General features: G+C 47.7%; 6 protein-coding genes across 6 annotated transcripts; 2 read left to right on the top strand and 4 right to left on the bottom strand.

Moving 5' to 3' along the window:
- The first annotated feature begins 12,097 nt into the window (after positions 1-12,097).
- LOC127313780 (probable glutathione S-transferase GSTU6) lies at positions 12,098-13,045 on the top strand. The gene has a single exon (XM_051344247.2). The coding sequence runs from the start codon at positions 12,124-12,126 to the stop codon at positions 12,886-12,888; it is 765 nt and encodes a 254-aa protein (XP_051200207.1). The 5' UTR covers positions 12,098-12,123; the 3' UTR covers positions 12,889-13,045.
- Positions 13,046-29,677: 16,632 nt separating this feature from the next.
- Positions 29,678-30,237, bottom strand: LOC127313781 (uncharacterized). Its single transcript, XM_051344248.2, has one exon. It carries the CDS (start codon positions 30,107-30,109, stop codon positions 29,849-29,851), a length of 261 nt encoding a protein of 86 aa, XP_051200208.1. The 5' UTR covers positions 30,110-30,237; the 3' UTR covers positions 29,678-29,848.
- Positions 30,238-32,591: 2,354 nt separating this feature from the next.
- LOC127311444 (uncharacterized) lies at positions 32,592-33,126 on the bottom strand. The gene has a single exon (XM_051341872.2). The coding sequence runs from the start codon at positions 33,016-33,018 to the stop codon at positions 32,758-32,760; it is 261 nt and encodes an 86-aa protein (XP_051197832.1). The 5' UTR covers positions 33,019-33,126; the 3' UTR covers positions 32,592-32,757.
- A 20,315-nt stretch (positions 33,127-53,441) lies between these two features.
- On the bottom strand, positions 53,442-54,155 carry LOC127311445 (uncharacterized). Its single transcript, XM_051341873.2, has one exon. The coding sequence runs from the start codon at positions 53,790-53,792 to the stop codon at positions 53,571-53,573; it is 222 nt and encodes a 73-aa protein (XP_051197833.1). The 5' UTR covers positions 53,793-54,155; the 3' UTR covers positions 53,442-53,570.
- Positions 54,156-58,447: 4,292 nt separating this feature from the next.
- On the bottom strand, positions 58,448-59,068 carry LOC127311446 (uncharacterized). The gene has a single exon (XM_051341874.2). It carries the CDS (start codon positions 58,962-58,964, stop codon positions 58,731-58,733), a length of 234 nt encoding a protein of 77 aa, XP_051197834.1. The 5' UTR covers positions 58,965-59,068; the 3' UTR covers positions 58,448-58,730.
- A 7,911-nt stretch (positions 59,069-66,979) lies between these two features.
- LOC127311447 (uncharacterized) lies at positions 66,980-70,063 on the top strand. Its single transcript, XM_051341875.2, has 4 exons — positions 66,980-67,557; positions 68,383-68,621; positions 68,725-68,843; positions 69,832-70,063. Exons 1-2 carry the CDS (start codon positions 67,082-67,084, stop codon positions 68,402-68,404), a joined length of 498 nt encoding a protein of 165 aa, XP_051197835.2. The 5' UTR covers positions 66,980-67,081; the 3' UTR covers positions 68,405-68,621; positions 68,725-68,843; positions 69,832-70,063.
- The last annotated feature ends 1,052 nt before the right edge of the window (positions 70,064-71,115 follow it).

Below are 71,115 nucleotides of genomic sequence, written 5' to 3'. Positions count from 1 at the left end.
ATGCTACGTTAGTACTTGGTTTAGTTGTGTTGATCTATCTTACACTCTAAGGTTATTTAAATATGAACATTGAATTGTGGAGCTTGTTAACTCCGGCATTGAGGGTTCGTGTAATCCTACGCAATGTGTTCATCATCCAACAAGAGAGTGTAGAGTATGCATTTATCTATTTTGTTATGTGATCAAAGTTGAGAGTGTCCACTAGTGAAAGTATGATCCCTAGGCCTTGTCCCTAAATACTGCTATTGCTGCTTGTTTACTGTTTTACTGCGTTACTACTGCTGCGTTACTACTGCTTGTTTACTGTCCTGGGCAAAGCACTTTTCTGGTGCCGTTGCTACTGCTTATTCATACCACCTGTATTTCACTATCTCTTCGCCGAACTAGTGCACCTATTAGGTGTGTTGGGGACACAAGAGACTTCTTGCTTTGTGGTTGCAGGGTTGCATGAGAGGGATATCTTTGACCTCTTCCTCCCTGAGTTCGATAAACCTTGGGTGATCCACTTAAGGGAAAACTTGCTGCTGTCCTACAAACCTCTGCTCTTGGAGGCCCAACACTGTCTACATGAAAAGGAGGGGGGCGTAGACATCAAGCTATTTTCTGGCGCCGTTGCCGGGGAGGAAAGGTAAAAGGCACTCATACTCCGGTTCCAGGTAACAGTACTTTTCTGGCGCCGTTGTGTATGTGCTCGAAGCTATTTCCTTTAGATCCTGCAATTGCATCTTTTTGTTTCTTGTTTTACACTAGTAAGGCATAATGGACAACAATGAGCTTCTTATTCTATTTCCTGATTTAAGACATGGATGGTTTGATCCGAAAATTAAAAAACCCATGGAACATATTAGCATGAACACATTGAACACTATTGTTGCTAATGATATGGAAAATTCTAAGCTTGGGGAAGCTGGTTTTGATGAGCATGATCTTTTTAGTCCCCCAAGCATTGAGGAGAAAATTTACTTTGATGATACTTTACCTCCTATTTATGATGATTATAATGATAGTAGTCTTTTGTTACCACCTACTATGGAGGATAAATCTAATTATGATTACAATATGCCTCCTATATTTGATGATGAGAATAATAATGATAGCTACTTTGTTGAATTTGCTCCCACTATAATTAATAAGAATAACTATGCTTATGTGGAGAGTAATAATTTTATGCATGAGACTCATGATAAGAATGCTTTATGTGATAGTTATATTGTTGAGTTTGCTCATGATGCTACTGAAAGTTATTATGAGAGAGGAAAATATGGTTGTAGAAATTTTCATGTTACTAAAACACCTCCCTTTTTGCTGAAAATCTTGAAGCTGCACTTGTTTTATCTTTCTATGCTTGTTGCATTATGCTTCATGAATTTGTTTATTTACAAGATTCCTTTTCATAGGAAGCATGTTAGACTTAAATGTGTTTTGAATTTGCCTCTTGATGCTCTCTTTTGCTTCAAATACTATTTCTTGCGGGTGCATCATTAAAACTGCTGAGCCCATCTTAATGGCTATAAAGAAAGAACTTCTTGGGAGATAACCCATGTGTTTATTTTGCTACAGTACTTTGTTTTATATTTGTGTCTTGGAAGTTGTTACTACTGTAGCAACCTCTCCTTATCTTAGTTTTATTTCATTGTTGTGCCAAGCAAAGTCTTTGATAGTAGAGTTCATACTAGATTTGGATTACTGCGCAGAAACAGATTTCTTGCTGTCACAAATCTGGGCCTAATTCTCTGTAGGTAACTCAGAAAATTATGCCAATTTACGTGAGTGATCCTCAGATATGTACGCAACTTTCATTCAATTTGGGTATTTTCATCTGAGCAAGTCTGGTGCCTCTTTAAAATTCGTCTTTACAGACTGTTCTGTTTTGATAGATTCTGCCTTTTATTTCGCATTTCTTCTTTTGCTATGTTGGATGGATTTCTTTGTTCCATTACCTTCCAGTAGCTTTGAGCAATGTCCAGGAATGTAAAGAATGATTGTGTCACCTCTGAATATGTGAATTTTAATTGTGCACTAACCCTCTAACGAGTTGCTTTGAGTTTGGTGTGGAGGAAGTTTTCAAGGATCAAGAGAGGAGGATGATATGCACATAATCAAGTAGAGTGAAAGCTCTAAGCTTGGGGATGCCCCGGTGGTTCACCCCTGCATATATCAAGAAGACTCAAGCGTCTAAGCTTGGGGATGCCCAAGGCATCCCCTTCTTCATCGACAACATTATCAGGTTCCTCCCCTGAAACTATATTTTTATTCCGTCACATCTTATGTACTTTGCTTGGAGCGTCTTTTTGTTTTTGTTTTTGTTTTGTTTGAATAAAGTTGGATCCTAGCATTCATTGTATGGGAGAGAGACACGCTCCGCTGTTGCATATGGACAAATATGTCCTTAGGCTTTTACTCATAGTATTCATGGCGAAAGTTTCTTCTTCGTTAAATTGTTATATGGTTGGAATTGGAAAATAATATATGTGGTAATTGGTATAACATCTTGAATAATGTGATACTTGGCAATTGTCGTGCTCATGTTTAAGCTCTTGCATCATATACTTTGCACTTATTAATGAAGAAATACATAGAGCATGCTAAAATCTGATTTGCATGTTTGGTCTCTCTAAGGTCTAGATAATTTCTAGTATTGAGTTTGAACAACAAGGAAGACGGTATAGAGTCTTATAATGTTTACAATATGTCTTTTATGTGAGTTTTGCTGTACCAGCTTCATCCTTGTGTTTGTTTCAAATAACCTTTCTAGCCTAAACCTTGTATCGAGAGGGAATACTTCTCATGCATCCAAAATCCTTGAGCCAACCACTATGCCATTTGTGTGCACCATACCTACCTACCACATGGTATTTCTCCGCCATTCCAAAGTAAATTGCTTGAGTGCTACCTTTAAAATTTTCATTCTTTACCTTTACAATATATAGCTCATGGGACAAATAGCTTAAAAACTATTGTGGTATTGAATATGTACTTATGCACTTTATCTCTTATTAAGTTGCTTGTTGTGCGATAACCATGTTTCTGGGGACGCCATCAACTATTTCTTTGTTGAATATCATGTGAGTTGCTATGCATGTTCGTCTTGTCTAAAGTAAGAGTGATTTATCATGATCAAATGGTTTGAGTATGCATATTGTTAGAGAAGAACATTGGGCCGCTAACTAAAGCCATGATCCATGGTGGAAGTTTCAGTTTGGACAACAAACCTCAATCTCTTATGAGAATATTATCTATTGTTGAATGCTTATGCATTAAAAAGACGAGTCCATTATCTGTTGTCTATGTTGTCCCGGTATGGATGTCTAGGTTGAGAATAACCAAAAGCGAGAAATCCAATGCGAGCTTTCTCCTTAGACCTTTGTACAGGCAGCATAGAGGTACCCCTTTGTGACACTTGGTTGAAACATGTGCTATGCTATGATAATCCATGTAAATCCAAGCTAATTAGGACAAGGTGCGGGCACTATTAGTATACTATGCATGAGGCTTGCAACTTGTAGGATATATTTTACATAACTCATATGCTTTGTTACTACCGTTGACAAAATTGTTTCTTGTTTTCAAAATAAAAGCTCTAGCACAAATATAGCAATCGATGCTTTCTTCTTTGAAGGACCTTTCTTTTACTTTTATTGTTGAGTCAGTTCGCCTATTTCTCTCCACCTCAAGAAGCAAACACTTGTGTGAACTGTGCATTGATTCCTACATACTTGCATATTGCACTTGTTATATTACTTTGCATTGACAACTATCCATGAGATATACATGTTACATGTTGAAAGAAACCGCTGAAACTTCATCTTCCTTTATGTTGCTTCAATACCTTTACTTTGAATTATTGCTTTATGAGTTAACTCTTATGCAAGACTTATTGATGCTTGTCTTGAAAGTACTTTTCATGAAAAGTCTTTGCTTTATGATTCATTTGTTTACTCATGTCATTACCATTGTTTTGATCGCTGCATTCATTACATATGCTTACAATAGTATGATCAAGGTTATGATGGCATGTCACTTCAGAAATTATCTTTGTTATCGTTTACACTCCGACGACGAGCAGGAACTAAGCTTGGGGATGCTGATACGTCTCCGACGTACCGATAATTTCTTATGTTCCATGCCACATTATTGATGATATCTACATGTTTTATACATACTTTATGTCATATTTATGCGTTTTCCGGAACTAACCTATTGACGAGATGCCGCAGTGCCAGTTCCTGTTTTCTGCTGTTTTTGGTTTCAGAAATCCTAGTAAGGAAATATTCTCGGAATTGGACGAAATCAACGCCCAGGGTCCTATTTTGCCCGGAAGCATCCTGAACACCCGAGAGTCGCCAGAGGGGGGCCACAGGGGCCCCAGATGATAGGCCGGCGCGGCCCAGGCCCTGGCCGCGCCGCCTTATGGTGTCGTCGCCTCATCGACCCCCCGACTCCGACTCTCCACCTATATATTCGTCCCTGACCTAAAAACATCGGCCAGTTCGACGAAACCCGCAGAAACCTTCCAGAGCCACCGCCATCGCGAAGCCAAGCTCTGGGGGACAGGAGTCTCTGTTCCAGCACGCTGCCGGGACGGGGAAGTGCCCCCGGAAGGCTTCTCCATCGACACCACCGCCATCTCCATCAACGCTGCTGTCTCCCATGAGGAGGGAGTAGTTCTCCATCGAGGCTCGGGGCTGTACCGGTAGCTATGTGGTTATCTCTCTCCTATGTACTTCAATACAATAATCTCATGAGCTGCCTTACATGATTGAGATTCATATGATGATGCTTGTAATCTAGATGTCGTTATGCTACTCAAGTGAATTTTACTTATGTGATCTCCGGAGACTCCTTGTCCCACGTGTGTAAAGGTGACAGTGTGTGCACCGTGTGGGTCTCTTAGGCTATATTTCATAGAACACTTATTCACTGTTATGAATAGCATAGTGAAGTGCTTATTTATATCTCTTTATGATTGCAATATGTTTTGTATCACAATTTATCTATGTGCTACTCTAGTGATGTTATTAAAGTAGTTTTATTCCTCCTGCACGGTGTAATGGTGACAGTGTGTGCATCCGTGTTAGTACTTGGCGTAGGCTATGATTATGATCTCTTGTAGATTATGAAATTAACTATTGCTATGATAGTATTGATGTGATCTATGCCTCCTTTCTTAGCATGAAGGTGACAGTGTGCATGCTACGTTAGTACTTGGTTTAGTTGTGTTGATCTATCTTACACTCTAAGGTTATTTAAATATGAACATTGAATTGTGGAGCTTGTTAACTCCGGCATTGAGGGTTCGTGTAATCCTACGCAATGTGTTCATCATCCAACAAGAGAGTGTAGAGTATGCATTTATCTATTTTGTTATGTGATCAAAGTTGAGAGTGTCCACTAGTGAAAGTATGATCCCTAGGCCTTGTCCCTAAATACTGCTATTGCTGCTTGTTTACCGTTTCTTGCGTTACTACTTTGCGTTACTACTGCTTGTTTATCGTCTGGGCAAAGCACTTTTCTCGGTGCCGTTGCTACCGCTTATTCATACCACCCGTATTTCACTATCTCTTCGCCGAACTAGTGCACCTATTAGGTGTGTTGGGGACACAAGAGACTTCTTGCTTTGTGGTTGCAGTGGTTGCATGAGAGGGATATCTTTGACCTCTTCCTCCCTGAGTTTCGATAAACCTTGGGTGATCCACTTAAGGGAAAACTTGCTGCTGTCCTACAAACCTCTGCTCTTGGAGGCCCAACACTGTCTACATGAAAAGGAGGGGGGCGTAGACATCAAGCTATTTTCTGGCGCCGTTGCCGGGGAGGAAAGGTAAAAGGCACTCATACTCCGGTTCAGTGTAACAAGATTTCTTTCTCGGCGCCGTTGTGTATGTGCTCGAAGCTATTTCCTTTAGATCCTGCAATTGCATCTTTTTGTTTCTTGTTTTACACTAGTAAGGCATAATGGACAACAATGAGCTTCTTATTCTATTTCCTGATTTAAGACATGGATGGTTTGATCCGAAAATTAAAAAACCCATGGAACATATTAGCATGAACACATTGAACACTATTGTTGCTAATGATATGGAAAATTCTAAGCTTGGGGAAGCTGGTTTTGATGAGCATGATCTTTTTAGTCCCCCAAGCATTGAGGAGAAAATTTACTTTGATGATACTTTACCTCCTATTTATGATGATTATAATGATAGTAGTCTTTTGTTACCACCTACTATGGAGGATAAATCTAATTATGATTACAATATGCCTCCTATATTTGATGATGAGAATAATAATGATAGCTACTTTGTTGAATTTGCTCCCACTATAATTAATAAGAATAACTATGCTTATGTGGAGAGTAATAATTTTATGCATGAGACTCATGATAAGAATGCTTTATGTGATAGTTATATTGTTGAGTTTGCTCATGATGCTACTGAAAGTTATTATGAGAGAGGAAAATATGGTTGTAGAAATTTTCATGTTACTAAAACACCTCCCTTTTTGCTGAAAATCTTGAAGCTGCACTTGTTTTATCTTTCTATGCTTGTTGCATTATGCTTCATGAATTTGTTTATTTACAAGATTCCTTTTCATAGGAAGCATGTTAGACTTAAATGTGTTTTGAATTTGCCTCTTGATGCTCTCTTTTGCTTCAAATACTATTTCTTGCGGGTGCATCATTAAAACTGCTGAGCCCATCTTAATGGCTATAAAGAAAGAACTTCTTGGGAGATAACCCATGTGTTTATTTTGCTACAGTACTTTGTTTTATATTTGTGTCTTGGAAGTTGTTACTACTGTAGCAACCTCTCCTTATCTTAGTTTTATTTCATTGTTGTGCCAAGCAAAGTCTTTGATAGTAGAGTTCATACTAGATTTGGATTACTGCGCAGAAACAGATTTCTTGCTGTCACGAATCTGGGCCTAATTCTCTGTAGGTAACTCAGAAAATTATGCCAATTTACGTGAGTGATCCTCAGATATGTACGCAACTTTCATTCAATTTGGGTATTTTCATCTGAGCAAGTCTGGTGCCTCTTTAAAATTCGTCTTTACAGACTGTTCTGTTTTGATAGATTCTGCCTTTTATTTCGCATTTCTTCTTTTGCTATGTTGGATGGATTTCTTTGTTCCATTACCTTCCAGTAGCTTTGAGCAATGTCCAGAAATGTAAAGAATGATTGTGTCACCTCTGAATATGTGAATTTTAATTGTGCACTAACCCTCTAACGAGTTGCTTTGAGTTTGGTGTGGAGGAAGTTTTCAAGGATCAAGAGAGGAGGATGATATGCACATAATCAAGTAGAGTGAAAGCTCTAAGCTTGGGGATGCCCCGGTGGTTCACCCCTGCATATATCAAGAAGACTCAAGCGTCTAAGCTTGGGGATGCCCAAGGCATCCCCTTCTTCATCGACAACATTATCAGGTTCCTCCCCTGAAACTATATTTTTATTCCGTCACATCTTATGTACTTTGCTTGGAGCGTCTTTTTGTTTTTGTTTTTGTTTTGTTTGAATAAAGTTGGATCCTAGCATTCATTGTATGGGAGAGAGACACGCTCCGCTGTTGCATATGGACAAATATGTCCTTAGGCTTTTACTCATAGTATTCATGGCGAAAGTTTCTTCTTCGTTAAATTGTTATATGGTTGGAATTGGAAAATAATATATGTGGTAATTGGTATAACATCTTGAATAATGTGATACTTGGCAATTGTCGTGCTCATGTTTAAGCTCTTGCATCATATACTTTGCACTTATTAATGAAGAAATACATAGAGCATGCTAAAATCTGATTTGCATGTTTGGTCTCTCTAAGGTCTAGATAATTTCTAGTATTGAGTTTGAACAACAAGGAAGACGGTATAGAGTCTTATAATGTTTACAATATGTCTTTTATGTGAGTTTTGCTGTACCAGTTCATCCTTGTGTTTGTTTCAAATAACCTTTCTAGCCTAAACCTTGTATCGAGAGGGAATACTTCTCATGCATCCAAAATCCTTGAGCCAACCACTATGCCATTTGTGTGCACCATACCTACCTACCACATGGTATTTCTCCGCCATTCCAAAGTAAATTGCTTGAGTGCTACCTTTAAAATTTTCATTCTTTACCTTTACAATATATAGCTCATGGGACAAATAGCTTAAAAACTATTGTGGTATTGAATATGTACTTATGCACTTTATCTCTTATTAAGTTGCTTGTTGTGCGATAACCATGTTTCTGGGGACGCCATCAACTATTTCTTTGTTGAATATCATGTGAGTTGCTATGCATGTTCGTCTTGTCTAAAGTAAGAGTGATTTATCATGATCAAATGGTTTGAGTATGCATATTGTTAGAGAAGAACATTGGGCCGCTAACTAAAGCCATGATCCATGGTGGAAGTTTCAGTTTGGACAACAAACCTCAATCTCTTATGAGAATATTATCTATTGTTGAATGCTTATGCATTAAAAAGACGAGTCCATTATCTGTTGTCTATGTTGTCCCGGTATGGATGTCTAGGTTGAGAATAACCAAAAGCGAGAAATCCAATGCGAGCTTTCTCCTTAGACCTTTGTACAGGCAGCATAGAGGTACCCCTTTGTGACACTTGGTTGAAACATGTGCTATGCTATGATAATCCATGTAAATCCAAGCTAATTAGGACAAGGTGCGGGCACTATTAGTATACTATGCATGAGGCTTGCAACTTGTAGGATATATTTTACATAACTCATATGCTTTGTTACTACCGTTGACAAAATTGTTTCTTGTTTTCAAAATAAAAGCTCTAGCACAAATATAGCAATCGATGCTTTCTTCTTTGAAGGACCTTTCTTTTACTTTTATTGTTGAGTCAGTTCGCCTATTTCTCTCCACCTCAAGAAGCAAACACTTGTGTGAACTGTGCATTGATTCCTACATACTTGCATATTGCACTTGTTATATTACTTTGCATTGACAACTATCCATGAGATATACATGTTACATGTTGAAAGAAACCGCTGAAACTTCATCTTCCTTTATGTTGCTTCAATACCTTTACTTTGAATTATTGCTTTATGAGTTAACTCTTATGCAAGACTTATTGATGCTTGTCTTGAAAGTACTATTCATGAAAAGTCTTTGCTTTATGATTCATTTGTTTACTCATGTCATTACCATTGTTTTGATCGCTGCATTCATTACATATGCTTACAATAGTATGATCAAGGTTATGATGGCATGTCACTTCAGAAATTATCTTTGTTATCGTTTACCTGCTCGGGACGAGCAGGAACTAAGCTTGGGGATGCTGATACGTCTCCGACGTACCGATAATTTCTTATGTTCCATGCCACATTATTGATGATATCTACATGTTTTATACATACTTTATGTCATATTTATGCGTTTTCCGGAACTAACCTATTGACGAGATGCCGCAGTGCCAGTTCCTGTTTTCTGCTGTTTTTGGTTTCAGAAATCCTAGTAAGGAAATATTCTCGGAATTGGACGAAATCAACGCCCAGTGGTCCTATTTTGCCCGGAAGCATCTGAACACCCGAGAGTCGCGAGAGGGGGCCACAGGGGCCCCAGATGATAGGCCGGCGCGGCCTGTGCCCCGGCCGCGCCGCCTTATGGTGTCGTCGCCTCATCGACCCCCCGACTCCGACTCTCCACCTATATATTCGTCCCTGACCTAAAAACATCGGCCAGTTCGACGAAACCCGCAGAAACCTTCCAGAGCCACCGCCATCGCGAAGCCAAGCTCTGGGGGACAGGAGTCTCTGTTCCAGCACGCTGCCGGGACGGGGAAGTGCCCCCGGAAGGCTTCTCCATCGACACCACCGCCATCTCCATCAACGCTGCTGTCTCCCATGAGGAGGGAGTAGTTCTCCATCGAGGCTCGGGGCTGTACCGGTAGCTATGTGGTTATCTCTCTCCTATGTACTTCAATACAATAATCTCATGAGCTGCCTTACATGATTGAGATTCATATGATGATGCTTGTAATCTAGATGTCGTTATGCTACTCAAGTGAATTTTACTTATGTGATCTCCGGAGACTCCTTGTCCCACGTGTGTAAAGGTGACAGTGTGTGCACCGTGTGGGTCTCTTAGGCTATATTTCACAGAACACTTATTCACTGTTATGAATGGCATAGTGAAGTGCTTATTTATATCTCTTTATGATTGCAATATGTTTTGTATCACAATTTATCTATGTGCTACTCTAGTGATGTTATTAAAGTAGTTTTATTCCTCCTACACGGTGTAATGGTGACAGTGTGTGCATCCGTGTTAGTACTTGGCGTAGGCTATGATTATGATCTCTTGTAGATTATGAAATTAACTATTGCTATGATAGTATTGATGTGATCTATCCCTCCTTTCTTAGCATGAAGGTGACAGTGTGCATGCTACGTTAGTACTTGGTTTAGTTGTGTTGATCTATCTTACACTCTAAGGTTATTTAAATATGAACATTGAATTGTGGAGCTTGTTAACTCCGGCATTGAGGGTTCGTGTAATCCTACGCAATGTGTTCATCATCCAACAAGAGAGTGTAGAGTATGCATTTATCTATTCTGTTATGTGATCAAAGTTGAGAGTGTCCACTAGTGAAAGTATGATCCCTAGGCCTTGTCCCTAAATACTGCTATTGCTGCTTGTTTACTGTTTTACTGCGTTACTACTGCTGCGTTACTACTGCTTGTTTACTGTCCTGGGCAAAGCACTTTTCTGGTGCCGTTGCTACTGCTTATTCTTACCACCTGTATTTCACTATCTCTTCGCCGAACTAGTGCACCTATTAGGTGTGTTGGGGACACAAGAGACTTCTTGCTTTGTGGTTGCAGGGTTGCATGAGAGGGATATCTTTGACCTCTTCCTCCCTGAGTTCGATAAACCTTGGGTGATCCACTTAAGGGAAAACTTGTTGCTGTCCTACAAACCTCTGCTCTTGGAGGCCCAACACTGTCTACAGGAAAAGGAGGTGGGCGTAGACATCAACCGCCTAGATAGCAAGATGCGATCTAGGCAGCATGACGCTTACCCGGGAGAAACCCTCGAAACAAGGGGTGGCGATGCGCCTAGATTGGTTTGTTGTGAACGTGTTCGTCCTCCTTCTCAAATAACCCTAGATACATATTTATAGTCCGTAGACTGTCTAATTCGGGAATAATCCCAACCGTGAACAAGTTAAACTCTATCTTAATTCTAACCGACACGGAATCTACTATAGTTTACAGATACACGGGCCACTTGGCCCAAACTCCCGTACAAGGCCGATTCTTGACCGTTTTACGTGTATAGCTTCCAAGCCCTTTTAAATCACGGCCCACCTCTTGATTCGGTTAAATTCTGGTGATAACACCACGATCGAGAAAAAATAAATGAGAAAGCTCAAGTGTGGCTCGGACACTTCATATCATGTTTCTTTCAATCTCTCGGGCATTTCATCGAACACCTTGTGTGCATAAGAGGAACCAAAATCAAACCCACCACCCACTTGTGAAGATTGTGAAGAGAAGTGGCACCAAATGGCTAAGTGAGTGTGCTGAACGGTATATATAGGGGTGGGCTTTAGTCGCGGTTGGCCTGGCCAACCGCGACTAAAGCTCATCCCGTCCACCAGCTAGCCACCGAGCGCCCTAGACCGTGGCCTTTGGTCGTGGTTCGACTCTCGAACCGCGACTAAAGACCCCCATTAGTCGCGGTTCGTATATTTTGGGGACTAATAGGGGCGGATGGAAGGCTCTTTTTCTACCAGTGATGGCACGTAAGATTATTATTATTCTATGCAATTAGCCAGTTGATCACATAACAAGAAAAACATGCAAGATAACAAACAATACCAACAGCTAAAGATAACAAACAGTGTCAGTACAGTATATCTAGAGTCGGTCAGTCACACCTGTGACAAACGAATCATATTCTTGAACATGATGTAGAAGGCTCACGAGATCCACCAAACCAAACAATTTGAAAATTTTCTGTGGTCCCGCCTCTTTATGTGGGTGGCTTGCTATTGGCTGCAACAGTTGACCTGACCTTGGGTTCCAAAAAGAAGCTCCCTCTAATGAAAAACCCCATATATACTTCCTTGCATGCGTCGTCTTCACTCAATCATCGCAGCTAGCAGCGTACCACTGGACCGATGAGCATGGCGGCAGCGGGGGCAGAAGCGAGCTGCGGCAGCGAGGAGGAGGGGCTGACGCTGCTGGGGTTCTGGTCGAGCCCGTACGTGCTCCGCGCGCGGTTGGCGCTGAACCTCAAGGGCATCCCCTACACGTACGTGGAGGAGGACCCGTTGGGCGACGGGACCAAGAGCGCGCTCCTCCTGGCCTCCAACCCGGCGCACGGCGGGAAGGTGCCGGTGCTGCTCCACCACGGCAGGCCCGTCGCCGAGTCGCTGGTCATCGCGGAGTACATCGACGAGGCGTTCCCGGACCGGCGCCCGCGGCTCCTCCCCTCCGCCTCCGACCCGCACAAGCGCGCCGCCGCTCGCTTCTGGGCCGCCTGCGTTGACCAGAAGATGGTGCCGGCGTGGTCCCCCGTGTTCCGCGGGAGGACGCTGGAGGAGCGGGTGAAGGCGGCCGAGGAGCTGGTGGCCGTGCTGGAGACGTTCGAGGGAGTGCTCGCCGGGGGGAGGATGGAGTTCTTCGGCGGGGAGAGCGTGGGGCTGCTGGACGTGGCGCTGGGCGGGTTCATCTGGTGGCTGCGCTCGTCGGAGGCCATGTGCGGCGTGAAGACCATCGACCCGGCGAGGACGCCGCTGGTGGCGGCGTGGGCGGAGCGGTTCAGTGCGCTGGACGGTGTGCGGGAGATCGCGCCGGACGTGCCGAGGCTGGCAGAGTATCACCTCGCCAAGCGGGCTGGCTTCGGGCTGCCGTTCCTGCCGCTGCACCAGCCGCCGCAGTAGATTCAGGTCTAACTTCCCCGGCGAACTGTCGCGCTGCATATGCTTTCGAGTGCATCACGAATTCACGATAGATGAGTTCTTCGGTGCAATGTGACTAGATTCACCGCGGTAGTAGCTGCGTTCTCGCATCTGGTTCCTGAATTTCTGTCGGTAGTGTTACTTTTACTAGTTAGGTATCCGTGCGTTGCTACGGATCAATAAAAAATCATTTCTCTAATGTGTGTATATGGAGACAAATATCATGGTTTTCACTCCCATCTTGATTACTATTTTTAAAGTAAGATGGATTTGAAGAAAAATCCATTCTTTCATTCTAAAAATAATGTAATTTGTGTCACCGAATCTCCTTAAGACAAAAATGATAGATTCACTTAAGACAAACACGCTGCTTACTTTCAAATGGTCATTGTTTGCATCATGGTTATCCAGGCGAAAGAAATATGACTGATACATATTATGCAAAAACTCGTAGGTTCACAATGATATCATTTCATCTTAAAATTTGCTAAGTCACACGTGAGCATCAATAAGTATCCAAATGCTTATCATGATATGACACCAGCAAGAAGCACATGATATTTTATTTGGGCATGTAAGTTATAATATAAGTTGTATGTTACTGGTCCTCAGTAATTAGCATAGTTTCATGTTTAGTACTTCTTGGCATTGGGTTGTCCAACTGTTAGTGTTCCCATTTGCATTTTCAGTTTAGATATTACTTGTATGTAGAAATGCGTATCTGAATTATGTGCAACATGTTTTTGCTTGATTCTTCAATATAAGCCAAATTTTTTGCATATTAGTTATCTCCATTCTAATTAATATAGTTTTAGAGCAGTGTTGTAGTCAAATTTAGGATGTTCTTCGACGCGGGAATGTTTAGGTGGGAAAACCATTTTTCGTCTGGCTCCTAATTAAGCAATGCATATATGCTAGGCAGTTCTTCGAAAACATAACATTTTGGTTCATGCTCGATATCCCTTTGGTTGGTTGTACAGTTAAACGGCTAATCACTTTGTTGCGGGGTGTTACAATATTAAAGGTTGTTGAATATAATCCGAAATCCATTTACCTGTTGTAATATGGAAGGAGTCCTACCAGACTATGGCATGCCAAACGTGCTAGACATAGCACAATACAACTCTATTTCGTGTCCGCCAAGAAAGAGATTTGTTTGCCCATATATATAGTTCAAGGTAGTCACAGAATAGATGAGAGAGAGTTTCTCCATATTGATCGCACGCAGAGGGTTTGTCCTCTCGTGTATTGTAATCACTAGTAGAAAAAGGGGCAACCGTACCGGTTCCAGAGGGGCTTTTGCACCGGTTAAGCAACTGGTATAAAAGATTCGATACAAAAGCCCCCCCTTTCGTACCGGTTCATTACGAACCGGTATTAAAGGGGCCTCCACATGGGCCACCAGGAGACCTCAGGGCCAGGGAGTTTTGGTACCGGTTTGTAATACGAACCGGTACCAAAGGTTGGCTGCCGCGGCAGGGAAAATGCATAAATCTCCGCCGCGGCAGAGAATTCAGGGTTTAGGGTTTTAGGAGGGGTTTAGGGGTATCAGACCGTTTCATATCGTGTCGATGCTCCATAAACGCGTTTGGGTTTAGGTAGTAAATGAAGATCAAGGTGATGCATATCAACTTGGTGCATATAATATAACACATGTAATTGCATAAGATCGAAATTAAGTAGTACATGCAAGAAGAACGATCTTCATGCATATATAGTGGTACTCTCCGACGTGTACTCTATATATGTCTATTACATGTAGCATAGTGGTACTCTCCGAGTCAAACTATATGTAACATGTACATCATTCATAGTGGTATTCTACGAATGGTGGTAAGACGTCCCGAAGGAAAAATCCCGCCAATTCCTCGCCTATTGCTATGAAGCGGTCCTCGATTGAGAGCTTGTTTCGCTTTCTTGCCAACTATAAAAGAATAAGATACAAATGAATACATGAGCTATGTGTGTGTGTGTGTATATATATATATCTTAGGTATGTATACCTTAGGTATGTGTAACTTAGGTATGTATACCCTCAGGTATGTGTACTACAAAGCAAAAATACGCGTATCTACGTATGGTGCCCGGGCACCATGGAGCACCAGCTAATTTACCACATATGGGGCACCATGGTGCCCGGACACCAAACGTGTATTTCGTACATACCTGGAGTGTATGTGTCTAAATTACACATACCTAAGGTTTACATACCTAACATATACACATACAAGTTACACATACCTAACATTTACATACTTAACATATACACATGCAAGTTACACATACCTAACATATATATACATGTATCAGTGTACGTACACCTTATGTATGCAATACCTTAGGTATGTATCACTTGAGTATGCATATCTTAGGTATGTATACCTTAGGTATGTATACCTTAGGTATGTGTAACTTAGGTATGTATACCATCAGGTATGTGTACTACAAAGCAAAAATACGCGTATCTACGTATGGTGCCCGGGCACCATGGAGCACCAGCTAATTTACCTATATATATTTTTATATATACATGGTTTCACTAATCATGATGTTCTGTAATGATTTTGATAAGCTTAATTATATCATGCAGATGAATCGGCAATGGATGTACATTGACCGACGCTTTAGCGAGTTCACTTCCGACCTAATTTTTTTTATGTATTTTCCATGTGTTAAATGTGAGAATGTCATAAATTACTCTTCCTCGAGTACCATTCACACCCACCTGCTGCGGTCCGGTTTCATGCCCCACTACAATTGTTGGATCAAGCATTGAGAAAGAGGGGTTATGATGGAAGACAATAAAGAAGAAGAGAATGATGACAACTATCCCATGTTCGCTGAATACGGTGATACGACAAAGGGGGATTGTTTTCCATCAGAAGACAACAATGAAGACAATGAAGCAGAAACTCAAGAGGCATCAGATGAGCCTGCGGATGATCTTGGCCGGGCCATTGCTGATGCAATGATAGAATGTGAAATTGAAAAGGAAAGGTTGAAATTCGACAAGATGTTAGAGGATCACAACAAATTGTTGTACCCAACTTGCGAAGATGGCCAGAAAAAACTAGGTACCATACTGGAATTGTTGCAGTGGAAGGCAGAGAACAGTGTGACTGACTCGGGGTTTGAAAAGTTGCTGAAAATAATTAAGAAGCGGCTTCCAAGGGGTAACGAATTGCCGCTAGTACGTATGAAGCGAAGAAGGATGTCTTCCCTATAGGATTAGATGTGCATAAGATACATGCATGCATTAATGACTGCATCCTCTACCGCAGCGAGTACGGGAATTTGGATGCATGCCCGGTGTGAACTGCATTGCGGTATAAGATCATACAAGATGACCCGGGTGATGTTGAGGGCGAGCGCCCTAGGAACAGGTTCCTGCCAAAGTTATGTGGTATGCTCCTATAATACCACGGCTAAAACGTTTGTTCATAAATAAAGAGCATCTCAGGTTGTTGCGATGGCACAAAGAAGACCGTAAGAAAAGACGCGAATTTAAGACACCGTGCTGATGGGTCGCAGTGGAGAAAAATCGATAGAAAGTACCCATACTTTGCAGAGGACGCAAGGTATTTAAGATTTGGTCTAACTACAGATGACATGAATCCTTTTGGAGAGCAGAGCTGCAGTCATAGCACCTGGCATGTGGCTCTATGTATCTATAACCTTCCTCCTTGGTTGTGCATGAAGCGGAAGTTCATTATGATGCCAGTGCTGATCCAAGGCCCGAAGCAACCCGACAATGACAATGATATGTTCCTGAAGCCATTAGTAGAAGAACTTCTACAGTTGTGGTCCATAACAGGTGTACGTGTGTGGGACGAGCACAAGCAAGAGGAATTTGACCTACGAGCGCTGCTTTTGGTAACCATCAACGATTGGCCTGCTCTTCGTATCATTTCAGGACAGTCAAACAAGGGATATAATGCATGCACGCACTGTTTAGATGAGACCGAAAGTGCATATCTGGATAAATCTAAGAAGGTCGTGTACTTGGGGCATCGTCGATTTCTTACGAGTACCCATCCCGTAAGAAAGAAAGCCAAGCATTACAACGGTGAGGCAGATCACCGGAACAAGCCTGCCCACCATCATGGTGCTGATATATTTGGTATGATCAAGGATCTAGAAGTAATATTTGGAAAGGATCCTGGCGGACAGTCTGTTCCGAATAACGCTGTCGGGCACACGGCCATGTGGAAGAAGAAATCTATATTATAGGAGCTACCCTATTGGAAAGTCCTAGAGGTCCGCTCTTCAATCGATGTGATGCACGTGTCGAAGAATCTTAGTGTGCACCTGCTAGGCTTCCTGGGCATGTACGGGAAGACAAAATATACACCAGAAGCATGGGAGGACCAGCAACGTATGAATGACCATACAAACTGCATGAGACAGATAAAGGACGTCATTACTCCAACTACACTCTTACAAAAGCAGAGAAAGAAATATTTTTTGAATGCCTGAACAGTATCAAGATCTCGTCTGGCTTCTCCTTCAATATAAAGGGAATGATAAATATGGTAGAGAAAAAATTCCAGAACTTGAAGTCTCATGACTGCCACATGATAATGATGCAGTTGCTTCCGATTGTATTAAGAGGGCTTCTACCGGAAAATGTTCGAGTGCACATTGTGAAGGTATGTGCATTCCTCATTGCAATTTCTCAGAAGGTAATCAATCCAGAAAGTTTATAGAGGTTCCAGAATGATGTGGTACAGTGTCTCGTTAGTTTTGAGCTGGTGTTCCCACCATCCTTCTTCAATATTATGACGCATCTCCTCGTTCACCTGGTCGATGAGATTTTCATTCTCGGTCATGTGTGTCTACACAATATGTTTCCCTTTGAGAGTTTCATGGGAGTCTTAACGAAATATGTTCATAACCGTGCTAGACCATAAGTAAGCATCTCCAAGGTCTATGGAACAGAGGAGGTCATTGAGTTCTATGTTGACTTTATTCCTGACCTTAAGCCGATTGGTGTTCCTGAATCGCGGCACGAGGGGAGACTAAGTGAAAAAGTCACGCTAGGAAAGAAAGCAATGATATCTAGGGACGGGCATTCGTTCACTCAAGCACACTACACAGTTCTACAAAGTTTCACCTTGGTGGCTCTGTATATCAATGTACACAAGAATTTTATACGCTCACAGAACCTAGGGCAGTCAGACGACTTGATTATACGTGAACACATGTCGTCTTTCGGTGGTTGGTTGCAAAAACATCTCATGAATGACACTGCTATTGGAGATCAACTGTACTTGTTGTCCCATACACCATCTTTGACTATATTGATTTTCCAAGGGTACGAGATAAATGGGAATACATTTTACACGACCGACCAAGATAAAAAGAGCACCAACGAAAACAGTGGTGTCTGCTTTGATGCAACAAACAACAAAGGCCAAAAGGACACCTATTATGGTTACATATAGGAGATATGGGAACTTGACTATGGACCTTCTTTTAAGGTCCCTTTGTTTAGGTGCAAATGGGTCAAGATAACAGGAGGCGGGGTTCAGGTAGACAAGTTTATGGAATGACAACAATGGATCTCAACAATCTTGAGTATAGAGACGAACCATTCATCCTAGCCAAGGATGTGACCCAGGTTTTCTATGTGAAGAACATGTCTACCAAACCAATAAAAAGGAAAAATAAGGAAATGAATAAAGCATACGATGAGCCAAAGCGCCACATAGTTCTTTCCGAAAAAGAAAACATCGCGGGAGTGGAGGACAAGACAGACATGTCAGAAGATTATAATAAGTTTGATGAAATTCCGCCCATCTCAATGAACATTGACCCAAGCATCAAGTTAAATTATGAAGATGCTCCATGGTTACGGCCGAAGCGATCATAACAAGGTAATACATGAAGAAGGTCCATGGCACACATGTGTATCTCAACATGACAGTCAATTTACCATTTGTTTTTATGTAATAATGTAACTGTATGTAAGATATTAATAGTGGAGATGGTTGGCTTGTTTTTAGTAGTTCAATAGAGGATTTCACAGGCTTGCTGGGAAATTTTTCCCAGGCGGAGTTTCCGAAGTTGCCATAGGGCGTGTGCACCAATGACATCTTCGAGAAATTCCGCAACGGGAGATTTCTCAACCCTTTCCCCAACTATGTTACGGGAGATGGAGGCTTATTCAAGAGCCTTCGTCTTCATCTGCCTCAACCAGGACCACCGCACGCTTGAATTTATCCTGGTATACATCTGGGTGGCGCTGTTCATATACTGACAGCTTCTGCACCATGTGCGCCAGTGAAGGGTAGTCTGCTTGGGAGGCCACGTCCTTGATCGGTGATGCGAGACCCACCACCGCCAACTCGACTGCTTCTTTTTCAGTCACACGAGCCGAATAGCATCGGTTCCTAACGGTCCTGAAGCGCTGGACGTATTCTGACACCGTTTCTCTGCGCTTCTGACGTACTTGTGCTAAATCGGCAATGCCAGCCTCGGAAGCCTCTGAGTGATACTGCATGTGGAACTGCTCTTCCAACTGCTTCCAAGTCCGGATTGAGTCTGGTGGCAGCGATGTGTACCACCCGAAAGCCGATCCTGTGAGGGACTGTGCGTAGAACCTCACACGCAGCTCATCTGATGCTGAGATCGTGCCCAGCTGTGCCAAATATCGGCTCACATGCTCGATGGAGCTGGAACCATCTGATCCATTAAACTTGGAGAAATCAGGGAGCCGATATTTGGGTGGTAGCGGGATCAACTCGTACTCGTTGGGGTATGGCTTGGAATAGCCGATTGTCCTCCTTTTCGGCACCATGCCGAACTGGTCTCTCAGGATGGTACTGATCTGATCCGCGGTGCCGGGCTGCGGGAGTCGAACTACGAAGATTCGCCGGAGTGGCATACTTAGCCAGCCATGCTTGCTTTTCCAGCTACGAGCCAAGCTGCGCAGGAGCTGAGCTGCGGAGGTTTGTCGGAGTGGCATACTTAGCTAGCCACGTACGCTTCTCAAGATCTGTTCCCGAAGTTCCTCCCGTTGTTCCAAGTCCCCGCTGTTGCGCCTGGTTTGTGAGTGCCCGATTCTGCGAGCCTGGCACGTATGTGCACGTGTATCCGTGAGGGATCTCCTTAGGCGCCTCATGCAAGAACTGGTAGTCACTAGGGTCACCACCGATCTTGTAGACGATGTATGCCGGTGAATTCGGCACTTCTGGTGCTGCCAACGCGAATGGCAGCGGTGGACAGGACTGGAGTGGCATTTCTCCTTGGTAAGTCCCGAGAGCTGGTCCTGACGGAGAGTACTGATGCCTCATGATTTCCTGGATCACCCGAAGAGCGACACGCTCCAAAGTGTTCACCAGGCTCTCAGAATGGCGGTGCAGCGAGTGAGCTACCATGAAGTTAATCTCCTGACGCAGGGACCTGGTGCGTTCTTCTGACGGGGCGGACAGGTCCACTCCATCGAGCGCGCCTTCAGGTGAGAACCCTTTCCACCTGATGCCATGTGAGCGGGTTCTGTGAAAAGAGCCGATGAGGTCGGCTTCGAGGATTGCTTTGACCTCGTCATACTTCTTCTTGAGTTCCTCGGTCAGATCCTCGTACGTGACTGGAGTGTCTTCCGCCATCTCAGATGTAGACGGCGATGCGGTTGATGTCGAAGACTGTCCCATCGGGCGTGCCAGAATGTGTTGCGGTCAGAAACCCACCGGCGAGCAGCGACGGGCAACACAGTAGAGCCGGGAGGCTCCCAGGACTGCGGCTGGCCCTGGTCCCTCCGAGCGACGGCCCGCAAAGACTCGGCACGCACGTCCGATGCTGGTGCAAGGGCGTGCCACCTGACCTATACCTGGTCAGGAAGGTGATGGATGTGCCTCGCTTAGTTTCCTGCATGGCATACACGTAAACATTAAATACGAGCCTCGATCGGCTCTCAGGTTGTCCTGTGAATCGGCTCAAAGAGCCGATCCACCCATGATCCGTACGAGGTGTACGAATATATGGTGGTCCTGCTTGATCAAAATAAAGCTAAAACGACCTACTACGATTTAGGGTTTTCACCACATAATCTGAACATCCTACTCGTGATTGAGCCTGGCGGCCACGCACGGCGATCGTAAACCGACCCTAGACAAGGCCTAAAAACCAACACGAGGTTGATCCCCGGAACATCCTGTCTAGGGCTAGCAAACTACACCCTACGCGCCACTGGATCCTTCAACCCGTTTGTAAGGCCTAACTATGCAGATATTAAACTAATCCTTGGAGAACAAGGAGCAATCATAACGGATCGGATCTACTAAATAATGATCAAGCGGGGTGCCGCCCTTACAACTAAGATAGGTGTAAGGGCGGCTAGACGTCTCAGGGTTGCACGACGACAGCATATGATACGATGAACAATGCTAACCCTAACACGTCTAAGATAACTACGTTGCTCGCCATCAAAAAGGCTTCAGTACGAGCAACACATGAACAACGAATAAACATGTACTGCCTAGATCGCAAGATGCGATCTAGGCAGCATGATGCTTACACGGAAGAAACCCTCGAGACAAGGGAGTTGGCGATGCGCCTAGAATTGTTTGTGGTGAACGTGATTGTTGTTTATTTCATAAACCCTAGATACATATTTATAGTCCGTAGACTTTCTAACGTGGGAATAATCCCAACCGTGCACGAGCCAAACTCTATCTAATCGATACGTATCCTACTATATTACAGATACACGGGCGAACTAGCCCAAACTTTGCATATAAGGCCGATTCATGTATTCCTTCCATGTATATTCTTCAAGCCCATCTTGATCGCGGCCCACCTCTGACTCGGTCAAATTCTGGTGATAACACATAGGACCTGTGAGAATACCAACTTGTTAAGACAATGTTTGTAATAATGTATGGAGTGTTATGACCTGCAATGTTTCTGTTGTACCACTCTGAGGGATATGGCAATTTGTGAAGAAGTCCCTTCACAAAGATCATATCAACGACTTGTATACTACAACATGCAGTGGTATGCTGGGTCACCGCAGGCCAGTTGCTGTTTTCTGCTGTTTTTGGTTTCAGAAATCCTAGTAAGGAAATATTCTCGGAATCGGACGAAATCAACGCCCAACATCTTAGAATCACATGAAGCTTCCAGAACACCCGAGAGAGGCCAGAGGGGGGCCACTGAGCCACCAGACGCCAGGGTGGCGCGGCCCAGGCCTTGGCCGCGCCCCCTAGTGTGTCACCGCCTCGTCGACCTTCTGACGCCGCCTCTTCGCCTATATAAAGGTCCCTGACCTAAAACTTCTATACGAAAAAGCCACGGTACGAGAAACCTTCCAGAGCCGCCGCCATCGCGAAGCCAAGATCTGGGGGACAGGAGTCTCTGTTCCGGCACGCCGCCGGGACGGGGAAGTGCCCCCGGAAGGCTTCTCCATCATCACCACCGCCATCTTCATCAACGCTGCTATCTCCCATGAGGAGGGAGTAGTTCTCCATCGAGGCTAAGGGCTGTACCGGTAGCTATGTGGTTAATCTCTCTCCTATGTACTTCAATACAATAATCTCATGAGCTGCCTTACATGATTGAGATTCATATGATGATGCTTGTAATCTAGATGTCATTATGCTAGTCAAGTGGATTTTACTTATGTGATCTCCGGAGACTCCTTGTCCTACGTGTGTAAAGGTGACAGTGTGTGCACCGTGTGGGTCTCTTAGGCTATATTTCACAGAATACTTATTCACTGTTATGAATGGCATAGTGAAGTGCTTATTTATATCTCTTTATGATTGCAATGTGTTTTGTATCACAATATATCTGTGTGCTACTCTAGTGATGTTATTAAAGTAGTTTATTCCTCCTGCACGGTGTAATGGTGACAGTGTGTGCATCGTGTAGTACTTGGCGTAGGCTATGATTGTGATCTCTTGTAGATTATGAAGTTAACTATTGCTATGATAGTATTGATGTGATCTATTCCTCCTTTCGTAGCGTGAAGGTGACAGTGTGCATGCTATGTTAGTACTTGGTTTGGTTATGTTGATCTGTCATGCACTCTAAGGTTATTTAAATATGAACATCGAATATTGTGGAGCTTGTTAACTCCGGCATTGAGGGTTCGTGTAATCCTACACAGTTAGTGGTGTTCATCATCCAACAAGAGAGTGTAGAGTCTAGCATCTATCTATTTATTCTGTTATGTGATCTATGTTGAGAGTGTCCACTAGTGAAAGTATGATCCCTAGGCCTTGTTCCTAAATACTGCTATCGCTGCTTGTTTACTGTTTTACTGCATCTGTACTTCCTACAATATTACCACCATCAACCACACGCCAGCAAGCACTTTTCTGGCACCGTTACTACTGCTTATATTTATTCATACCACCTGTATTTCACTATCTCTTCGCCGAACTAGTGCACCTATTAGGTGTGTTGGGGACACAAGAGACTTCTTGCTTTGTGGTTGCAGGGTTGCATGAGAGGGATATCTTTGACCTCTTCCTCCCTGAGTTCGATAAACCTTGGGTGATCCACTTAAGGGAAACTTGCTGCTGTTCTACAAACCTCTGCTCTTGGAGGCCCAACACTGTCTACAGGAAAAGAAGGGGGCGTAGACATCAAGCACTTTTCTGGCGCCGTTGCCGGGGAGGAAAGGTAAAAGACACTCATACTCCGGTCCCAGGTAAAGTACTTTTCTGGCGCCGTTGTGTGTGTGTTCGAAGCTATTTCCTTTAGATCCTGCAATTGCATCTTTTTGTTTCTTGTTTTACACTAGTTAGGCATAATGGACAACAATGAGCTTCTTATTCTATTTCCTGATTTAAGACATGGATGGTTTGATGCGGAAATTAAAAAAACCCATGGAACATATTAGTATGAACGCTCTGAACATCATTGTTGCTAATGATATGGAAGAATCTAAGCTTGGGGAAGCTGGTTTTGATGAGCATGATATTTTTAGTCCCCCAAGCATTGAGGAGAAAATTTTCTTTGATGATACTTTGCCTCCTATTTATGATGATTATAATGATAGTGGTCTTTTGGTGCCACCTACTATGGAGAGTAAATTTTGTTGTGATTATACTATGCCTCCTACACTTGATGAGAATAATAATGATAGCTACTTTGTTGAATTTTCTCCCACTACAACTAATAAAATTGATTATGCCTATGTGGAGAGTAATAATTTTATGCATGAGACTCATGATAAGAATGCTTTATGTGATAGTTATATTGTTGAGTTTGCTCATGATGCTACTGGACATTATTATGAGAGAGGAAAATATGGTTGTAGAAATTTTCATGTTACTAAAACACCTCTCTTTTTGCTGAAAATCTTGAAGCTGCACTTGTTTTATCTTTCTATGATTGTTGCATTATGCTTCATGAATTTGTTTATTTACAAGATTCCTTTTCATAGGAAGCATGTTAGACTTAAATTTATTTTTAATTTGCCTCTTGATGCTCTCTTTTGCTTCAAATACTATTTCTTGCGAGTGCATCATTAAAACTGCTGAGCCCATCTTAATGGCTATAAAGAAAGAACTTCTTGGGAGATAACCCATGTGTTTATTTTGCTACAGTACTTTTGTTTTATATTTGAGTCTTGGAAGTTGTTACTACTGTAGCAACCTCTCCTTATCTTAGTTTTATTGCATTGTTGTGCCAAGTAAAGTCTTTGATAGTAGAGTTGATACTAGATTTGGATTGCTGCGCAGTAACAGATTTCTTGCTGTCACGAATTTTGGTTGAATTCTCTGTAGCTAACTCAGAAAATTATGCCAATTTACGTGAGTGATCCTCAGATATGTACGCAACTTTCATTCAATTTGAGCATTTTCATCTGAGCAAGTCTGGTGCCTCTAAAAAATTCGTCTTTACGGACTGTTCTGTTTTGATAGATTCTGCCTTTTATTTCGCATTGCCTCTTTTGCTGTGTTGGATGGATTCCTTTGTTCCATTAACCTCCAGTAGATTTAGGCAATGTCCAGAAGTGTTAAGAATGATTGTGTCACCTCTGAACATGTGAATTTTTGATTATGCACTAACCCTCTAATGAGTTGCTTTGAGTTTGGTGTAGAGGAGGTTTTCAAGGGTCAAAAGAGGAGGATGATATACTACGATCAAGGAGAGTGAAAGCTCTAAGCTTGGGATGCCCCGGTGGTTCATCCCTGCATATTTCAAGAAGACTCAAGCATCTAAGCTTGGGGATGCCCAAGGCATCCCCTTCTTCATCGACAACATTATCAGGTTCCTCCCCTGAAACTATATTTTTATTCCGTCACATCTTATGTACTTTGCTTGGAGCGTCTGTTTGTTTTTGTTTGAATAAATACTTGTGTGGGAGAGAGACACGCTCCGCTGGTTCGTATGAACACATGTGTTCTTAGCTTTTAATGTTCATGGCGAAGGTTGAAACTGCTTCGTTAATTGTTATATGGTTGGAAACGGAAAATGCTACATGTAGTAATTAGTATGATGTCTTGAATAACTTGATACTTGGCAACTGTTGTGCTCATGTTTAAGCTCTTGCATCATATACTTTGCACCTATTAATGAAGAAATACATAGAGCATGCTAAAATTTGGTTTGCATAATTGATCTCTCTAAAGTCTAGATAATTTCTAGTATTGAGTTTGAACAACAAGGAAGACGGTGTAGAGTCTTATAATGTTTACAATATGTCTTTTATGTGAGTTTTGCTGCACCGCTTCATCCTTGTGTTTGTTTCAAATAAACCTTGCTAGCCTAAACCTTGTATCGAGAGGGAATACTTCTCATGCATCCAAAATCTTTGAGCCAACCACTATGCCATTTGTGTCCACCATACCTACCTACTACATGGTATTTCTCCGCCATTCCAAAGCAAATTGCTTGAGTGCTACCTTTCAAATTTGCATTCTTCACCTTTACAATATATAGCTCATGGGACAAATAGCTTAAAAACTATTGTGGTATTGAATATGTACTTATGCATCTTATCTCTTATAAGTTGCTTGTTGAGCGATAACCATGTTCCTGGGGACGCCATCAACTATTTCTTTGTTGAATATCATGTGAGTTGCTATGCATGTTCGTCTTGTCTGAAGTAAGAGTGATTTATCATGATCAAATGGTTTGAGTATGCATATTGTTAGAGAAGAGCATTGGGCCGCTAACTAAAGCCATGATCCATGGTGGAAGTTTCAGTTTGGACAACAAACCTCAATCTCTTATGAGAATATTATCTGTTGTTGAATGCTTACGCATTAAAGAGGAGTCCATTATCTGTTGTCTATGTTGTCCCGGTATGGATGTCTAAGTTGAGAATAATCAAAAGCGAGAAATCCAATGCAAGCTTTCTCCTTAGACCTTTGTACAGGCGGCATAGAGGTACCCCTTTGTGACACTTGGTTGAAACATGTGCTATGCTATGATAATCCATGTAAATCCAAGCTAATTAGGAGAAGGTGCGGGCACTATTGGTATACTATGCACGAAGCTTGCAACTTGTAGGATATAATTTACATAACTCATATGCTTTATTACTACCGTTGACAAAATTGTTTCTTGTTTTCAAAACCAAAGCTCTAGCACAAATATAGCAATCGATGCTTTTCTCTTTGAAGGACCTTTCTTTTACTTTTATGTTGAGTCAGTTCACCTATCTCTCTCCACCTCAAGAAGCAAACACTTGTGTGAACTGTGCATTGATTCCTACATACTTGCATATTGCACTTGTTATATTACTTTACATTGACAATATCCATGAGATATACATGTTACAAGTTGAAAGCAACCGCTGAAACTTCATCTTCCTTTGTGTTGCTTCAATACCTTTACTTTGAATTATTGCTTTATGAGTTAACTCTTATGCAAGACTTATTGATGCTTGTGTTGAAGTACTATTCATGAAAACTCTTTGCTTTATGATTCAGTTGTTTACTCATGTCATTACCATTGTTTGGATCGCTGCATTCATTACATATGCTTACAATAGTATGATCAAGGTTATGATGGCATGTCACTCCAGAAATTATCTTTGTTATCGTTTACCTGCTCGGGACGAGCAGAAACTAAGCTTGGGGATGCTGATACGTCTCCGACGTATCGATAATTTCTTATGTTCCATGCCACATTATTGATGATATCTACATGTTTTATGCATACTTTATGTCATATTTATGCGTTTTCCGGAACTAACCTATTGACGAGATGCCGAAGGGCTTGATTCTTTGTTTTTCTGCTGTTTTTGGTTTCAGAAATCCTAGTAAGGAAATATTCTCGGAATCGGACGAAATCAACGCCCAACATCTTAGAATCACATGAAGCTTCCAGAACACCCGAGAGAGGCCAGAGGGGGCCACTGGGCCACCAGACGCCAGGGTGGCGCGGCCCAGGCCTTGGCCGCGCCCCCCTAGTGTGTCACCGCCTCGTCGACCTTCTGACGCCGCCTCTTCGCATATATAAAGGTCCCTGACCTAAAACTTCGATACGAAAAAGCCACGGTACGAGAAACCTTCCAGAGCCGCCGCCATCGCGAAGCAAGATCTGGGGGACAGGAGTCTCTGTTCCGGCACGCCGCCGGGACGGGGAAGTGCCCCCGGAAGGCTTCTCCATCATCACCACCGCCATCTTCATCAACGCTGCTGTCTCCCATGAGGAGGGAGTAGTTCTCCATCGAGGCTAAGGGCTGTACCGGTAGCTATGTGGTTAATCTCTCTCCTATGTACTTCAATACAATAATCTCATGAGCTGCCTTACATGATTGAGATTCATATGATGATGCTTGTAATCTAGATGTCATTATGCTAGTCAAGTGGATTTTACTTATGTGATCTCCGGAGACTCCTTGTCCCACGTGTGTAAAGGTGACAGTGTGTGCACCGTGTGGGTCTCTTAGGCTATATTTCACAGAATACTTATTCACTGTTATGAATGGCATAGTGAAGTGCTTATTTATATCTCTTTATGATTGCAATGTGTTTTGTATCACAATATATCTGTGTGCTACTCTAGTGATGTTATTAAAGTAGTTTATTCCTCCTGCACGGTGTAATGGTGACAGCGTGTGCATCGTGTAGTACTTGGCGTAGGCTATGATTGTGATCTCTTGTAGATTATGAAGTTAACTATTGCTATGATAGTATTGATGTGATCTATTCCTCCTTTCGTAGCGTGAAGGTGACAGTGTGCATGCTATGTTAGTACTTGGTTTGGTTATGTTGATCTGTCATGCACTCTAAGATTATTTAAATATGAACATCGAATATTGTGGAGCTTGTTAACTCCGGCATTGAGGGTTCGTTTAATCCTACACAGTTAGTGGTGTTCATCATCCAACAAGAGAGTGTAGAGTCTAGCATCTATCTATTTATTCTGTTATGTGATCAATGTTGAGAGTGTCCACTAGTGAAAGTATCATCCCTAGGCCTTGTTCCTAAATACTGCTATCGCTGCTTGTTTACTGTTTTACTGCATCTGTACTTCTTACAATATTACCACCATCAACCACACGCCAGCAAGCACTTTTCTGGCGCCGTTACTACTGCTTATATTTATTCATACCACCTGTATTTCACTATCTCTTCGCCGAACTAGTGCACCTATTAGGTGTGTTGGGGACACAAGAGACTTCTTGCTTTGTGGTTGCAGGGTTGCATGAGAGGGATATCTTTGACCTCTTCCTCCCTGAGTTCGATAAACCTTTGGTGATCCACTTAAGGGAAACTTGCTGCTGTTCTACAAACCTCTGCTCTTGGAGGCCCAACACTGGCTACAGGAAAAGGAGGGAGCGTAGACATCACGCCTCAGCATTCAAGAACTCGCCTCTTGCAAACAACTACTGGGGCCAACCAACGGAATGGGAATGGAAAGGCACCTCCTTTGACATCCACCCGACCACGTTGGAGCTGGCCAATGACTACCGGCATTGTGCCCCCAAGCGGACACAATGCAGCAACAACCTGCCGACCGCCACCATGGCCACCCAGGTCCACGACCTCGACCTTACTCTATCTAGGTGTGGACCGTCCTAGGTGTGTTCCCAGCAACCGTAGCTAAGACAACCACCGGCCCTACCAACACGGCGAAATCACCACCGGTAGGAACATCCCAGTATCGACGAAGAACAACCCAAGCACCGACATGACATGCCAGATTGACCAGAAGAACGAGAGGGGAGCGAGGAGAGAACCTATTACGCATCAAACGTGTCTCCATTGCCCCTCTGAGTAACCCACTGACGCATGGAGCTCCGATGCGCCACCCCATGCCGAGCGTCGACCCTCCGCCAAGAATGTCGTCCTACATCGACCACCACCATGCAGATAGGAAAGGGGGCTGCCCCGCCACCGCCAACGCCACCGTTCTTACTTCTTTGTCCGGTGGGGGCCTCCGTCATCGGCGAGGTGGAGCAAGTGTTCCTCACGGTCGCTCACGGGGGCGACGCAGGAGGAGAGGAAAGGGGTCTTTTTTCAGGAGCGATCACTTGTCCACCCTAATGCTTGAGTGGCAATCCACCGTCACCATTAATCTTAGAATCTCCCTCCATCAGCATTTCTAAGAAAGTTCTTGGCCTGTTCTTTTGTCAAGTCGTGACAGGTTTGGCTTGTAAAATTTGGCTCCTGCTACAAATTCTTTACACATGAAGAGACCGTAGTTTTGTTGTGTCCCCCGTGCAACGAGTATTCTTCTTCTCTGTAACTTTTCGCGTTCAGATACTCAACACGCACCAAAAGCGAGCGAAAGAAGATTCAAAACCTTGTTACGAACCCCGTCTTTTTAATTGCGTTGCGGACAGACAGAATTTCAGTACGAGTAGGAAACTATAAATTGATAAATAGATGTTCATCCACTAAAAATTCCTTTCATTTCTATTAAATCATCTGAACTAGTTAAATAGAACAATCGAATGAACAAAATCATCACACGAATCTCTAGCTAGTTGATAAAAGTCCCCTATACAGCTCATAATCAAGAAAGAGCGAGCTCAGTGCATGACGACGGTGTCGAAGCAGTTAATGCCGTCGAACGCCAGATCGAACACAGCACGCCGCTGCGGCGCCGTCGGCTTGCCGGAGAAAAATCCCTGCTCCTTCTCAGCGTCCGCCTTGTTAGCCGTCGCCGGCTTAGCCGCGCTGCCGCCGGAGACAAGCTTGGTGATCGTACGTGTGGCCGTCACCGATGTGCCGTATCCGTCCAGCGGCGCCTCGCAGAAGACAAGTGCCGTCAAGAACCTCTCCATGGCCATGGATGAGCTGTTGCCGCTGCTCTGCTGCTCGATGAAGCGATAGATTTAATCCGATGCTGGTGTCTTTTTTTTTTTGAGACCCCTCGATCGATGCTGGTGTCTTGGGCCGTTTGTTTTGTGATCGAACTGCTTCTAGCTGGTGGCTTTATAGGAGTCCCAGTCGAAGCCGTGTGCGCGTGTAGGAGCCGGAATCGGAGGATTGCTTCGTCTCGGTTTGCACCAAGTCTACTCTGTCTTGATGCGAGACGCGGAACCCACCAGGACGCCTTGTTGATCTGATCCGATCCGCAGTGTGACGTGACGTCAAGACGCATGCCACCGTCGAATTAGTTACTCCTTGAGACTTGTTTACTCTTTCCGATTCAAAATAATTGCTTAAAAGTAAATATATCTGTTATTTTAAATCTGATCAGAGCGGCATCGGAGGAAACCCTAGCCGCCGCCACCTCGTGCACCCCCAGCCATCAGTCCCCTCTCCTCGCCGCCGTCGGGGCGCGCTGGCGGGCGAAGCCCGGGAAGCATCGGCGGGGCTCTCCCCCCCCCCCCCCCCCCCCCTCTCGGTGGCAACGACGTGAGATGTCGGAGTTGAGCGGCGGCGCCGTGCTAGCGTGGGGAGCGGCGGCATGCATTGGCGGCGGAGCTGCAGGTGCTGGAGCTGCAGGTGCTGGGCGGCGCATGTGCTGGGCCTCGAGGTGCCGATATTGGCACTCGGGTTGGCTGCGGCAGTGGCTCCAAGATCTGCTTCGTCCCAGATCGTTGGGGTGGATTTCGGCGTCTCCTGCCTCGGTGGCAGGGGCCCACCCCCGAGGCCTCGGCGTATTGCCGTCTCGGCAGCAGTAGGCGTGGGCCGGTCCTCTCGCTGTCCGGCGTGGTGTCGGGCGACGGTGTGACTGCTTGCAGCGTGTCGGCCTCTAGTTGTTAGTGGGCGTGGTTGCGAGGGAAGTCGCCTCTTTCTCAGCCATCGACTTGCAACGGGACGACGATAGGGCTGGCGAGCTCCATAGTTTCATAGTGGCGGAAATGGTGGTGAAGCGCTTCCCACCCGGTGGGAGGGGCGTCGTGGCTGGGTATCGAGCCCCTCTGTCATGCCATCGGTGGTAGAGGATACGAGGATGCAGCTTCCTTTTGTACTGGTGTGCCCTATGGTTCTGCAGATGGCGGCCATGGGTGCGGTCTCGCCTACGATGCGAGGTGAGCCGTGGCAGTTGTGGTGATGCCTTTTTCTTGCCGGTTACTGGACTTCGGTGTCGGGTCCTTGTCGGAGTTCTTTGGCGCGTTGAGGGTGGTCCACGCGTGAGTACTCAATCGGTGCATCTCTGCTTTGCGATGCCCTTCGACTCCAGCTGGTGGCACACATGCATCGTGGCGTCGTCTCAGCTGCGGGCAGCCTTTTTGTGGTCTCGGATGCGCGCTGCCCTTCAGTTATGCCGATGGTGTAGTGTCGTTTATGGGTCTCGGTGGACCAAATCCGTTCGATTGCTTTGGCGACACCTCAAGCTGGGATGTCCCTCCTACGTGTCCTAGGGGCACTTCCATGTGATCGTTGTGCTTGGGCCGCGGTGAGTTCTTCTCACCGGCCAACCGCCCCCAGGTTTGGGGGTGGCTACTTTTTTCTCAGTCTTGTGTGTTTTAACTGTTGTTGGTGTGTGTTTTTCTTTTTTTTTGCTTCACCCATGTAACCCCATGTGTTCTGCTTCATTTGAACCAATTTTGTAGAAGCTCAAAATCTTTTTTTTTCCGAGGGTGACGGGGGGAAAAACCCCACCGTTTGTTATTCCATTACTCGAAAATAACCAAGGAGCCGATCTGTACATGTACAAGGGGAAAAACAGGGGGGGGGGGGGGAGAAGTCGACCATCCTAGCTGTCCCGCAGCAAGTCAAAGGAAGGGCGGTCGGCAGCTCGATATCGCCATCGCCAAAGTAAGAGGTCGTCACAGACCCGTCTAAGAATCACAGTCAGGGAGGAACTAACGGCGTTGAACACCATATCATTGCGTGCCTTCCAGATGCTCCAGAGGGTCACCGCAACGCCAGCACGCCACAAGTCCGAGGTGAGGGGGAGAGGGGCCGGAAGGTCCCACACCGAGAAGCTCAAAATCTTCATAGGTAACTTAGTTGATATGTTTAGGCTGGCTTTATGCCTGTAGCCGTAGTAAAAATAATATCCACCGTGGCCATTATTCTCGGTTTCCTTTTTGATCAAGATCGAATCAACGCTAAGTCGGGAGGGGCTGTTCTTTCGTCAAGTGACAGGTGTGACGTGTAAAAGTGAGCTTCTTCTACAATTCTGCACACATGTAGAGACCATAGTTTTGTTGTCTCCCCGTTGACCTGTTATTCTCTCCCTCTCTCGTAGTACTTTCCAAAACATACTGGAAACAAACACCAGAAGCAACCCGGAAGAAGATTCAACGCATAGTAACAAACCGTCTTGCCTGCAATTTGATTATTCCAATAATAAAGAGCCACAAACTGATGACATATCCTCTTAAATTCCTTTCATTTGTATTGAATCACATATGAAATAGTCAAACCGTACAATCGAATGAACAAATCATCACACGTTCCCAAGTACGTATGTATCAATATTCTAGCTAGTTGATCCAAATCCCCTATATATACAGCTCATAATCAAGAAACGGCGAGCTCAGTGCATAACGACGGTGTCGAAGCAGTTGATGCCGTCGAACGCCAGCTCGAACCCAGCACGCCGCTGCGCCGTCGGCTTGCCGGAGAAGAATCCCTTCCCCTTCTCAGCGTCCGCCGTGTTAGCGGTCGCCGGCTTCGTCGCGCCACCGCCGCCGGCGACCAGCTTGGTGATTCCGCCAGGGGCCATCACCGATGTGCCGTAACCGTCCAGGGGCGCCTCGCAGAAGACGAGCGCCGTCAAGAACCTCTCCATGGCCATGGATCTCTGCTGTTGCCGCTGCTCTGCTACGGGATGAATCGAGTAATGGAGTGGACTCTGATGCTGGTGTCTTTGCTCCGTTTGTGTTGTGATTGTACTGCTTCGAGGTGGAGGTTTTATAGGGGTCCCTGTTCAAACCGTGTGCGCGTGCGGAAGCGTAGACTGCACGTGTGGGAGACGGACTGAGAGGATTGCGACCGTGTCGGTCGTCTCGGTTTACACGGAGTCCTTGTCTCGATGCCAGCGCGTGCGGACGTGCGCGGAACCCACCAGGACACCTTCATTGATCTTATCCGATTCGTAGCGTGACATGATGTCAAGACGCATGACTAGTTGCTCCTTGAGACTTGTCTATTGGTTTCTCCATCGAACTCATTTCTTGTCCGCAATTGAAGATTTACACAGCAGCCTCGAATGGTGCTGGCTCTGATGAACTAGGAAATAGTACCAGTTAACAGCGTTCAAGCTCATCTATGATCGAAAACTCTTGGGCTACATATCACATAGGACAGGACGTTACAGTTTGGAGGCCTGTCTAGTAGAATTCAAAGAGACTACTATGGTGACAGCTGAGACCATCGAATTCATTGGGCAGGCATTGCTCCCCTCCCGATGTCTCCAATCCCCACATGTTTTTTGTGCATCTCATGGGTTCTTACCTTATCATCTACTTCGTGTATGTGTTTTTATGAGTTATTCCTGTGCAAACTAACATCTCAAATAAAATGATGTGTAGGTATGTAAGTGTGGATAATTCATTTGGTTCTTTGTTGCCTAGTCATGTGCATATAGACTTATAGTATATAGGAAAAAACATTATTCACACAAAGTGAAGGTTGTTCGAGTATATAGGAAAAAACCATGATTATGTTTTTTCTAAAGTTCAGGGGTATTGTCGATTCAAACAAATTCCATTAAACTTGACAAAATGAAGAACCAACAAACAACGTAAATTTCCGATCCAACCAAAATTTAGTTATATTCTTGGGGCTATGATATGAGTGTTCAGGTTGTTTTGATATAATTTTCATAGAAACTAATCTGTAACGGGACTCACCCAATCTGAGTCCAAGTGGACATGTTTCTAACCTTGCAACAATCATGGTTTAGATCATGATGGCGACAAAAGCTAAGAAGATCTTTATGTGATGTAGTGAAAGAATTGTGGCTCAGGCGCTCAGCGCGCAGCGTAAACACAACCTCCATCAGCCATTAGTGGATAACAAAATCATTCATTCATTTTATCTCATTCGCAAAAAAGGAAAAAAAAATCCTCACAAAAAATCCATTTAATAGCTCTATACAAATTAGAGGGCTGTTCGTTGCTAAGAGCATGCCCACTCGTTGGCGCTCCCCACGCCCAAATCCGGCGAAATTTTCGTCCGGATTGGATGAAGTTTTGGCGTGGGGAGCGCTAGTTTCCCAGCCGCGTGCCCAGGCGAAGTCGACGATGCGAATTTAAAAAACGGAAACTTGACAAACTTCGGCTAAATTCGGGTGAATATAGACTAAGTTTAATGATATTTAGACTAAAACGGGCGGAGTTCATACATAGAGGCCGAATTCGACTATATTTCGAATTCGGCTAGGGGAATTCAAACGCTAATTTTAAAACACGGCGCTCTACATGCCCATACGGCGGTAGAACACCGTGTAGTCGTCGCCGCCGTCGTCGGAGCCGTCGTCCTCGACCTTCGGCACCTTCGGCTGCGCGGCCTGGCTGCTGCTGCCCTGGCCGGCGTCTCCCCACCCCGGGGATGGCTTGTACCAGTCGTCGTCGGAGGACTCGAGGTCGACGACGGGGACAGCGACGCCGGATGGAGGTGTCGCAGGACGGCGGTACCGCGCGACATCGTCGTTGGCGGTTGGAGCGGCGCGGGCGGCGAGTTGGCGTGCGGCGGCCGGGTCCGGCGGCCGCCGTCGCCGCTCCGCCTCCCGGCGCGCGCCGATCCACGCCTGGCCCGATCCGGTGCGGCGTCGTCCGCGCGCTTCTCCTCCTCCATGTCGGCAAGCGACACGGCGATCGCCTCCGCCATCGCGGCCTCCTCCGCGCGCTCGCCTCCTCGTCGGCGAGCCGGCTTGCGGCGGCCTCTTTCTTCGTCTTCTTCCGGCCGCTCGCGGCGCGGAAGGCTGTTCTCGGATGACGAGGGCGCCGCTGCTGCGCCCTCTGGTCGCCGGCGGAGACGCCGGCTCCTTCTTGACGCGCACCGGCGTCGAAGGCGACGTCGCCTCCTCCCTCTTCACCGGCGCCAAGGATGACCTTGACGCCGATCCGGAAGACGACGAGCTGGCAGCCATGCGCCGTGGCTGCCGGACGCTTCCGACGGCGGCTCGCCGATGCCCTCGATGCCGATAGAGGGGGCATCGTGAGCACCGGGGAGTTGCCGCCCTCGATGTGCTCGATGACGGCCTCGAGTGTCCGGCCCGGCGCGCCCCACCCCCGTCGGCGGCCCGCGGCGTTGTTGCGCGCAGGCGGAGGCGGCGGGCCGTCGTAGGCCGCCGCCTCCGCTCCCACCGCTCGGAGGAAGTAGGAGTTCCACCGCGTGTAGTTGTCGGGGTGGTGGCGCGGGTCGGCGCGCTCCTCGTCGGTCATCGTCATCCTCGCCTCCTCGATGGCGACGTCGAGGGCATGGCCCCGCGGCGGCGGCGGGATTGGAACGCCGCCAGCACTTAGCCGCCAGCCGCCTCCGGGAGGCCTCGTGTCCGGCGGGCAGGGGTACCCCGCCTGGTGGAGGAGGTGCCCCTCCCACGCGTGGAGAGACCGGCGGGCGAAGCCGTTGTTGGCTGCGCCGTCGTCGTCGTAGAACGCCATCTTGAGAGTAGAGGGAGAGTGGAGGGAGAGTGGAGCACGGGGTACGCCTCGCGGCGAGCGGACCGGCGTATATAGGCGTGGCTGGCGCGGGGATTAAATGCCGCGTGGATCGCGGCGAGCTGACCGGCGGCAGCCTTTAGTGCGCGCGGAAGACGATGCGTGCGCGGAAGACGAAGACATTAACTCGCCGCGTGGCCGGCGAATGCATGCCGGCGGCAGGCTTTTACAGCGCGCGAAGACGACGACATTAACTCGCCGCGTGGCCGGCGACGTGCATCGGCGGCGAGCTTTTACGGCGCGCGGAAGACGATGCGATGAGGACGACGATCGGTTTCTCTCGCCGACAAGTTGGGGCCACCAGACGCGGGAAGTTTCCTCGCCGTTTCGCGCGCTTTCGTTTCGTCCGAGTCCTCGAGCGCCCCGGGGGGCCGGGGGGGGCGTGGGATCGCCGGATGAATTTAGGCCCAAATCCGGACGAAAACGAGGAACCGGGGGCGCGACTGGGCCGAATTTCGCCGTCCGGATGGAAAAAACGCTCGCCGGGGGCCTGTTCGGGGGGACGAGTGGAGATGCTCTAAGCAACAGAAAGCAGAGGAACTAGTCCAGAATTTTCAGAAGAAGGACAGCGCGCGAGGCGCTTATAAATCGCAACTCAGCAGGAGACTATGGACTCGAAGCAGTTGATGCCGTCAAATGCTGGCGCGAACCGCGGCGCCCGCACCACAGGCTTCTTCTCCGGCGGCGATCCCTGCTCGACTCTCTCCTCCTGCTGCGGCTGCTTGGTGCCGCCGCTCCGCCAGGACAGGCGCGTGGCGTACCCGGCCCCCGCGATTTCCGCCGGCGACGAGCTCATGATCGAGAAAGCAAGGATCTTGTCCATGGCGACAATCAGCAAGCAAGGCCAAAATCTCTATATATAAGAACCTTTTTGTAAGCAGCTAGCGATGATTTTGCTCGTTTTCTTGGTCTGTGAGTCAACTGGCTGTGGGTATGCTGCTCTGATTGTGCTGCCCGTGGTAGGCATATATACCCGGAGGCCGGAGTGCGGAGCAGAGGGAAAGAGGAAAAGCAAGTTGAGGGACGCGGCCACAGGGCATGGCGACTCCGGCTCGTACACGGCGAGGTGGCGTGGTGCGACCAAGCACGACACGGTCCCGGAAGTGCCGCGCGCGCCGCCGGGTCAGTCAAGATCGCTCCAACGATAGGATAAACGAGAGTAGGTTGCTGCTGCGTCGGCGATGAGACGTACTGGCTCTTGTGGCCAGCAGAGGCGACAATTGGACGTGCCGTGTCGGAGTTTTCTTTTGGTCGGCGCCGCACTCGGCATGAAGCACCGGCCCGCCAATTTGGTTCGGTGATGTGCCGTCTGGCGTCTGCATCAGCGTTCGGCGGGCAGGTGGTGCCATATGAATCGTCGCCATGTGCCTGTAATGGCGCCGGGCGCCGGTGCACATACGCGGCGACCCATCCCGCGTCCAAGCGTCTGGATGGGTTGCGCGCGGACTCATCCCTAAAACGGATGGTCGCGGCGTCTGGGACGACCAAACCTGGCCCAAATCTGGGATGAGTAAGCGTGGTCGCGGACGCCGATGGCTAGCCGCTCGCGTCCGCCCCTTGTCCGCTCCTAGCCCGAGAAATATTTTTTCTTCATTAAGAAGGTACCCATTACAAAAAAAAAATCTACTACTCCTATTCTAATACGTACGGGGCCGGCGGCCTCGCCGATGCGCCATCGGGCCGTGGATTTCACTCGACGCGGTCGGCCTGTACGCGTGAGGATTCCACTCTAGCTTACAAGCTGGGTGGCGCGGCGGAGGCCTTCATCCTCCTCCTTTCCGTCCTCGCGCCTCGGGCGAGCTCGCGCTCCGCCTCCTGCGGCGGCACCATCCTCCAGGCGGACGCGGCCGGCGGCCTGGGCCTCGTGGTTCTCGTTCCGCCGGCGCATGCGCTCTTGTCGGTCGCGCTCCGCTGACGTAGCAGCCTCCCGGGCGCGCCTCCCGGGCGCGCCGCTCAGGCGAGGGCAGCTGGATGAGGTGGCGGGCTGCTCGCACAGCGAGGAGCTGGTTCTTCTGGCCGAGGAGGTCGCCTAATCGGCGGCGGCCGGCCCGGCAGGTAGCCTCGTGCTCCTTCGTCACGCGCGTGAGGTCGGCGAGACGCTCCTCGATGGTGGCGTTGATGTTCGCCAGCGCGAGGTCCTCCGCGTCGACGGGCTCCTCCTTCGCGGCCTCGTACCACCCGTCCGCGATCGCGGCCGCCTCCACTATCTCCGCGTCCTCTTCCTTCTTCGCCACCGCCTCGGCAGCGACGCGGAGCTCCTCATCGTCGACGACCCACCGCGCGTCCGCGCGCTCCTCCTCCTCCATCCGCGGGAACTTGGCCCGGGCGGCGAGGGAGAGCTTGGCCCACGTGGCCTGGAGAGTGCGCGGCATGGCGATGGAGAGGGTGCCGGAAAAGGTGGAGGGGGAGAGGACGGCGGAGCGGCTGTGATGAGGTCTGTGAGACCGCCACCGTCCTTTATAGCCGGCGGCCTTGGGCGGGAAACTTGGGCGCGAGCGCCCGCCAAAGGCCTTTTCGCGCGCGGGAACCTTGGTGTGCACGGGAACTTTCCCGCGCATTCTACCGCCCGCCATTGCTGTCCCGTCAAGGCCTGCCATGGCGCAGCGCCGCGCAGGAAAGACGAACCACGTGGTGTCTTTTTGGGTCGCCGCGTTAAGCGCAGCGTGCGACCCAACCGTACACGCAGACGCTGGCCGCTGTCCGGATGTCCGCTCAGCCACCCAAACAGCCCAAAACGGACGATCCAGCGCGTCCGTTTGGATCGCTCGGTTGGAGATGCCCTAATGACCTAACCCACCGGATGAGGTGATCTCATCCAGAGTTGTTGTCGGTCAAGGCGAGCGACATTCCAGTTGCGCGTACACGGTGGTGGTCAGTGATGGAGGACGGACTAGATTTTTGGTGAACTAACACACGATTTAAAATAGAAGTGTTGTATATATCACCAGAATTCGCAACACAAAATGTAATCAACAAGGCATACATCTGTACCAGAACTCATACGAAGGTAAAATTTGAAGAAAAAAAATCAGAGCGAACAATCCGATTGATCAGGAGAGACGTGTGCAATTTATACCTGTTCGCTGACTATTTTCTTATCGATCTCACATGCACGACTCGGACGCAATACATGCACATGACGCTGATTCGATCCGGTGAGAAATAGCAGGAGCTACGTGTATTCGCGTAGATTTTAGCTCTAGCATACGCCCGAGCTCGCCAAAATGGGAGAGCCGCCCCTGGAGTGGTGGGGGTGAGAGCAATAATCCTACACCTACGGACAGTTTGGCTTACAAAAGTTTCTACGGACTGACGTGCAATCAATTGGTTGGCTGAGCTTTGATTCACCCCTTGAATCACGGGGCACGTTCTGCTATCGTACGTTGCTAGCTGATGTCCGTAAGAAAATTCTGTAACAATTTTATGTATGTGTAGCATTACTGGGGGTGAGAGGGAGGGGTTGCACCGTATAAGGCATCTCTAACCTATCTCCTATAACATGTTAGATGAGTCAAAAAAATTGTTACTTATCTAAACCGCACCTTACCAAACCCATAAAATCGTTTGAGAGTAAAACTTATGCTTGACCATGGCTCAGTTCCACACGCGGTCGAGTATAACTTTTTTTCCTCCACCGCCCACCGCATTCATCCCAAATGACGCCAGCATATCCCACTGCAAATCCTAGCTTCCCACCAGCAGCCTCCATCGCCGGATTCGAGCACCACCACTCCCCTCCGCCGATTGGAGTACCTACCAAGGTGATTGCTAGCTTCTCCCGCGGGACTTCCTTTTCTACGGCGCCTTCTCTTCGCAGTCTCGTGGTGGCTTCTCCCGCGGCTACTCACCTGACGTTTCGTCGCCGCTACTAACGAGGAAGCGGCATGGCGTGCACTAGCGAGCGTGTGGCATGTGGATGGCCGGAATCACCGAACACAATACCCACGGGTGCCACTGGCTCGACACCTTCCACTCGGCAGAGAAGTTGGTGAAGGCCTACAATTTTTCTTCATTTTGATAGGGAGGGCAACAAAGTAGCCCATACTTTGGCTTGTAAGGCGGAGGGACCCCAGTCGATTTGGCTGGAGGATCCGCCACATTTTATTCTTGGGTTACTTACAATTAAACGATGTAACTTTTTTTGATAACCAATAAAATAGTAGTGGTGGCTTTCCCTCAATAAACATGTTGTAGGTGATGCCCTCGCATTGTGTGCTAGTTTGCAAGAAAATAAATTCATCTTCTCTCCTTGAAGAAAAAAAACCATTCAATATATGGCTCTGTTCAAAATTACGACTTCTCCTCGTTGTTAAGCAACAAAAAGTGGAGGAAGTAATTCAAAAATTCCCGAAGAAGGGCAGCGCGCGAGGCACGTAATTGGAGATCGCAACTCAGCATGAGACTATGGTCTTGAAGCAGTTGACGCCGTCAAACTCCGGAGCGAACCACAACGCCCACACTTCAGGCTTCTTCTACAAGTCCCGAAGGATCGAGAAAAACAAGATCCAGCAGGAGACTATCCTCTTTGTCAAAAGCCAAGTGGCATACCCGAACTCTGCAAGTTCAGAAGGGTCGATAAAAACATGGAAAACGCTTGTCTTCCCCCGGGGGATTTCATCTAGCGATCGTCCGGGTCCGTTGTGTGTGTGCCAGCGAGGCTTGGAGCCCCACCCACGTGCCGTTCCCTGCCTTATCTCTTTGCTCGCAGCCAGACTCGTCGTCTTGGACCATCTTCCTCGCCCCTGCCTCCTTTCGATTGCGACCGAGGCGCCGCTCCTCCCTGTCGACTGCTCCTCCTTCGCCATCACCGCCGCCTAGGATCCAACCTCACCGTCGCCCGCGTCCGCTCCTGTGGGCTACCTCAACTACGCCCGACCGTACCTTCCCCACGAGTTGGATATCCTCCAGCCACCGCTCCAGCACGTCGGCGGCGGCGTTCGTCTCCAAGATCTCCGGTGGTCCGGCCAGGTGGGCGCTGCTGCAACCACTAGGCACCAATGCTACATGCCGTCGGCGGTGCTGCTGCCATGGCTGACCGTCGTTGCTACAAGTCCTGAGTGGCGCAGCTGCAACCTCGGGCCACGGGTGCTACATGCCATTGCCGGCGCTGCTGCCAAGTTTGACCGCCGTTGCTACAAGGGCTCAGTGGCGCTGCTGCAACCTCCGGCCACATGTGCTACATAGGCGCTGCTGCCGCCTGCCAGGGCTGACCGCTGTTGCTACAAGGGCTAAGTGGTGCTGCTGCAACCTCCAGCCATGGGTGCTACATGCCGGCGGCGGCGCTGCTGCTAGGCCTTACGGCCGTTGCTACGAAGTGCCGAGGGGTGCTGCTGCAACCGCCGGCCACCGGTGCTACATGCCGTCACCGGCGCTGATGCTAGCGGTGCTCCAAAGCCAAGTCGACAGATATGGGTGCCGGCCGGAGCGCGTGGAAGCTGGACATGGGGGTGGGCTGGAGTGTGGTGGCGGCCGGAGATGGGGGCGGGACGGAGCGACGACTTCGCCGGAGCTAGGGGAGAGGCCAGCTGCTGGAGATAAGTGCGGGGCTGAGCACGCAGATGTTCAGAGATGGTGGTGGAGCGGAGGAGCCCGACGTCTGGAGATGGAGGCGAGGTAGCAGGCAGTGCGACTTTGATGAGTTGGATCGTGCGGTCTTCCTATCGCCATCCTACGGCTGTGCACCCGGGGATCGGGGGATTTGATCCCCCCGGGGGACGCTCAGCTCTGTCCTAAAAACATTATCCTGGTGTCCACGACCAGGAGTCCACAACCAGCATAGGGCGTGACCGCGTGAGTGTTAAAAGGCATGTGTAGTATAATCCAGAGAGACTGTGGTGCCAACTGAGATCATTGAAAGTAGGCATTGCTCAGCTCCTGATGTCTCCAATCCCCACATGCTTTTGTTCTTGGGTTCTTATCTCATCATCTACTTTGCCTATGTGTTTGCCTTTTATTCGTGTGCAAACTAACATCTAAAAAAAAGGATGTGTCAGTATAGAAGTGTGGATAATTGATTTCGTCGTTGTTTTCCAGTCGTGCGAACACTAGTAGAAAAAAGATCTTCCATCCCAACCCATTAGTCCCCAAATAGTTTGACCCGGGACTAATGGGGTCTTTAGTCCCGGTTCTGCTGATAAACCGAGACTAATGCTCGGGCAACCGGGACTAAAGGGCTACGGTAGCCTCCCCCCCCGCCGCCCCCCTGGATCGCCTTTTTGACACTGTAAAATAGAAAAAAAATGATAGAAAATTCAAAAAATAAAATGTTTTCAGATTCTTGTATGTTATGCAACCTGGAAAATAAACAAATTTGAATTTTCACTTTTTTTGCAAAAAAGTTTTGAAAAATGGTAAAACCGCATTAACTTTTGCATACAACGTCGAAAAAAACGTATAATATATCAAAATCATCGTGGGAAAAAGTTACATCCGAATTCACCCGGGTTTACCCGGTTAGCCAATTTTTAGATTCTCCAAATTCCAAATGAAAATATGAAAGTAGGAAGATTTTAGTTTTTGCTATAAATTCTAGATTTTATATTTTATATTTTTAAAAAAATTAAAATTAATAATTGTATCATGCATAAAGATTACTATTACTTTTACCCTTTACATTTTCAAATTTTTAGATTTGGCAAAAAAAAATAATACAAATAAAAAGTTAATGTTTATTTATTTACTCAAGATTATTATTACATCATTACTTTTGTTTATTAATATAATTATTTGAAATTCAAACAATAAATAAATGTGACATCGACCAACATATGTTAATAGGATTGATATGATACTACTATCACACACATACGCGCGAAGCACTTGGATGCGGGAGGGGATGGAACTCGGAAGCTAAGCGTGCTAGTGCTAGAGTAGTGGGAGGATGGGTGACCAAGCGGGAAGTTTGACCACGAGTAAGTAATTTGACTAGACATAAGTGTAGTTAGAGATAGAGACTAAAATATACAAATAACTGAAATAATAGAAATTCTAGAAATTCTAGAAAATAGGAAAAAATGGAGTGGAAAAAAATTTGAAAAAAAATTCAAAAAATTTACCTGGAGAGACATTTTCGCCCCAACGCACGGAACGAACGCGGATGGACCTTTAGTCCCGGTTGTTTAGTCGCGCATATTTAGTCCGGGTTGCGCAACCGGGATTAATGCCCTTTACGAACCGGGACTAAAGCCCTTTTTTCTACCAGTGGAATATAGACTTATATATAGGCAAAGCATTATTTACACGAAGGCAAAGCATTATTTACACGAAGGCAAAGCATTATTTACACGAAGTGAAGGTTGGTCTAGTATTTATTTGCTTTATTTTTCCTATGGATACTATCAATGTAGACTTTTATGTATGAATGATGATTTACATTTGGCGGCCCATCCAGCCTCTGTTTTCTCACTTCAACTTTGTTCCGCTTGATAGATCATAAATGCGACACAAGGGAAGCTGATTTTGTGGGAGAATTGATTATCACCCCCCCTCTTCCTGCGCCTGGGCAAAATAAGCCCCCTTCTGTGGCTGGCTCCCTCCAACCCCTTTTTCCTTATTATTCCTTCATTATTCTACTAATCTAATATACATGTCTAATTATTTCACAAATGACAACTTTGCCCTCCTCTATTTCTTCAACTCATACGAGCTGTGTTTGTCTCGTTTCCTTCTGCTCGACCATCCCGACCTAGCCGCCGGAGCCGCAGCAGCCGCCTCCATCGCACCTAGACGCTCCACCGCATCTCCCCGACATTTGCACGCCTCCATTAGAGCATCTCCAGGCGCGTCCCCCAAACCGTCCCCAAACAGCGCCGGATCAAGCGTTTGGGGGACGTGTTATGTTCGTGCCGCGTCCCCCAAACAAAATTTCAGAAATTTAAAACTTGAGCGAATTCATCCAAACTTGGTATATATATCATAGATTCAAGCAAAATTAGATTAAATTTAAACTAAACCCTAATCTAAAAGTACTTGCGGCGGCCGGAGGCGTCGTAGTACTCGTGGAAGTTGTACATGTCATCGGTGACGACCTCCTGCTCGACGCGCTCGTCGGGCTCGTCGACGGGCTCGTCCTTCACCAGGCCGCTTGGTCCTGCCTCGCTGTCGTCGGTGTCGCGGATGGACATGGTGATCGCCGTGTCGAGCTCGCCCCTCCAGGCGTCCTTATCGTTCAGCGACGCCAAGCACGCCGCTCGCCGCCCTGGGCAGTCCTCGGGGTCGCCGCTGCTGGCGATGAGTCGATGCTGCCGCTCATACTCTGCTAGCAGCGCCGACTTCGCCACTTCCTCGTCGTCCTGCTCCTCCTTCACCTCCGGCTTCGAGATGAGGAGGGTGCCGCCGCCGCACCTTTGCTGCTGCCGCCGCGCCTCGGGTTGACGGGCGTCGCCGGCTCCTCCTTCACCACGCGCTTGGGGACGGTATAGGGCGCGGAGCGGTGCGACGAACACGGCGTCGATCAGGTCGGCCCTGACGAGGAAGAGCTGGAGGAGGAGGAGTACGTCCTCCTCGGCTGCCAGCGCGCTACGGGAGACGGTGGCGGTGAGGACGGCGCCTCCAACCTTGGAGCTCCGTTGTGGTTGCCGTCGATGACGTTCTCCAGGGTGCGCCCTGGAATGCTCCAGAATAGGAGGCGCCCGTCCCTGTTCCAGCTGTTCGGCCCGCTGACGAGGCCGGTGGTGTTGTGCATCTCCATGTCGTATTGAGTCTAGAAGTAGGCGACCCACCAGGCGTCGTTGCCGGTGGCCGCCCAGGTCGGATCGGCCCGCTCGTCGGCGTCGAGTGCATACCGCCGGGCCCTGATGGCGTCCCTCCAGCGCTCTGTGCCCGGCGACAGCGGCGACGGGACGCCTATGCCGTTCACGGCCATCTTCCAGCCACCGCCGCTTGGCAGGCTCATGTCCGGCGGGACGGGATATCCCACCCGGTACAGCGCCCACGCCTCCTTCACGGTGAGGCTGCCGCGGCCGAAGCCGTTCGCCGCGGCGATCTTGCAGGAGGACGAAGACATTGGTTGGAGCGGCGACGAGAAGATCTGGGAGCGACGAGGAGAAAAATTGGTATCGGCGAGAGATTGGAATGGACCGCAGGTCCTCTTAATGTATAGCGGCGGCAGGCGAAGCGGCAGCGGGTCGTTGGACGCAATAACGCCGGTGCGGACGGCCACATGACCATGCACGATGAGACGCGTCCATGCGTCACCTGGGAAAACTAGGACGCCATTAACGTCGTTTGACCAAAGGTAGGCGACGGGGTTTTAGGCTTCCGAGCCACTGACGTCGGTCCCACCACGCCTTGCCTCGCTTTTCGTTGTGTCCGGCGTACCCGGAGCGTCCCCTGTGGGGCGAGGACGGGCTCGGGGCACCGGACACCGTATCGGCCAGCGCCGGACAAAAAACGGCTTTAGGGAACGCGGCTGGGAACGTTTTTTATCTGGCGCGCCCCAAATTTCTTTGGGGTACGGTTTGGGAGAACGCGACTGGAGATGCTCTTACTACCCCAAGGTAAGGCAACCTTCTCCCCTTCAATCTTTTGGTGGATTTTCCTTGTTTCCTCTAGTATGGTTGTATGATTCGTTGGAATCCTTGATGTGGATAGAAATTGACATGGAGATTTGAGGGGATCTAGATTAACAAACGGGTATGATGGATATGCAAAGGCAACATCATATTCTCCAATTTGGTTTGATGTATGTGCCAAATTTCTGAAGCTTTTCTGTCTATATTGAACATGATCGGTGCAGTTCTGTCTATTCAGATACCTATTTGTTAACAGAAGCCAAAGGGGTATCAGCAACAACACAGCTGAACTGGGGGTGTTAGGGCATCTCCAACCGGCTGACCCAAACAGACACGCTGGGCCGTTCGTTTTGGGCCGTTTGGGTGGCCGAGCGGACACGCGGACAGCGGCCCGCGTCCGCGTGTCCGTTTGGGTCGCGCGCTGCGCCCAATGCGCGGACGCAACGCATAATCGGAGAAATTGCAAAACAAAAGAAAAAAGACAAATTTAAAAGAAATTTGATTAAACATATGCCCTATTTTAGGCAAATTTGTATATAGCCCTATTTTTGGCAAATAAACTAGCAAAAGAAGCCCCTATTTGGGCTTTTAAATTTAAACTAAAAACCCTCTATTAGGGTTTGGTCGGCGGCGTGGTCGCCGCCGGTGCGCCGCCTAGCCCCTGTGGGCGTCGTCGGCGACGTCGTCGACGTCCCCGGGCGGCGAGGCGCTGTTGTGGCTCGACCGCGCCGGGGACTCCGGCCACGGAGACCACCGGGCCTCCTCCCACGGCAAGTGGGGGTCCGGAGCCACCCGCGGCTGCGGCGGCGCACGGAGCCGCGCCTCCTCCCTGAGGCGCTGCTGCCTCTCCTGCCAGGCGCGGCGCCTGGCCTCCTGGCGCCGCCGCTGGTCGGCGCGGCGCCTGTCCTCCTGGCGGCGCTGCTCGTCGGCGCGGCGCCTGGCCTCCTCCCGCCGCGCCGCCTCCTCCTCCTCCTTCCGTCGCGCCTGGAGGGCCTGGGCGTAGAGCTCCCAGCCCTCCGCCTCCTCCACCTCCAGCCGCGCCGCCTCCTCCATTTCGGAGGTGCGAATGGCCGCATGGAGGTGCGGCCATTTCACCTCCTCCTCCGCCGCCGAGATCATCAGGGCGGCGCGGAGGTCCGGGTCCTCCTCCGAGGACTCCGGCTTCGGCTGGAGGAGGAGAGGCGGCGGTTGCGGCAATGCCGCACCGCCGCGGGCGGCCTCTCCGATGTGGAGGCCGCGTTGGTTTCCTCCCGACGGCCGCAACGCCGGCGGACGACGGCGGCTGCTGCTCGCCTCGTCGTCGTTCGCTCCGGGAGCGAACCGTCGCTTCGGGGCCATGGCGGCGGTTTCGCTGTGGGAGTGGAGTGGGGACTGGAGTGGAGGGCCAGATCCCGTCCAGTCCCCATTTAATAGCCTCCTGGGTCACCGACAGGTGGGCCCTTGGGAGACGAGGCGACCAGCGCCCGGACGCGAGCGGACGGCGCGTGCCATCCGCGGCCACGCAAACCTAGCCCAGATTTGGGCCGGGTTTGCGTCGTTCCGGACGCCGCGGCCGTCCGCTTTTGCGGTGCGTCCCCGCGCTGAGCCGTGTTTTTGTCCGGCTCGACCCAAACGGACGCGCGGGCGCGGTTTGGGTCGCGCGGTTGGAGATGCCCTTAGAAGGGAGCCAAACAAAGAAGGGTAGTTTTTGTGTGTCGTAGTGAAGAATTGTGGCACAACCGCCATCTGGCATTAGTGAATAACAAAATCAAACGTTAGTTTCATCATTCATTCATCTCATCTCATTAGCAAGAAAATGCATTCATCTTCTCTCCTCGATGAAAGAAAAAACCATTCAATATATAGCTCTGTACAAATTACAAGTTCTCCTCGTTGCTAAGCAACAAAAAGCAGAGGAAGTAGTTCAAAAAGATTAGCCCAGCGCGCGAGGCGCTTGCAGATCGCAACTCAGCAGGAAACTATGGTCTCGAAGCAGTTGATGCCGGGCGATTTGCACAAAAATTATCCAAGACCCTCCGGGCGAAACTATTTCACCTATCTAACCCTTTTGTGTGGCGCTCCTTCCATCGGCGCCACACATGCCAGTGTGGCGCCCCTCCTGCCGGCGCCACTCTCCCAGCCAACGTGGCGACCTCGACGCTGAGCTGGTGCGCCGATCCGACGTGGCAGCATGTGTGGCGCCCTTCCCATCGGCGACACACATGCCAACTTATATCACCAGTTGGGTCGAAAACATCCAGGGGCTCCGGACGTCTGGGACTTAGCCGTTTTGGCGAGGCTCTACGTGTGGCGCCGATGCCACGGGCGCCACACTAGCATATGGCGCCGATGCCGCGGGCGGCACACATCCACTTAAGTGTGGCGCCCGCGCCCGGCCCCAGCCCGACCCTCTCTTTCTCTTCTTTCTTTCTCTCCTCTCTTTCTCTCCTCCAACTGCCGCCGCCGGCCGCCTCTCCTCCGCCCCCACCAAATCCTCCACGGATTGGACAGATCTGGCCGACCAAATCCATCCTCATACAATCCTCAAGGTATTCCCCTTCGTTCCCCTTCGATTCATCCAAGATTTGCTCCGATTTAATTCGATTTAGACATGGAACCTAGATTGGAAATGTTTGTTGTTGGAATCTATATTGGTGTATATGTATTGAAATTGATAGCCTCATTGTATGCATGTGTTTGAACCATAGATTTGTTGGAACCATAAATGTTAAATTTTGCTAGATTTGTACATGAACCCTAGACATGGAAACTAGATTTGAAATGGCTATGTATGTGTTGAATGTGTATGTGTAGGAACCCTAGATATGTATGTATCCTAGATTTGTGGAGGAACCCTAGGCATCAAATTTCATGAATTTGTATGTGAAGGAATAACTCATATGGTGTTCTATCCCTAGATATGAATGTATATGTATGTATTTGATGTATTTGTAATGGCTTATGTGGATATATTCTCATGTATGTGTTGCTCATAATATGGTGTATTTGTGTAAACATGTAGGATGGTGTGGCTCCTAGATCAAGAGTATGACAGGGATCACCGGGCTGTTCATATGACGGAGAGGACAACAGATCTTCACCCTTTGAAGATTCGTTACCATGGCACAGTGGATATACCGTATGACGAGAGGTACACGGAGCACATCGAGCCTACCGGTCTTCTCCCGTTCATATCCGTTGTAAGCCGTGGGGCCGAACATGAACGCCACGACACTCACCGCTCTTGTCGACCGGCGGAGGCCGGAGACGCACACCTTCCACTTGAGGGCCGGCGAGATGGCCCCTACTCTCCAGGATGTTTCCATGATCCTTGGACTACCTATTCAGGGCGAGCCACTGTGTATGAACACAGCTTCTGATGGGTGGCGCCAGCAGATGGAGGCGCTTATTGGCAGGGCTCCTCCGCTGCCAGTAGAACCAAAGGCGAGGGCTCCCGCCGGCGCGTCTTTCTCTTGGATTAGGCTTAACTTTGGACAATGCCCTGAAGGGGCCAACGAGGACACTATCAGGACGTACACCCGCATGTACTTATGGTACATGATTTCGAGGACTCTCTTTCCTGACAGTGGGGGGAAGCTGGCCCATTGGTGTTCGCTGAAGGCGCTTACGGTGTTGGAGCACCGGTGGAGTTGGGGAACAGCGGCACTTGCCTACCTCTACCGGCAGGTGATGATTTGTTCTATGTACTATTTTCCTATAGTAGTGTGCTAGACAAAGTACTAACCAAATGTCTTATGTACACAGTTGGACGAAGCTTGTCGCAGGACTGGGAGCAGGACTGGGAGCGGCGGTATTGGTGGATGCATGCTCCTACTTTCCGTATGGAGCTGGGACCGCCTATCAGTTGGGCGGCCTAGGACACTCACCGAGAGGCCATGGCCTCATCACCATGAGAACCTTGATCGGGAGCCGACTTGGGCATACCTTTGGGACAATGTCTCGGAGATGACGAGCGATCCAAAGATCATGTACAGGCAATACACTGCGGAGTTGGACACTCTTACCGCTGAGCAGGTAACCGATCACTCTTTTGCAATCCTAGTTTTCATTGATTCTACTGGCATGTTCTAAATCCTGAAATATTTGTATGCTGCAGGTGGAATGGGAGCCATATGGTACCTACTACCGTATTGGCGCGGCGATGACTGACCTCAACCACAAGTGCACGGAGGAGGCGCGGTTCTGGCGTATGCGCTGCCCACTCATATGCATGTGGCTTGTTGAACACCACCAGCCGCACAGAGTGATGAGACAGTTTGGGCTGTATCAGTAGTGCCCACCTCAGTGGCAAGACACAGACAAGGAGCTTCATAGGTAAAATTTTGGAATCATGCGATGGAAGATTCTTGATAGAAGAGGTACAATCTAACTTCTTGATTCTTGCAGGCTTGATAGGCAGCGGCAGAGGAAGATCACAAATTGGCCAGTTCATCATAGCGGCCACGTCGCAGCGTTCCAACACTGTTTGGAAGCGACACGGACTGCTGGCCCTGTGGAGATTGTGCCTCACGACTTGGCCGCTTTCAACAACTACCTCCAGTGGTTCCATGAAAACACGTGTATCGAGTTAGTGAAGCACGCGTATGCTGAGGACATCTTGGACGACCCCATCGAGTTCGATGAGGTTGCGCAAAGCCAGCACGACACCTTTGCTCGCAGAGGGGGATCAACTTCTATTGCTTCCGAGCTGAACTTCGTGGTAATGGATTCTCTCACTGACTAGTACATCATCTAGATTGCCATGTGCTCGCTTAAATTGTGTATGCTATGTTTGTCACAGCGGACGGAGATCCAAAAAACAGCTGACGAGTGCGAGATTATGTGGGACCAGAGCGGGAGAGATGAAAAGCCTGTCAGACCGTTGCGGCATTTCATTAAGGTATGATCACCAACTTTGAATGTACGCTATTATGTTCTGGTGGCTTTGTAACCATGAGTTTCATGACGCAGAACACTGCACGAAAGATGCGGCGGTTAGCCAACTTGCTAGGTTGTCGCGAAGGTGAAATTCCTACATCATCTTCTGAAGAGCGGGAGGTATGGACTATTTTGTTGCTGTCAAACATGTTCTTACTAATTTCAACTTTTGTAATCTCATGTGTTCATGTTTGTGAAGATTCCTGACGACGGCGAAATTTTGAGTCAAAGCATTAGTCGCGCCAAGAAGCAAGCCCCACGGTCAGCTTACCAGTTGAAGCCAAGGGGCAAGGCTCCAAACCGGTACACTCCGGAAGATTATGTCAACCGAGGAAAGAAGGTTGTCATTGAGGAGGATGAGGCGCCGCCACGGAGATCATCTTTGAGGAGGATGAGGAACGACGAGCCGTTATCTTCAGAGGAGGAGGAGCAGGAGGAGCAGTAGCAACAAGAGCCACGGCAGCGGACGAAGAGGATGGCCGTCCGGAAGCAGCCCGTGAGGAGGGGACGTCGAGGATAGATGGATTTGTGTTGTGAACTCTATCTTCAAAGTATCTAGTTGTGAACCCTATGTCATTTCGAACCATGTCTGTAATGCTACTTGTTGTTTGAATCTACGTGCTACGATGTGAGCTATCAAGTGTTATATGTGTATGTTCTGAAATTGGTACTTGTTGTGTCCAATGTTGTACTCAAAACTGTTGGAGTATTGTAGGATTTTTCATGGTTTTAACACAAGTCAATGTGTGGCGCCCTTCCCACTGGCGCCACACTGCACTGTGTGGCGCCCGTGGCATCGGCGCCACACATGCCAACTTATATCAACTTTTGGGTCGAAAACATCCAGGGGCTCCGGACGATTAGTCCTTAGCCGTTTTGGCGAGGCTCTATGTGTGGCGCCCGTGGCATCAGCGCCACACATGCTAGTGTGGCGCCCGTGGCATCGGCGCCACACATAGAGCCTCGCCAAAACGGCTAAGTCCCAGACGCTTTGTCTCACAGTATGTTTTGGGAAATTATAAGTGCATGTGTGGCGCCGATGGGAGGGGTGCCACACATGCTGCCACGTCGGATCGGCGCACCAGCTCAGCGTCGAGGTCGCCACGTCGGCTGGGAGAGTGGCGCCGGCAGGAGGGGCGCCACACTGGCATGTGTGGCGCCGATGGGAGGGGCGCCACACAAAAGGGTTAGATGGGTGAAATAGTTTCGCCGGAGGGTCAGTCTGCGCTTTTCTTTCACTTTTGGGTTATTTTTTTGCAAATCGCCTTTGATTTTTTGGTGGATTCTTCCCTTCAATCTTTTGGTGGATTTTCCTTGTTTCCTCTAGTATGGTTGTATGATTCGTTGGAATCCTTGATGTGGATAGAAATTGACATGGAGACTTGAGGGGATCTAGATTAACAAACGGGTATGATGGATATGCAAAGGCAACATCATATTCTCCAATTTGGTTTGATGTATGTGCCAAATTTCTGAAGCTTTTCTGTCTATATTGAACATGATCGGTGCAGTTGAAGGGCAGTTCTGTCTATTCGTATGCCCGCGGAAGCCAAAGGGGATATCAGCAACAACACAGCTGAACTGGGGGTGTTAGAAGGGAGCCAAACAAAGAAGGAAAATGATGCTATTCCCCCGGGGGATGAACGCCCCGCAGCCTCCTCCTTCCGCTTGTGACGCGTGTCCATGGGACCCACCACGTTCTCTATTCTCTTTCTTTCCTGGCCACTCATTTCTTTCCTTATCTTCTACTGTTCCCCATCCTCTCACCTTTTTCGCCGGGCCGGAGAGGCGGAGACGAGACCAGAGACCAGGACATTGCTGCTGAAGTCGAGGCGAAGCCCCACCGGGGTGCCCTCCGCGCCGTCGTCCTGGACGCCACCATGGGGTGCACTCGCAGGGCCCCGCCCGAAGCTCGCCCGCCTTGCCGCCGGGAGCTCGCCTGCCTCGACCTGGAACGAGGCGGGGCCAGAGACGGGACCAGGACGTTGCTGCTGAAGTCGAGGCGAAGCTCCGCCGGGGTGCCCTCCGCGTCGTCGTCCTGGACGCCGCCATGGGGTGCACTCGCAGGGCCCCGCCCGGAGCTCGCCCGCCTTGCCGCCGGGAGCTCGCCTCCCTCGACCTGGAACGAGGCGAGGCCACAGACGGGACCAGGACGTTGCTGCCGAGGTCGAGGCCAAGCTCAGCCTGGGCGCCGTCATGTTGTACACTCGCGGGGCTCCGCCTAGGCGTCGCACCCGTGGCGTGCACGCGCTCGTCCCCGGGCATGAGGTTGTCGCGGAGGAGAAGGTGGGTGCTGCCAATGGCTTTCGGGATGGGGCCTAGGGGCAGAGCAATGTTTTGGGCAGTGCTGCAAAAGGCAGGGACAAATGCCATGATGGGTGGATGGCGATGCTACCATGGCAGTAGAGATGGGATGATTGTGCTACATATTTTCTTTTTCTTTTTCGCTACACATTTATTTTTGTGTTGCTACCTCCGTTCTGCAATGTTGCTACAAAAGTATAAGTTCTTTGCTACGAGGTCTCCGTTGATTTCTCCGATGAGGTCTCGGTTCTGTGCATTTGCAACACAGCAATATTGTTTGCTTCAAATTTTCTGTTGTTTTGCTACAATTGCACAATATATTTGCTACGCGGTCTCCGTCGAGATCTCCGGTGAGGGTCTCCGGCAAGGTATCCGTGAGGTTCTCCGACGATGGCTTCGCCGATGTCGGTTTTGCTACAATTTATTTTGCGGTTTTGCTACATCTGCGTAATATGTTTGCTACGTGGTCTCCGGCGAGGTCTCCGGCGAGCCCAGCCTTTTTTTCTGAACGAACCGTTTTTTGCTTCAGTCATTTGCTGCCGGGGGTGATTTTTTGCTGCCGGGAGATGTTTTTTTGCTACATGCAAATTTAACCGTCAAAATGGTTGATCCGACGGCTGGGGACCCGGGGGCTGGGGAATCAGATCCCCCGGGGGACGCCCAGCAGTTTCCAACAAAGAAGGGCAGTTTTTGTGTGTCGTAGTGAAGAATTGTGGCACAACCGCCATCTGGCATTAGTGAATAACAAAATCAAACGTTAGTTTCATCATTCATTCATCTCATCTCATTCGAAAGAAAATGCATTCATCTTCTCTCCTCGATGAAAGAAAAAACCATTCAATATATAGCTCTGTACAAATTACAAGTTCTCCTCGTTACTAAGCAACAAAAAGCAGAGGAAGTAGTTCAACAAAATTAGCCCAGCGCGCGAGGCGTTTACAAATCGCAGCTCAGCAGGAAACTATGGTCTCGAAGCAGTTGACGCCGTCAAACTCCGGCGCGAACCGCGGCACCCGCACCTCAGGCTTCTTCTCCGGCCGCGAGCCCTGCTCGACTTTCTGCTCCTGCTGCTTCGCGCCGCCGCTCCGCCAGGACAGGCGCGTGGCGTACCCGGCCCCGGAGATTTCCGCCGGCGACGAGCTCATGATCGAGAAGGCCAGGATCTTGTCCATGGCGACAATCAGAAGGCCAGTAAGAACCTTGGCGTCCGCGGCTAGGGACGATTCTTCTTGTCTCCTTGGTATGTGACTGGGAGTCAACTGGGTGTGGGTATGGCGTTCTGAATTCTGATGGATGGCTTTTCCATGGTGCTGCTCGTGCTGGGTATATATACCCGGCAGGAGTGCGGAGGAAAGTGGGGAATCGGAAAAGGAAGCTGAGCTTGAGGGACGCGGCACCGGGGGACGGCGACTCCGACTTGCACACGGCGAGGTTGCGTGGTGAGACCGGACACGACACGGTCCCGGAAGTGCCGCGCCGCCGGGTCAGTCAAGATCGTTCCAAGAAGATTAAAAGAAAATGGATCGGATATGCTGCTGCTGCTGCGTCGGCTGGCGATGAGAATTGTTTACGGGGAGGAGGAACTGGGATGTGGCCAGCAGAGGTGACACTTGGAGGTGTTTGTTCGGCATGATATGGTTCGGCCGGCGATGTGACTTGCCGTCTGCGGCAAGGTGGCGCCAGTGGCCCAGAGACAGCACGCAACAGTCATCGTACTGCTGCTCTAAACATATGAAGTCGGCACCGGCACTGGCATGTGCGTGACTGCCGCCGGTGCGCACCGGATGAGGTGACCTTTCTCATCCAGAGGCGGGCGGCGAGCGACGTTCGAATTGCCCGTACAGCCGTGGGAGGAGTCGTTGTGGCACACGGTCAACTAACGACCCTCCTCCGCTTCCCGTCGCCGCTGTTGACCAGGGCGGCGCCTCCTCCGCTTTGCACACACGCTAGGGGCACCGGCCGACTCCGCCGGTGGACGACGACACATACGCACTCACACATATTCGTGCTTATCTATCTGCCCCAACCAGTGCTTGCTTGCTGTGATGTGCATCTCTTTTGGACGGAGAAGAATGGTCACGTCTCTGCCTTTGTCTAGAACCCAAGTTCGTTAAGAATGTTCAGATGAGGGCGCATACGCAGTATCTCAAACAACTTTAGTGTCCTTTCTGCATGTGCCTAATTACTTTAACTAACGATTTTGTACCACGAAGTATATATTATACATTTTATATTGAGATGTGAAATTATGCACGTCCATATCGGCCTACGCGACTTCACGGCGCAAAGTTTCATAGTTTGTTAACACCATGAGACATGTCGGTATCTCATTTTTATAATATAAACAGCGGTGGAGAAGGTCTTGGTGGCTGAGATTGGGGAACCGGTAATGACGGATAGGGTCTTGGAGGCGACGGAGGCTTTTGCTTCACAAGCTAGTGTTCGGATTTTCCTTGCAAGGCTTTCTCGCTCACTCTAGGCATGGTACCTGTGAGTCTGGTGTGTGATAACTTTCAAGATTTATAGCGCCAAGTGGGGGTGGCAGCATTACAAGTTTTCATTTTTGGTAGTGCTCCTCAAGTGTCGAGTCATGAATTTTAGGGTAAAAAGTTCAGGTCTGATCTTCATTGACTGTGTCTTACAATGGTCTTGCTGAAGGCACGCCCGTACGGCAAGCAAGTGCAGAATGTGCGGTTGCACAGGGCCTCACATGATTAGGGGCCTCCAAAATTTCTGCTAAGTATCTAGTACTCCTTTTTACAACAAGAATGTGTAAATTGACAAGAGTATGTAGTAGCATTAATCAACAAGAATGTGTAAATTGACTCCTTTTTACAACGTTAAATAGCAGTGCTCTCATCCTATCATAGCAGTACTACTTGCTCTCCTGGGAAACCCAACCAGCCAATTAATTGCCCAAGCTTACCCCAACTCATCCCTCTTTGCAAGTGGTGAGGCTTCTGATTAGTTCTTGCACTCAAGATCGAACTACAAATAGATACTACAAGTAGTTACCGGTATCTGGCCCGACATACACGGACCAAAGTGTCTGTTTTGGTCATGATGGATAAAATTTGGAAAACCTCTAGTTTAGAGGGAGGGCCGAAATTGGCCGCTGCGTCCGCACCGACGCATTTGCGATCTAAATTTGGACACGAAATACATCGACGCGGATAACAAACTATTGATCTTGGGATCTCATATTTTATCTTCAAACAGAGGTACTCCTTATGTATTGAAGAAAATGTTATGGGCTCACCCTAGATGAAATTTCAATGAAATATCAAAATTTTAGCCATTTATTCAAATAATTGTGTTTGGGTCAAATTATTTCAGATAACAATAGTACACACAGGTTCAAATATTTTCACTTAATTAAGATATATTTGGTTAGATTCAATAAAATTCATATAAAATTGTGAAAGTCTGCCCTTGTAAACCAAATTCACCGAAATTCAGTGATTTAGGCTATGACTTAAATATTTCTACTATGCAAGGCTGAATTGTAGATTTTGCACGGGGCCTCCAAATTCCTAGGTACGGCCCTGGCTGAAGGAGTTGTTTTCAAAGCATAGAATTTTCCAAGATGAAACCCTAAGATCTTGTATCGAGCGACGGCGACGCTTGTGCACTATTGTCATCTTAGAGGCGTCGCATTTGGAGACCTTTTTGTATTCCAGATGATGTCTTTGGTGGTGGTTTGTGTGTTGCTACTAAGAAGTGGCGGGGTCTTTCTTTTTTTATTTTCGTTTCCGTGTTGTGCGCATTCCCGAAGTCTTTTTTCACTGGTGAAGAGGACGGGTGTAATGGATATCTTCGTGATATTATTTCTTTTTTCTAAAAAAAATAAACTCTATTCATCCCACCTGTTACTTGAAAGTCTTAGTTGCAATCCATTTTATATACTACGTGAACTATCACTTCCAAGTTGCAACTCACCAACTAGCACACGTCATGATGCAAAGAGGATAGGGAGGGTGGTGTTGGCTATGGTTTCAGAAGGGGTAGGTTTTTAGAGGTGAATTGGATCGATAAAGATACTGAGATATCGAGGGCCAATGTTTCCTTTCTATCCAAAGCTTGGTAATTAATATCGACACCAACACCAGTGATTTGTTTCTGCAACTCTGACAACTATTGCTAATGTTTTCAATCAAGGGAATATATATTAATATGAAAGTTATAAATTGCACCCACCGTTTCAACTAACATAATGTCAAGAACTGCTCCACGGCCGCAGCCAGATTTCGCCAGTGATGCAAATCAGTAAGCCGCCACAATCAGCGAGGCCGCCGATCCAAGCGACTGCTGCCTGGGTTATGAGCCCAATGTGACATTGTTCGTGCTCTTTGCTTGTAGCTACTTTCTAAGCAATTTAGGAACCAATGCGGCTGACAAAGTACAGTTTGCTGAACTAAACATGTGGGCAAGTTATTTACTGCCTTTTCTTTTTTACATGTAACTCTATGTAGTCCTGCAGATATACTTGGTGTCATGATTTACAATAGTATATATGTTCCCCTTTTCGTAGTTTACAAACCCATCTTAAGCTGGTACAGAAAATGGATAGCCCTCATTTTCCAAATATTATGTTGCTTATTTAATTGAATTTTTATGTGAATTATGCCTACTGTACATGAATTATTCAAGAGAGACCCAGCAGCGCGCGGGGATTCTGCTAGTAGAGTTATATATATAGGGAAATCACTATTTGCACAAAGTGAAGCAGGTTAGTCAATTATTTATTTGATTCAATTTTCCTGCAGATAATATTAACTTGCACTTTCGTCTGTAAATAATTCTTTCCATTTGACCTCGTCTTTGTTTTCGGCTCCATAAGATTTTCATAAGGTCAAACAATATTAACTTTAACTAAGTTTTTGGGAACATTATCTACATCTACCATACCAAATGTATACCATATGAAGATATACATCCTAAGGATTCTAATGATACTGATTTGGTATTCTAGATGTTAATAGTTTTTCGTACATACTTTATCAAACTTTATGTCATTTGACATTTAAAAAAATTATACTCACTACATTTTGCCAAGGAAGGAGTATGTTTTTTCTTCAATGGTCCAAATGTATTTTGTAAATTTTTAGTCTCATTCTAGGGTCGTCTTGATTGTGTTTCTTCAAAAGGTCAGGGGTATTGTCGATAAAAGTAAGGTCCATTAAACTTACACTGAAACGGGAATGAACAACCTGAATTTACGATCCAAACAAAAGTTACTCAAATTCCTGCAGAAAACCAATTTTAAACTTGGGAGCATATGCTCTTAGTACGCGAGAAAACATTGCAAAATGTGAAAAAAGAAAATCTGAACAGCAATTTGGCACGTATATGTCGATATTATATGTATGCACGTCAATTTTCGTGGAAAAATAACATTTTTATGTCCTATATGGAAAAGAAAAAAAAAAGATTGTGAAAAGCTTTTTTTTAAGCAACATAATTTATCTTTTTTGCACACGACATAAAAAATGTCAATTTTCCGTGAAACGACTTTACGAGCACATATAACATTGAGATATATGCGTCGATTTTTTGTTCATATTTTTTTAACATTTTGAACTATGTTTAGATATTATTTCAAAAACCGGGAGCTTATGCTCGCGGGTGAAAAAACGCCTCGTCCAAATTCCTGGGGCTATGATAGGAATATTCAGGTTATTGTAATACAAATATTTACACGTTTCTAACCTTGCAACTATTATTGTTGGGATCATAATTGACAAAAGCGAAGCTGATTTTTGTGTGACGTAGCAATAATGCTGCTCGGCGCGCAGCATAAACACAATCTCCATCTGGCATTAGTGGATAATAATACCAAACGTTAGTTTGATCATTCATTGGATCTCAGTCGCAAAAAAATGCATTCATCTTCTCTCCTTGAGGGAAAAAAAAATAAACATATAACTCATCCCATCTCTAGTTAATTCAAATTTAGTAAAAAATTGTATAAAATCCGAATCAGTTAAGATGGATCAGGGAGCTCTGTACAGATATTACAAGTTCTGCTCGTTGCTAAGCAACAGAAAGTAGAGCAAGAAGTCCAAAATTCTCAAGAAGGCCGCCAGCGAGGAGCCGGCAAGTCACAAAACTCAAAAGGGAACTATGGACTCGAAGCAGTCGATGCCGTCAAACTCTGGCGCGAACCGCGGCGCCCGCGCCACAGGCTTCTTCTCCGGCGGCGAGCTCTGCTCGACTTTTTCCTCCTGCTGCTGCTGGTGCTGCTTCGCGCCGCCGCTCCGCCAGGACAGCCGCGTGGCGTACCCTGCCCCGGAGATCTCTGCCGGCGACGAGCTCATGATCGAGAAAGCAAGGATCTTGTCCATGGCCACAACCTTAATTTGTGTCGGCGGCTAGCGATGATTTTGCTCGTTTCCTTGCCTGTCAGTCAACTGGCTGTGGGTGTGCTGCTCGGATGGATGGCTTTTCCATGGTGCTGCTCGTGCTGGGTATATATATATACCCGGAGTTGGGAGAAAGGGACGCGGCAACGGTGGACGGCGACTCCGACTTGTACACGGCGAGGTGGCGTGGTGCGACCAAGCACGACACGGTCCGGCAAGTGCCGCGCCGCCGGGTCAGTCAAGATCGCTCCAACAAAAGGATAAAGGATAGTGGATAGGTTGCTGCTGCGTCGGCGTAGTATTGTTTACGGGGAGGAAATGGGATGCGGCCAGCAGAGGAGACACTTGGAGGTGCCGTGTCGGGCATGGGCGGGTGCAGGGGGAAGTTTGGTCGGCGCCGCGCTCGGCATGGAGCACCAGCAGGTCGGCCAATTTGGTTCGGCCGGCGATGTGCCGTCTGCGGCAAGGTGCATCTGGGTTCGGCGGGCAGGTGGCCGAGGTGGGTTCCGTGGGACGCAACAGTCACGATACTGCTCTAAACTGGAGTCGGCACCGGCATGTGGCTGACTGCCGCCGGTGCGCACCTAACCCACCGGATGAGGTGATCTCATCCAGAGGCAGAGCTGATGTCGGTCGCGGCGAGCGGCCTTCGAGTTGCCCGTACAGCCGTGGGAGGAGTCGTTGTGGACACGGTCAAACTAGCCAACGACCCAAACGTCCAGTTTCTAATGACATCTCCAACGGGGCGACGCAAACGGACGCTGAAGGATCGTTTGCGTCCGTTGGACCGAAAAATGCGTCTGGTACCACCTTCAGTGGGGCGACACAAAGCTGGCTCAAATATGCGTCTCGGATGCGTCTCTGCGGACGATGCGTGGACGCGCAAAGTGTCCGCTCGTGTCTGACGCATGTTTCGTCTGGCCTGCCTGGCAGTGACCCATCGTCGCGTCTTCTCAGCGGCGCCAGTACTGGCGCCGAGGTGTCGCTTCGGTAGTCTACGACCGCATAAATGGTGATGCCTCGCGTGGCGCGCGGCCGTCGCCTACCTCTGCGCACGAAGTAATGGCGATGCCACGCGTGCCGCGGCCGTCACCCTGCCTCCAACCTATATAAACAGGGGCGCGGGCATCTCATCTCCTCCCCACTAAACTCTAGCCGCCGCACAACCTCCACCGTAGCGCCGCTGCCGCTCAGCCTCCACCGGAGCCAGCGTGAGCAACGCCGGCCACGGGCAGGCTGCCGCGCCTCCACCTCCACCTCCACCTCTCACTCCACCTCCCCCGGCCTCGAGCTCCGACGAGGAGTTCGACGACGATGGCAGCACCAACGACCTCCTTGACCCGGTCAGGGACGCCAAGGCCCTGGCTCTCACGGAGGAGGAAGCAGAGGAGGAGCGGGCAGCCCATGCGACGTTCGACGCAGAGATGGAACGGCGCAGGGTGGCGCCGCCGCAGCCGCAGAGGACGCCGACTCCGACATCTCATGGTCTTTCGATGACCCTGATGCGCCTACCCTGGAGGAGAAGGCGGCGGAGCAGAGGGCGTTAGTCGAGTCATTCGAGACGCTCAAGGACGACGCCGCCAACGCGAGGTTGCGGCAGTGCCTGCTAGAGGATGCGGCGGCGCACCGAGCCCTAGCGGCCGCACGGGAGGCGATGGAGATGCAGACGAGGGAGTGACGCAAAGACAGGGCCGGCCCGTTAGGCAGCAAGTAGTCTACGCTTCTAGAACTACTTTGTATAGTTTAAATGTACTACTTTCTATGATTTTTTTCTAAATATGTTGCAAATCTAAAAATGGGTCGCTGATACGTCTCCGACGTATCGATAATTTCTTATGTTCCATGCCACATTATTGATGTTATCTACATGTTTTATGCACACTTTATGTCATATTCGTGCATTTTCTGGAACTAACCTATTAACAAGATGCCGAAGTGCCAGTTCCCGTTTTCTGCTGTTTTTGGTTTCAGAAATCCTAGTAACGAAATATTCTCGGAATCGGACGAAATCAACGCCAAAGATCTTAGAATCCCCGGAAGCATCCAGAACACACCAGAGAGGTCAGAGGGGGGCCACAGGCCCACCAAACTACAGGCTGGCGCAGCCAGAGGGGGGGCCGCGCCGCCCTATAGTTTGGCCCCCCCTGTCAGCCCTCCTGCGCCGCCTCTTCGCCTATATAAAGCCCCTGGATCAGAAACCCTGATGCGTTGGACGAAACCCACAGAAACCTTCCAGAGCCGCCGCCATCGCGAGGCCAAGATCTGGGGGACAGGAGTCTCTGTTCCGGCACGCTGCCGGAGCGGGGAAGTGCCCCCGGAAGGCTTCTCCATCAACACCGCTGCCATCTCCACCGCCATCTTCATCACCGCTGCTACTCCCATGAGGAGGGAGTAGTTTTCCATCGAGGCTCGGGGCTGTACCGGTAGCTATGTGGTTAATCTCTCTCCATGTACTTCAATACAATGATCTCATGAGCTGCTTTACATGATTGAGATTCATATGAGTTTTGTATCACAATTCATCTATGTGCTACTCTAGTGATGTTATTAAAGTAGTTCTATTCCTCCTGCACGTGTGTAAAGGTGACTAGTGTGTGCACCGTGTGGTTCTTGTCGTAGGCTATGATCATGATCTCTTGTAGATTGTGGAGTTAATTATTATTATGATGGTATTGATGTGATCTATCTGGTTATGTTGATCTATCTTACACTATAAGGTTACTTAAATATGAACAAATTGTGGAGCTTGTTAACTCCGGCATTGAGGGTTCGTGTAATCCTACGCAATGCGTTCATCATCCAACAAGAGTGTAGAGTATGCATTTATCTATTCTGTTATGTGATCAATGTTGAGAGTGTCCACTAGTGAAAGTATAATCCCTAGGCCTTGTTCCTAAATACTGCTGAGTTACTACTGCTTGTTTATCGTTTCTTTGCGTTACTACTGCTGCAATACTACCACCATCAACTACACGCCAGCAAGCTATTTTCTGGCATCGTTGCTACTGCTCATACTTATTCATACCACCTGTATTTTACTATCTCTTCGCCGAACTAGTGCACCTATTAGGTGTGTTGGGGACACAAGAGACTTCTTGCTTTGTGGTTGCAGGGTTGCATAAGAGGGATATCTTTGACCTCTTCCTCCCTGAGTTCGATAAACCTTGGGTGATCCACTTAAGGGAAAACTTGCTGCTGTTCTACAAACCTCTGCTCTTGGAGGCCCAACACTGTCTACAGGAAAGGAGGGGGAACGTAGACATCAAGCTATTTTCTGGCACCGTTGCCGGGGAGGAAAGGTAAAAGGCACTCATACTTCGGTTCCAGGTTAAGTACTTTTCTGGCGCCATTGTGTTTGTGCTCGAAGCTATTTCCTTTAGATCCTGCAATTGCAACTTTTTGTTTCTTGTTTACACTAGTTAGGCATAATGGAAAACATCTGTGAGCTCTTTGTACTATTTCCTGAGTCAAGACATGAATGGTTTAATGCGAAAATTAAAAAACCCATGGAACATGTTAGCATGAATACTTTGAACACCATTGTTGCTAATGATATGGAAAATTCTAAGCTTGGGGAAGCTGGTTTTGATGAGCATGATCTTTTTAGTCCACCAAGCATTGAGGAGAAAATTTTCTTTGATGATACTTTGCCTCCTATTTATGATGATTATAATGATAGTGGTCTTTTGGTGCCACCTACTATGGAGAGTAAATTTTGTTGTGATTATACTATGCCTCCTACACTTGATGAGAATAATAATGATAGCTACTTTGTTGAATTTGCTCCCACTACAACTAATAAAATTGATTATGCCTATGTGGAGAGTAATAATTTTATGCATGAGACTCATGATAAGAATGCTTTATGTGATAGTTATATTGTTGAGTTTGCTAATGTTGCTACTGAAAGTTATTATGAGAGAGGAAAATATGGTTGTAGAAATTTTCATGTTACTAAAATACCTCTCTATGTGCTGAAATTTTTGAAGCTACACTTGTTTTATCTTCCTGTGCTTGTTACTTTGCTCTTCATGAACTTGTTTATTTACAAGATTCCTTTGCATAGGAAGCATGTTAGACTTAAATGTGTTTTGAATTTGCCTCTTGATGCTCTCTTTTGCTTTAAATACTATTTCTTGCGAGTGCATCATTAAAACTGCTGAGCCCATCTTAATGGCTATAAAGAAAAGAACTTCTTGGGAGATAACCCATGTGTTATTTTGCTACAGTAATTTGTTTTATATTTGTGTCTTGGAAGTTGTTTACTACTGTAACAACCTCTCCTTATCTTAGTTTTGTGTTTTGTTGTGCCAAGTAAAGCCGTTGATAGAAAAGTAAGTACTAGATTTGGATTACTGCGCAGTTCCAGATTTCTTTGCTGTCACGAATCTGGGTCCACCTCCCTGTAGGTAGCTCAGAAAATTAAGCCAATTTACGTGCATGATCCTCAGATATGTACGCAACTTTCATTCAATTTGAGTATTTTCATTTGAGCAAGTCTGGTACCATTTTAAAATTCGTCAATACGAACTGTTCTGTTTTGACAGATTCTGCCTTTTATTTCGCATTGCCTCTTTTGCTATGTTGGATGAATTTCTTTGATCCATTAATGTCCAGTAGCATTATGCAATGTCCAGAAGTGTTAAGAATGATTGTGTCACCTCTGAATATGTTAATTTTTATTGTGCACTAACCCTCTAATGAGTTGTTTCGAGTTTGGTGTGGAGGAAGTTTTCAAGGATCAAGAGAGGAGTATGATGCAACATGATCAAGGAGAGTGAAAGCTCTAAGCTTGGGGATGCCCCGGTGGTTCACCCCTGCATATATCAAGAAGACTCAAGCGTCTAAGCTTGGGGATGCCCAAGGCATCTCCTTCTTCATCGACAAATTATCAGGTTCCTTCTCTTGAAACTATATTTTTATTCGGTCACATCTTATGTGCTTTACTTGGAGCGTCTGTATGCTTTTGTTTTTGTTTGTGTTTGAATAAATGCTTGTGTGGGAGAGAGACACGCTCCGCTGGTTCGTATGAACACATGTGTTCTTAGCTCATAATATTCATGGCGAAGTTCTTCGTTAAATTGTTATATGGTTGGAATTGGAAAATGATACATGTAGTAATTGCTATAAATGTCTTGGGTAATGTGATACTTGGCAATTGTTGTGCTCATGTTTAAGCTCTTGCATCATATGCTTTGCACCTATTAATGAAGAAATACATAGAGCATGCTAAAATTTGGTTTGCATATTTGGTTTCTCTAAGGTCTAGATAATTTCTAGTATTGAGTTTGAACAACAAGGAAGACGGTGTAGAGTCTTATAATGTTTTCAATATGTCTTTTATGTGAGTTTTGCTGCACCGGTTCATCCTTGTGTTTGTTTCAAATAAACCTTGCTAGCCTAAACCTTGTATCGAGAGGGAATACTTCTCATGCATCCAAAATCCTTGAGCCAACCACTATGCCATTTGTGTCCACCATACCTACCTACTACATGGTATTTTCCGCCATTCCAAAGTAAATTGCTTGAGTGCTACCTTTAAAATTCCATCATTTACCTTTGCAATATATAGCTCATGGGACAAATAGCTTAAAAACTATTGTGGTATTGAATATGTAATTATGCACTTTATCTCTTATTAAGTTGCTTGTTGTGCGATAACCATGTTCACTGGGGACGCCATCAACTACTCTTTGTTGAATTTCATGTGAGTTGCTATGCATGTTCGTCTTGTCTGAAGTAAGAGCGATCTACCACCTTATGGTTAAGCATGCATATTGTTAGAGAAGAACATTGGGCCGCTAACTAAAGCCATGATCCATGGTGGAAGTTTCAGTCTTGGACATATATCCTCAATCTCAAATGAGAAAATTATTAATTGTTGTTACATGCTTATGCATAAAAGAGGAGTCCATTATCTGTTGTCTATGTTGTCCCGGTATGGATGTCTAAGTTGAGAATAATCAATAGCGAGAAATCCAATGCGAGCTTTCTCCTTAGACCTTTGTACAGGCGGCATAGAGGTACCCCTTTGTGACACTTGGTTAAAACATGTGCATTGTGATGATCTGGTAGTCCAAGCTAATTAGGACAAGGTGCGGACACTATTAGTATACTATGCATGAGGCTTGCAACTTGTAAGATATAATTTACATGATACATATGCTTTATTACTACCGTTGACAAAATTGTTTCATGTTTTCAAAATAAAAGCTCTAGCACAAATATAGCAATCGATGCTTTCCTCTTTGAAGGACCATTCTTTTACTTTTATTGTTGAGTCAGTTCACCTATTTTTCTCCACTTCAAGAAGCAAACACTTGTGTGAACTGTGCATTGATTCCTACATATTTGCATATTGCATTTGTTATATTGCTTTGCATTGACAACTATCCATGAGATATACATGTTACAAGTTGAAAGCAACCGCTGAAACTTAATCTTCTTTTGTGTTGCTTCAATGCCTTTACTTTGAATTATTGCTTTATGAGTTAACTCTTATGCAAGACTTATTGATGCTTGTGTTGAAGTGCTATTCATGAAAAGTCTTTGCTTTATGATTCAGTTGTTTACTCATGTCATTACCATTGTTTTGATCGTTGCATTCACTACATATGCTTTACAAATAGTATGATCAAGTTTATGATGGCATGTCACTCTGCAAATTATCGTGTTACTGCTTTTACCGCTCGGGACGAGCAGAACTAAGCTTGGGGATGCTGATACGTCTCCGACGTATCGATAATTTCTTATGTTCCATGCCACATTATTGATGTTATCTACATGTTTTATGCACACTTTATGTCATATTCGTGCATTTTCTGGAACTAACCTATTAACAAGATGCCGAAGTGCCGGTTCTGTTCTGCTGTTTTTGGTTTCAGAAATCCTAGTAACGAAATATTCTCGGAATCGGACGAAATCAACGCCAAAGATCTTAGAATCCCCGGAAGCATCCAGAACACACCAGAGAGGTCAGAGGGGGGCCACAGGCCCACCAAACTACAGGCTGGCGCGGCCGAGGGGGCCGCGCCGCCTATAGTTTGGCCCCCCGTCGCCCCTCCCGCGCCGCCTCTTCGCCTATATAAAGCCCCTGGATCGAAACCCCGATGCGTTGGACGAAACCCACGTAAACCTTCCGAGCCGCCGCCATCGCGAGGCCAAGATCTGGGGGACAGGAGTCTCTGTTCCGGCACGCTGCCGGAGCGGGGAAGTGCCCCCGGAAGGCTTCTCCATCGACACCGCTGCCATCTCCACCGCCATCTTCATCACCGCTGCTACTCCCATGAGGAGGGAGTAGTTTTCCATCGAGGCTCGGGGCTGTACCGGTAGCTATGTGGTTAATCTCTCTCCATGTACTTCAATACAATGATCTCATGAGTTGCTTTACATGATTGAGATTCATATGAGTTTTGTATCACAATTCATCTATGTGCTACTCTAGTGATGTTATTAAAGTAGTTCTATTCCTCCTGCACGTGTGTAAAGGTGACTAGTGTGTGCACCGTGTGGTTCTTGTCGTAGGCTATGATCATGATCTCTTGTAGATTGTGGAGTTAATTATTATTATGATGGTATTGATGTGATCACTACTAGGAAAAGGCTTATAGCCGCACTTCTTACCGCCGGCGAGTATGATTTAAAGATGCCGACGGTAAGGCCTTTTAGGACCGCCTCGCATTACCGCCGGCGAGTTTAAACAGGGTTGCCGGGGGTAGGACACTTACCGCCGGCGAAATGGAATCGAAAATGCCGGCGGTAAGGTGGGCCGAGACCACCTGGACGGGTCTCCAATTACCGCCGGCGATTTGGACTCGTAAATGCCGGGGATAATATAATTACTACTGGCGAGATGGATTTGCAAGTGCCGGGGGTAACTTACTCTATTGTGGGTCAATTTGGGCCAAAATTACCGCTGGCGTCCTCGTTTCATTTTCGCCGGCCGTCGAGAGGCCCCCGCGAGCGAGCGACCAACACGGTGCCGGCCCAACCCTCCCCACATCCCCATTCCTCCTCACGCTATCCCCTCCTCTCCCCCTCCCCACCAAGCGGTGCCGCCGCCACCTCGCGCAGCGGTGCGTCTCCGGCGATCTCGGGCCATGGCGATCTCGGGCCATGGCCACCCCCAGATGCCGGCCACGGCGACCGGCGGCGCGCGGGCGGAGGAGGCAGCAGCAGCAGCAGCCGCGCCCTCGGGGTCCTCCTCAGCGCCCTCCTCCTGCATGGGGACCAGGCCGGAGGAGCTCGCCGCGAGGCTGGCGGCCGGGGGCGGGGGCCCCGGCGTCGTCGCAGCCGGCGAGGGATTGGAGGGGGAGCAGGGGCGGGTGCTCGCGCTGCGCGAGATCAAGAACCAGATCATCGGGAACCGGACCAAGAAGCTCCTCTACCTCCGCCTCGGCGCCGTGCCGCGGTCGTCGCCGCGCTGGCCCAGCCCGCCGCGTCGCCGGCCGCGCTCGTGCAGGCGGCGGCCGCTGCAGGGAGCTTCGCGTGCGGCGTGGACGATGGCGCGCGCGCCGTGCTTGCTGCTGGCGCGGTGGGGCACCTCACGCGGCTCCTCGCCCACGCCGACGACAAGGTAGCCTCTTTCTGCTCCCGTTCACTAGTTTGTTGCTTGTTTCCCTCATCCCTTGCATGCCTGCTCGGTTTCGGGGCGCACAAAACTGTTTTGGGTAGAGAATTTTATTCTTGTCCTGGATTTGCGGCTCAATTGGGAAAATATCTCTTGTGTGGTGGACAAGAGCTGGTGGAATGAAACTAGAAGCCAACTACTGCTTGCTCCTTGTTATCGCTGCGTAAATTTGGGAGCAATTGTGCTTGTCCCGGAGCTGGTCCCGTAAATGTGGGTGGTTGATTTATTTCATGTTAGCTTGGATGAGACCGTTCTACCTGCTAGAGTGACAATAAACGCTTCTGCTATCCCACCAATTTTGGGCGAACTATTCCTCCTTCACGATAGTTGCTCGTCTGCCTGTAACCAGACTGGCATACTTAGTAGATTTAGTTCCTTTTATATGATTATAAAGCATCACTAAGTAGTTCTGAACAACATATGAGTTGCTTTATTCTTTCTAGTTGTATCTGTGTGGTGTCATGTTTAATTGTTGTTACTGAGGTGATTTATCTGGAGCTTATATGGTCTGAAGTGTGATTCAGCGGGACAACCTAGGCTCCCCATTTCTGATGGTACATTTCCTACTGGGCCGACTAAGGTTGTTTGGAGTAGAGAACATCCTTTTGCGTCCAGAACTAACTTTTATTGCAGTTGTTTTGCCGACTTCATGAGGATCTCTACTGATCTGTACATGTTTATGGCATTTTTTAGTTGTTTGTAATGATGATTTATTCATGTCTTTCAATTCCTCTCATGATACCCTATGATTCTTTTTGCTTGCTCTCTTAGGCTGCATACTACCTCAACGTGATGGATTGCTGGTCCTTAGCCATACTTCCTCGTCTACTTCCCTGAGCGCGCGCGTCTTCGAGATGAACAAAATCAAGGCGGCGGTGGCGGCTGGCTCCATGGTCAAGCTGGCGCTGGCGGGCGGCACGCTCTGGTTCGGCGCCTCGAAGACGCTCTACAACGTCGAGGGAGGCCACCGGGCCATCGTCTTCAACCGCTTCGAGGGGATCAAGGACAAGGTGACTAGTCCTCATACCTACCCGTACCTCCCCGATCTCCTGGTTGCTCCGCTCAGCCCAATTCGGTGGATCTCGCGGTGGTCTCATCTCCATTCCCTTGCAGGTCTACCCCGAGAGAACTTAGCGGCGCGACCAGGAGGCGACCTTGGCGTCACCGGTGGCAGCAGTGACAGCGCCTCCGAAACTCCATCGTCCCTCGCCCATTACAGAATCCTCTCGCCGGTAAGCTGCTCTTCCTCCCACCTCCCCTATTCCCCTCTCTAGGTTTAGGGTTCTTGCTCTGCATCTAGGAGATTGAGCCGGGCGGCAGTGATTAAACGTGCAGCGTGAATTGGGGACATGGGTGTGATGCTTGCCTGTGATGCAAATTGTAGATGCCCGCTTGTGGTCGATAGTGATTTGTAGATTGGTTCTGGGTGGGAGTTGTTCGTGTATGGGGCTTCTTGGGTGTCATGGAAATTGGAATGGCTCGAGTTCTTCGTGTACCTCTTCCCTGTATGTCTGTCTAGGGTTTTGTTGTAGTATATTTTTTCTTAACTTGAAAATTCTGCAGGTTTCAGAATCAAGACACCTCACACTACTAGGTATACCCCTTGTGAGGTAATTTTAAGTTTATGGGGTAAAAGTGAAACTAAAACTATGAAATCACGATGGATAAGGGGCTAAGCAAGGAGGTGAAACTATGTGTGGTGGCATGCATCAGACTGATATATTTGCAATGGACTGAGATTTTTCAGTTCAGATGTCATATTTGTTTTTGTGTATAGTTGATTGTCTTCTGAATATCTGATTAGAACATGAACTGCCATCAGAATAAGTTGTAGTTGATTGTCTTCTGATGTTGAATTGATTGACGTGAAATTGCCAATTCTTTGATGTTGAATTGATTGACGTGAAATTGCCAAGTTCCAGATAAAATCCGGGTTGTCCTGAGTCTTAGTGTATATATATTAAATTTAATGATTGTGTAGATAAAAGCTTGTTGTGATCAGCTGGACATTGTCCTAGTTCCTGTTATATTTCTGCTACATGTGTATTTTGATGGGCAAGAGGAATAGGGTGGCAGCTCTCATTTTTATTGTATTTCTTTAGCAGATACTAAATCAACCAATTAGTTATGATGTGCATGCCGTAGTGATTTTTGTGTTGTGTTTGTTGATTCAGGTCCTTGGTTAATGTACTGACCTGGGCATGGTCTCGTTTTGTTCAGGTCCAAGTGGGGTGCCATGGCTTCTGGTTTCCGGACGGCGAGAAACATGTGGTGAAGTTACACGGCTGTATCACCATTGCTGTAGAGATCTAGCCTAGTTGTTCATGTTTGGCGGTTTTTATGTTTTGAAGTGGCTGAGACCACAGTGGTCCTTGTTATTAGAGGTCATGTGCTAAGACTTGGATCCTAGTTTTTTTCTGTGCTATTCTTGAACATGTCTTGTGATCTGCTACTGAAGTTTGGTGGAATTTTGTGGATGTTGCACTACTAGAGGATTAACATCATCTCACTTGGCCATGGTAAACTGCACTGGATGCCAAACTCATTTTTTTGTAAAGTTGTTTCGCTGTTCCAAATGAACTGCATTCTGTGTATATACCGTGTATTCTGCATATTCTGTGTAATTCAAGCATATTTTTTTTTTTGCTCTTATTTGATATTACCGCCGGCGAATCAGCAGTGCTACCCCTGGCAAACACGTACTTGCCAGTGGTAGACCCAGTTACCCCTGGCAAATTGTAATGTGCTGGCGGTAAAAATTACCCCCGGCAAGTTGGCTAATGTGCCGGCGGTATTCTGGGTTACCCCTGGCGGTTTCGGAAGCGCCGGCGGTAGGCCATTACCACCGGCGAGGTTATCGCCGGCGAATACGAAAGTGCCGGCGGTAAGCATTTTCAGTGTAGTGGATCTATCTGGTTATGTTGATCTATCTTACACTATAAGGTTACTTAAATATGAACAAATTGTGGAGCTTGTTAACCCCGGCATTGAGGGTTCGTGTAATCCTACGCAATGCGTTCATCATCCAACAAGAGTGTAGAGTATGCATTTATCTATTCTGTTATGTGATCAATGTTGAGAGTGTCCACTAGTGAAAGTATAATCCCTAGGCCTTGTTCCTAAATACTGCTGAGTTACTACTGCTTGTTTACTGTTTTACTGCGTTACTACTGCTGCAATACTACCACCATCAACTACACGCCAGCAAGCTATTTTCTGGCATCGTTGCTACTGCTCATACTTATTCATACCACCTGTATTTTACTATCTCTTCGCCGAACTAGTGCACCTATTAGGTGTGTTGGGGACACAAGAGACTTCTTGCTTTGTGGTTGCAGGGTTGCATAAGAGGGATATCTTTGACCTCTTCCTCCCTGAGTTCGATAAACCTTGGGTGATCCACTTAAGGAAAAACTTGCTGCTGTTCTACAAACCTCTGCTCTTGGAGGCCCAACACTGTCTACAGGAAAGGAGGGGGAACGTAGACATCAGTCGCCCGAACAC

The sequence above is a fragment of the Lolium perenne genome, chromosome 7 (assembly GCF_019359855.2).
Source record: "Lolium perenne isolate Kyuss_39 chromosome 7, Kyuss_2.0, whole genome shotgun sequence".
NCBI lineage: Eukaryota > Viridiplantae > Streptophyta > Magnoliopsida > Poales > Poaceae > Lolium > Lolium perenne.
Note: the sequence above shows the minus strand (reverse complement) of the source record. Positions and strands in the feature narration are given on the sequence as shown.

What these genes read in the sequence shown, in the direction of transcription:
- LOC127311447 (XM_051341875.2), top strand. Translation starts at nt 67,082, where the DNA reads ATGGCGATCTCGGGCCATGGCCACCCCCAGATGCCGGCCACGGCGACC. An exon ending in TCGCCCACGCCGACGACAAG is followed by an intron (nt 67,558 to 68,382) that starts GTAGCCTCTTTC and finishes TTGCTCTCTTAG; the next exon opens with GCTGCATACTACCTCAACGT.
- LOC127311444 (XM_051341872.2), bottom strand. Translation starts at nt 33,018, where the DNA reads ATGGCCATGGAGAGGTTCTTGACGGCGCTCGTCTTCTGCGAGGCGCCC.
- LOC127313780 (XM_051344247.2), top strand. Translation starts at nt 12,124, where the DNA reads ATGAGCATGGCGGCAGCGGGGGCAGAAGCGAGCTGCGGCAGCGAGGAG.
- LOC127313781 (XM_051344248.2), bottom strand. Translation starts at nt 30,109, where the DNA reads ATGGCCATGGAGAGGTTCTTGACGGCACTTGTCTTCTGCGAGGCGCCG.
- LOC127311445 (XM_051341873.2), bottom strand. Translation starts at nt 53,792, where the DNA reads ATGGACAAGATCCTGGCCTTCTCGATCATGAGCTCGTCGCCGGCGGAA.
- LOC127311446 (XM_051341874.2), bottom strand. Translation starts at nt 58,964, where the DNA reads ATGGACAAGATCCTTGCTTTCTCGATCATGAGCTCGTCGCCGGCAGAG.